Source organism: Gymnoscopelus braueri (assembly GCF_963280865.1).
Source record: "Gymnoscopelus braueri genome assembly, chromosome: 12".
Taxonomy (NCBI): domain Eukaryota; kingdom Metazoa; phylum Chordata; class Actinopteri; order Myctophiformes; family Myctophidae; genus Gymnoscopelus; species Gymnoscopelus braueri.
Window position 1 is genome coordinate 4970662 of NC_137614.1, and position 67324 is coordinate 5037985.

Consider the following 67324-nt stretch of genomic DNA (forward strand, 5'->3'; position numbering starts at 1 on the left):
CATATGGTTAGGTGGAGTCCCTCAGGGTTCTATTCTAGTGTCTTTTCTGTTTTCGCTCTACATTAAATATCTTAGCTGAAAATAGCAGATCTACAAGCTTACAGTGCGTCGCACGCCACACGTTGTAAGCTTGTAGATCTGCTATTTTCTGAGAACGTTTTCCCTCAGAACATGGATCCTGGGGTTTAGATAGATAATTGTTAAAGGTAGATAGTTCACCCACAAATTTTTTTTCTATGGATTAGTCACCCCATGGAGACTTGAATTCATAGATATTTCTTAGTTTTTGTCTCATTCCTAAGCCAATAATTTGATGAACGGCAGCGGTTCCGGTAGGAGACACAAAGAGTCTCCTTTGTATCTCCTACCGGAACCGCTGCCTACCGGTCCGCTCAAATTATTGGCTTAGGAATGAGACAAAAATTAAGAAATATCCATGAATTCAAGTCTCCATGGGGTGACTAATCTATAGAAAAAAAGTATTTTTTTGGGTGAACTATCCCTTTAAGAAAATAATCGATAATTGAAGCCCTGTTTTTCGTTTCTTTGTTTTAAGTGACATGCCGGGTTCTCCACTGTCCACCTCTAGGACTTGTTAGTTTTATCCACTCGCCATGACCCCTCCCTCCCTCCCCCCTCCCTTTTTTTCTCCCCTCTTCTCTTCCTCGTCGCTTGCTGTGGTGGTGGTGGTGTGCCGGCGCGGCGACAAGCCACCGGTCGCCATGGTAACCTGAGCACAATTCCGTCCCATGAGATGATAAGAGAGAGAGAGGGACTGGGTTTGGTTGGGTGGACTGGCGTCTGGCCGTTCACACGTGGGCAGTGCCAGCTAGCCAACATGGCACTCAGCATCCTGCCATATGGTGCCGCCCCATACGTCCTGCTGGCCCTGGGCTGGGGGGGAGCTGGGCCTCGAAGTGTGAACAGGACCAGACCTCTTTAACCCGTCAGAACCGGGAAAGCATCCGTGTCATTTTAGATTTGACCTATATATAAATATAGCACATGGATTGGCTATTCGAAAATAGCAGATCTACAAGCTCGTAGCAAGGTCGTTGTAGATCTGCTATTTTTGAAAATGTAGAACATTTGTGCAAATCTTTGAATATACTGTATATATATATATATATATATTTTTTAAACTTCCCACAATTTTGTAACCCATTTTTTCACCCAGTGCCAATTGTCTAAGTAATCCTGGGCGCTACACTCCCTCTGTCAGCCTAGGGAGAGCCTAGAGCCAAGCTCATGCCTCCTTCAATGCATGAGAGCTAGCAGGCTGCTTCTTATCAACTGTATTTATTCTTATCACTGTATATATTTAAACATTTTTAACTCAAATCTTTGCTTCTGGGGGTCCCTGGTACAAAATATTTTGAGATGGGGGTCGGCGGCCAAATACATAAAATATTGGGGGGGTTCTTGACGTGAAAAGGTTTGAGAACCACTGATATCATAGCGACATACGTTTTTCAGAAAACTGTTAGGATTTAGAAGACATTTGTAGAATCGGCCTCAGGTCTTAATGTGTTAAGAAGAAGAAGAACCCATTCAACAGCTGATCCACATGGATGGGTGCAAGGAAGGAGTAGGCACCTAAACAACGTGGGCACCTAAACAACATGGGCACTGCAGAATAATTATTCATTATCGTATAATGAATAATTCCATAATTGTCATTATGGTTGCTTATATCTAACCTTTATATCTAACCCTAATCCTAACTTATACTACTTAAATAATACATTATGATATGTCATGTGGTGTAGCTTGTAAGAGCCTAGATGTCTCCACTAGGCCCTGATAGCTATTGTTTTGGTTACAGCCTGTCTCGTTATGGTTCAGCTTGTCCTTGAAGCAATGTAACTGATCCCTGTGCCTCTTGGCAGAACTACCGTACCACGACCTGAGTGTTATTGTACTTACAGTATCTTATGTACATGGACATCAAAGCATAACCATCACCACCTAGAATATCGTCTCGACTCCTATTGCCTCATCAATTACGGATTGATCCAGAATTCCACGACAGCACCTCAATGTTAAATTTGCTATTTTTCCCCCCTAACATGCAAAAGAAAAAACTGCTTTGGGACATGGTCTGAAATAATGCTTTAACATTTGATATTTAAGGCTAGATATTTCAACTATTGCTGCAAAACCTGTGGATAGCCATATTAGTCATAATGGCATAAACAATAAGTTGAAGGGGAAATGTAGGTCTGATAATGATGTACCATGCATGTTCAAATCATGTATAATTTACATTACTTCAAACCATTTTCCAAATACTTATTTTCTTTTCTTACATTTTGGGAAATTGAGGTGTCTACAATGTTTAGGTGCCCACTCTTCCTGTATCTGCATAAATTAGGCTAAGGGGGGGGGGGGTCATGTGTTAAATCCTTCAATATTAATTACAATTTGGGGAAATTTGCTATGAGGTGAAGTTAAGTGTTGTATTTATCATTATTATTGTAGTTCTGTGAAAGGCCTGCATTTTAGACCAAAATGGAATGTTGATGCAATACTCTTTATTTCCTACACTGTGCTGCCACTCTGTGGCCGCACAGAGACATTACAAGGTCAGTCAAACTGCACATGGGATGAAACTGGGGAATCATTCCATTCAGTGCATTTACAATGCCTTAACCACTTAAACACCAGCATCCGTATTTTGGGGAAAGCTTTTGCAGAAAATAGCCAATCGACAAGCTCACAACGCGTCGCAATACATAATATGTTAACCAATTAAGCATATTATGTTTTAATGTACCATGTCCATGTATTGTAATAATTCAAACCTACAAAGACACTTGTAAATAAAGATTTCATGTCACGGTAGTGGAGTCAAAAGTATAATATTTACCTAGTCTAAAGTATAGTAATAGTAAAGTAATAGCACTTCAACATTTTGAGTACAGCACTTGGGTAAATGTACTTAGTTACTTTCCACTACTGGTCACTCACGCCCTAGTAAGCCAAGTACTTCATATTATTGTCTTCATACAAAACGTTCCAGAAATTGTCGAAAGAAACGTACACACTTGCTAAAATTATATTTTTTATTCAAATATCCATAAAATATGCTTAGAAATAGAACATGTCTTTGAAGCAATAGAATACTGCATTTGTTTTCCTTAACTTTGTTTTTCCTAGGATACATATTTTACAGGTTATCAAAAATTATTCATCAAAAAAGCTTTCAGGACCCTACATTATAACATGTGAACAGAATGATCCACATACAGCTTGTGCGAGCATGGTCACCACAGCATGTGACACAATAAATGACGAGCAATAAAGGCGTTTCTTAATACAAGAGCTGCTAAGGCAGTCCAAACATTTGAAGAATGCTGGGGATTTAATTGACAAAAAAAAACCTTAAGACTTTAGAGCTGATGAGGATTAAAACATTTTTGTTCAGTGGTTTTTCAGTATCTCGCCGTTAAACGTATTCAGAATGATTCGTGTGTACAGCTTTGTGGTTCCACTACAAAAAGCTCATTAGAAGGAGAGTAATTACAGGTTTACCAACTGATTTGTGAAAGCTACAGTATTGTATTATCTGATCAGAAGAGAGCTTTCCAAATAAAAACGTGCAGTAAGTGTTATTTAGACCAGGGGTCTGCCTGTCTCTCCAGCACTTTATTAAACAGAACATGTATTTTCAGGTCGAGATACCCATTTCATCCAATCATGAGAGAGAACTCATACATGATACAGGATAAACAAGTGAAATTGGACGTCTTGACACAAAAAAAGTGAGCCGACACAATTGGAACAGGAAGATAAAGCTGATAAATGGGTACTCCATTGGGTACGCCCGATTAGCTATGATTGGCAACCCACCTTAAAATAAATGTTCTGTTTATTAAAGACCTGGATAGACGGGGAAACCCCTGTTACTGAAAAAAAACTCTATAGCAATGATTGATCAGAATATAGAGCTTTAACATTTTAACAATTTTTTTTTTAACCAAGAAATATCACTTACAGCGCCTTTAACTGGTGTTTTACAGTTTGTATGACTTTTTGTGCCTCTACTCGGTGAAGACCTAAACCCCATTTATACATTGTCGAACAACGGTGTCCACTATCGATGTCCACTATCGATGCACGAGCTCACAATGTGCATTGTGAGCTCGTGCATCTGCTATTTTCGTACACCATCGAAAAAAGAATGCATTTGTCTATTGAAAATTTGCCTAAATGCTCTTTGCACTTCATGACATCCAACAATGACGCAATAACAATATCAACAGGGGTTGCACTCAGAAATAAAAGTGTTCCATTTGCTTCACAGATCACACATTTTGTGATCTTTGAGGCCTATGGAATGATGACAATAAGGTTTTATTGCCAAGTGCGACCCTACATTTTGTATCGCTTAACAGTTTATTAGAACAACGGACTAAGACGTGGTCAGAGCACGTTGGTAACAGAAACAACTTTGCTCTCCAACACTGAAGCAACGCAAATCTTCACAACATAGGCTTAGAAATAACATGGGAATTATTACAATTATAAATAAACCCTAACGTGTGCGCCCCCCTCAGTAAACAGTTCCTTGTGCAAGTCGTCCCATTTCATGGATTTAGGCACAACATTAATAAATACATACATTAGGCCTATCGACATCTCAAGTAAACAACTAGGTCCCCCTCCGGTGGTAGCTCAGAGTAGCAATAATAAGGTACATGTGAACAAGTCTCATGCAATATGATATTGTGACACTCTCTCTCCTCTGTCCTGCAATATTCATGGCATCAGTGTGTTTCATAGGCAACGCAAGGGACTGTAATGTTTTGAATGAGTTTAATTAGCAGATAGAGCCAGACAGTTATATTGGTTTGGCCGATACGATTATTATTTTTTTACTTCAGTATTGGCAATTATACAGCAGATGTGTATTGATTTCTTTGCCACTTTCAAACTGGCGTCCGTAATTTGAAAAAGTTTCAGACAATTAAAAAGATTATCAAACTTTTTCACGTTGTATGAGATAGTGATGCCCTGCGAGCGTGTAGATCAGTTATTTTGTAACATTTTTGAATAGGGCTTTAGTAGGTTAAATCAAATATATTACTAATATATATTATCAGATATTTACTTATATCTGAGGTCTCTGCAAAATATGGAACAGAATCGGCATCGGTCGGGCTCCTTTCTACATATGTGACCTTTGACCTATCCCTAGTAGCCTGGCTGCCTGAGATCATCCAGCAGGGGGCCCCACTGAAGCCAGATTTTTACCTTAGTTGCGTGCTGATGTCATGCTCAGTAAATTAGCAGATCTACAAGCTCGTGTGAGCTTGTATATCTGCTATTTGCGGCAGGCAACACCAGTGTCCCAAATCTCTCCTTAAAACTCTTTTCTAATGTTACAGCTTTTTCTTAATTGATGCTATTGTTAGGGTTATCATGTTTATGAGAACTTTTGGTTTATCAAGTTTTTATTTTATTTACTGTAAAGCATTTTATTTTTTCATCTAGGCAACGCTAATTGAATGTGTGCATGTACTGTATATTTGTTCCAGTACCAAGTATAATAGTTTTTAGTTTTATTTTTTATTAGACCTGTGGTTTAGCATATACCGCAGCTACGCTCGACTTAAGCCTTTGACTCCACGAGCCGAGCAAACAGTCATCTCTCCCGATATGTTACATTTCTCTCTTTTGTACAATTGTATAAATATAGATGTAATCAATAAGCAAAAATAATTAAGTGAGGTATCTGTATTTCATGCGGTCATTTTGTTAAGGGAAAAAAGTTTGGTCTCCTTTGTACACAAAACATTGATTGATAAACGCTCTTGTGACTAAGCCACACCCATCTGTGTTTTAATCCATTTAGACCTGGAACGCATCCGTGTCATTTTTAGATTTCTTTGGCTATTAAAAAATAGCAGATATACAAGCTATGAGCTTGTAGATCTGCTATTTTTGTCCTGTAGTCTTTGAATAAATATTTATATTTTTAAAGCGAACATTTGTAACACAAATTTTAGCTTCTGGGGATTCTACAAATCTCTTCTAATTCTTAACAGTCTTGTGTTGCTTTAATACCAATTTAATATAAACTTTTTTCATGTCAAGGACCCCCAAAATGATATGTATTTGGCCGCGGACACCCCATCTCAAAATATTTTTGTTCCAAAGACCCCCAGAAGCAAAGATTTGAGTTAAAAATGTTCGCTTTGAAAAATATATATATATATATATATTCAGAAATAGGCTACTTTCTGATTTGCACTATTAAAAAATAGCAGATCTACAAGCTCATAGCGCGGCACTCTGTGCCGCGCTATGAGCTTGTAGATCTGCTATTTTTTAATAGCCAAAGTATAAAATAATGGTTAAAGTGGTTGCGTTCCCGGTCAAAATGGGTTAACCCCCCCTCGGGAATAAAAAGGGAAAAAAAGAAAAAGCAGGATGACGGCGATGAGCTCGTCACCATGGAGATGGGGACAAGTAATTAGCCACCTGGTAATGAGGTGTCACTCGGCGATGAGAGACAGCTTACCTACTAATAAGAGCATTGGGGTGTGACAGCCTCTCCCCTCCCCTGTTCTGCCCCCGCCCCCCCCACCCCAGATTTGCCCAAGGGTAGGAAGTAGTGATGTGTCGTTCATGATCAATTCGTTCAAAAGAACTAGTTCATTTGCCGCGAACGTGAACGAGCTTGTTCACTTTCTGAAACTGTTACGTTCACGCGCAACGTAAAAAAAACCGCTCCCGCGATGGTGTTTTACACACATTATAAAACATACATTAACCACTTTAGCCCTATTTTATACATAGGCTATTTGAAAATAGCAGATCTACAAGCTCATAACGCGTCGCATCGCAACGCGTTGTGAGCTTGTAGATCGGCTATTTTCAAATATGTTAGTACATTTACTTTTGGTACTTTAAGTATATTTTGATGCCAATACTTTTGTACTTTTACTCGAGTAAATTTTTAACCCTAGAAAATAGCGCTACTGAACGAGAACGTGAACGAATCATTTGAACGAATCATTTGAACGAATCATTGCCGGGAACGAAATCGTTCGTTCACTGAAATTAACCTTTTTTTCCCACCATCTTGGTCTGTCATAAACTAACTGGCGAGTCTAAAACCTCCGTCATCTCTCAATCAAAACAGCCATTACACATCTTTACACATCAATTCGTCGTACGACCCGGTCGCTCGCCGACAACAACAACAGATTTCCGGGCCAGCGACGCAAAGGCTGTACGTACAACGAAGTAGAAATCAGGCTTGAGGACATTCTTGACGGGCAGATGAGAATGACATAATATGACACGTAAAACAGAAACAGCGGTACAGCACAGTTGCTACGCAAGCCGTCAGTTGAGTGAGACAGAGACGTGAGGGAACTGCAGGACTAGACTCATATAGCCAGACTATACCGGATACGTCTGGGAAAATCTAAATTCAATGTAGGAGAAAATCTCAGCTAACAAACCTACGTTATTAACCGCTTAAACCCCATACGGTTGAGCGGAGTCCCTCAGGGCTCTATACTTTTATGCATTGGTTGCGCAATGCAGTTGGTTTTATTTTGTTTTTTATCTCCAAATAGTTTCCACCCACTTTTAGCCCCTACATTGAATTTAGACAAGATGTCACCAGATGTATCAGTAGGCGCCGGTGGAGATCTCGGATTTGTCTGGCTACGTGAGAATACTACAGGACTACTTCCTGTCCTCTTGACCAATCCACAGCCCCTAACAGTCTTAAAGGTCGTCTGAGACGGGGAGCGGCCGACGCGTCTGTGTAATTAATTCAATGAGAGGCGGGCGATTATTTGGGACGCGCAGAGAAGTTGAGGGGCGGAGAGGCAGGCGGGCGCGGTCCCGTAAAAAAATCTCACGCTCGTGCTCGTTTGTGCACACGCCTGCGGGCGGCAAGGGCAGGATTGTGGTGAGCTTTTTTTCCCCCCGCTACGCGCAGGAGGACAAAACAATAATGATAGCGGCGCGATCCCCGCTGATCCGAGCGAGAACGCCCGCGTCCACCGCTCCCCGTTTGAAACGACCCTAAGAGTGCGTCTCTTCATACGTACTGTAATTTCCGCTCTTAAGCCCAGTCCACGCCAATGATTCGAACACAACTAGTTGCAACCACTTGCAACAAAATCCTAAAACAACAGGACAGTCCACACCCAGGCACAGAGCTGCGACCGATTGACGTTACCATAGTAACGTGATAAACAACAAACGTGGCTCCCCCTAAACTGGACGGTGACAGACACTGTTTGCATAGCACTTCAACCCATTACATTTATTGCATACATCGTCTCTGTCGGGTGGAAACCTCATATGTCCAAAACTGTTCCTTTTTAGGATTCAAATTCAAAAATAGCAAAAGTAGCAGATCTACAAGCAGATCTACACGAGTAGATCTACAAGCTCAAAACGCGTCGCGAAGCTTGTTTTATCTGTTACTTTTGATACTTTTGTGTGACGCTGTACTATGATCAAGTAGGGCATATATTTACAAAAAACACAAAAAGTTAGAATATAGAGATAAGAGGTTTCTGCCCGACAACAACAATATTGTAGATACTCATCTTGAAATAGCTCTCCTTTGCTTTCTCCCATTTGCTCGCTCTATTTTTCTGTTTGTGCGTTTGTGTGTTTTTGTGTCACACACACACACACGAGAGAGAAAGAGAGAGAGAACATACTGCAAGTCATATGGCATTCTTTTTAGTGACTTGGTTGGAGTCGCTCTTTAAACTGGTTTAACATGATAATTCTGCCAAAAGGTTGATAAGCAGGTCTTCTTTCTCCTCCGTCGTTGTTTGGTTGTTTACATCTGTGAGCGTGAGTGTTCTCAGACAGAGCTGTACACGCTCGTGATTGGTGAAATGTTTTGATAGCTTCTGCAACGTTTTGCTTGCGACTGAACGTGTAGAATCACTGGCGGCGCGATGAGACGGCACGCGCCGACCTGCGACGGGGTAATTCAGACCGCTGCTATACTGTCTCTGCAACGGTTCCGTCACGTTGCAAATCATTGGTCTGGACTGGGCTTTAAGGTTTCACAATTCTACGCTTCAGCTCCATAAGATTTCACTAGCATTGTGCAGGTTCTGTTTGTAGGCTTATTATTGTACTACTAAAACCAACCACTGAGCCAAACCACAATGGAAGCTGTATGTGCCACCTCCAGTCCCACAGATAGTACTCTGGTGTGAGGTATTGTGGGTTTGGCTGCTGGTCCCCCCCGCCCCCCGTGCAGACTGCTCTGGTCCCCTCACAAGAATGATTCCCTGGACTTTCGACAGTTCAGATCATGTGGACATCGTGGTAGCGTGCCTTGGCAGAGTCGATGTCCACGCGGCGGGCCTCGGCGAAGGCCAGGAACGTGCAGAGACCCAGCAGGTTGACCACCGTGATGAGAGCGAACACCGACGCCCACGAGCCTGTGGTCTCGATCAGGTAGCCCGAGAAGTACACCATCAGGACCCCTGCACAGGAACACGCCGTTACAGATTTAGCAGTATGTTAGGCAGCGTTCAGGTTTTTTTACGCCGAACATGTCTGGAACAAACTACCAGAAAACTGCAGGTCTGCTGCAACTCTCAGTTCTTTGAATTGCCTTGTTGTTGGAATGTGCAATACCAATTACATTGCCTTGCCTTACATTAATTATGTCTGCAAACTGCGGATAGCTGGAGGCGTGTCCACATAAAACATAATTTTAACAATGTCTGTATACTTTTTTGAAAAAAATCTTCCTCCTAGTATAACCATAATACCTGATGATTATGTTTTAGGGGGGGAAAAATCACTGAAAATCACGGCACCCCGTCTTTAAAGTTCTGCCTACTAGCGTTCCCAGATGCAAACTGTGCAAATAAGTGATAAACGTCATAGCCCGCTCCCGGCCGCGGGACCGCTTAACTGTCATCCTTTCTCTCCGTTATTCATTCATCTGACAACAGCCTCCATTATGAAATATGCACGGCTCACAGGAGCCCAACATGACTGACAGGAGACGCTACAGCTCAAGTCTGAGTTCAGAGGAGCAGATTACTTATTTCACTCCATGGATCATGAAAGGGCCAAAACACAACCACGGTTTCAGAACTTTCAGAACAAGATCACAGATGTTTTGGTTCTCACAATACTCACCCGAGAAGGCTCCACAAGTATTCATAACGCCTGCGGGGAGGAAACCAAAGCACATAACAACCATTTTAGTTTTGTACTTGATGAAGGGTGGAACAGTTAAAGTGAAACTTTAAATAAGCTAATCTAACAAGCTAAATCTAATGAGGAGATTAATAGAATCTAGTGTGATTAAAAAAAAAGAAAAATCAAGATAAAAAATTCACAATTGCTTAGTGAATGGATGCTTCTGTGAGCATCCATTTTGGGAACGTACCAAACAGCGCTCCAGCGCAGGAGGGAGCCAGGTCCTGGACATTTACAGACACCCCGCTGTCAAAGAGACACACACATCACTTAAGACTCTAACACACTGCAAGCGTCAGACGTGCACAATATCAAACGCACTCATTGTTCACAACGGCTGCAGTCACACTGGAGCCGTCAGTTGGATGATGAGTCAAAGCCTGTTGTGCTCGGTTCTCTTTTGGACCGTCGACGCGTGGCACAGACCATTACAGACCATCCAAAATGAGTTAGAAACAACGCAGAAAGACAGTGAACGGAACGACAGAGCACAGTCGGGACTCCCGGCGTCCGTGCTTGCATGTGCGTTTTGGTACGCAGGCCTATCTTGTATAATTCGGGTCGGTGCGATGCGGTTAAAAGCCAATAATATGTATGTATGATATGCAATGACGAGATGAGTGCCACAGTGGACTGTTTATGTTCTGACTGCCATGCAAGACGGCCGGCTACAGGCAGCATTTAAGGACATTACAGACAGCAGGCACGGAGGCTCTGCAGTGCAAAACACGAGACAACAATACAGTACATTTCACAGCCGAATACAGAGACGATTTGACGCTTGACGTACTTGACGTGCGTCAGGGATACTCGCATCACTGGCGCTGTCAGTCTGTCACAGACTTTATCATTTCATCTGATAAGATGCTGCGAGACACTCCTTTATCTGATCTTCACAAGATACACTCCTTTATCTGATCTTCACAGCCACCTCAATAGCCCTGCTGTAACGTTAATAACCACACTGATACAAGGATTAAATATGACTGCACAGAGGCAGAGGAAAATAAAGGTCTGTGTCCAGGAAAATGTACCTCCGTTTTCAGCCTGCTGTCGTTGGTGGCTGAATCTTTCTAACAGTATTTGGAATAATTTGGAATCTTTTTAGTGCCAAATCGTAAATTTATTTTCTATATTTGTGAAGCAGACTCATTAACCACTTGAACCCTAGTGTGTCCCAATCCAAGTCATAATAGGCGAAAATATCAGATCTACAAGCTCAGAACTTGTAGATATTTTTGGTGAAGAGATTTTCTTTTTTTGCGTCTATACACGAAAAAAAAAAAAGGAGTGGTTCGAGGTTAGACCCCTGGGGGACCCCGGTCAACGAAGTATAATAGGGTTGAGGCAGTTAAACCCTACACTATAAACAGAGTTACAGTAACACTCAGGATTCTAAATTGTATATTTTGATTTTCTATATTTTTGTGAAGCTGTTTTGTTGCACTGTTGTCATGTCCATATGTTTGAGAGTTGAACGTTTAATGGACCACAATGGAAACAAGCTTTTGGCTTTTTGTGTCATCCATTTGGCATGGTTTTTAAAATTTGTCAATAAAGTATTAACTCATTCACTGCCAGAACTTTATTTTTTTGCGTTTGCCCACTGCCAGAGATTTTTAATTAAAAAAAAAAAGTACTCAGGAGCCGAGATACAAAATGTTTAAGTTTTAAGTTAACAAGGAAGTGGATGGGAGTCTAGATCTTCAACAAATCATATCTCCTTGGTCTTTGGGTTAAAAAAGAAATAAATAAATAAGAAAAAAAAAAAAAGAAAAAAAAAGATTTTTTTTTTTTTTTGAAAAAATTAAGTCGTTTTAGTCGTTCTTGGCAGAGGGGGCTTAAAGGACAAAAGTCGTTTTAGTCGTTCTAGGCAGGGAATGAGTTAAATTGATCAATCAAAACCTGAAAGGGTCACATTTACAATTGGTGTGGTGCGACTCACAAACACACCAAAAGAACACTTGGAACCTATCACTACCCTTCACCCAATCTGCTTTGTTTGCGTTATGTTACGTCAGAGCACTTCTGTCTCCTTGTAACTGACTACGTTATAATGTGCTGTTCCACTGAGCTTATAATGCATTATGACCAGCTCTAATAATACTGCATTAACCTTGTTATAATAAGGTTGTCAAACATGATTATAAACATTTATAACGAGTGTCATGAAGCCTTATAAGTTACATTATCCAAACTTCATAGAAAGTGTTAATGAGAGTAACTTTGAGAGCTGTTTCACCATGCAATGCAAGTCAGTGAGGAGACTATTTAGTTTGATCACTTTCTATTCAACAGGAGTAACATCACAGCAGAGTAACTACATACTGTAAGTCAAACCTACTTAAGTGTCATTGTGCTTTAAGGCACTTGCTGAGTCAAGGACCTGTTGTACGTTGATATGTAACATTACACTAGGTCCTTGTCTCAATTAGAGTTCTCAAATTCTGTCTAAACTTTTTTTCTTTTCTTTAAGTCTGCCTCCTGGTCCATTTTTAGAACTTTTCATGTTTCTCACTGACTTTGTGCCGATCTACACTCCCACTTTCACAAGGCACAAAAGCTGAACACAAACACTCCTATTAATAACATTTTTTTTAATAAATTGAATTGATTAACCACATTTTTATATACATACTTTGTCACACAATTATACTGTCGTACACAAATAGTGAAAATAGGCCATTTACAAGCACTCAACACATCACGTTCTGAGCTTGTAGATCAGCAACTTTTAATTTATATTTGGAAGTCTTTACCTATAATCTTCACCTATAAGGACATGCCCAAAATAGGGATTGATTATTATTTTTAAATAAAATGATTGGTTTTCTATATTGTTTTTTTTAAATAATTGATTCAATGGATAAGATCATTTAACTGTTGCACCCGTACATAGACATACCTGTGGCTGAAGGTGGTGAGGCCCATGGTGGCCGACACAAAGGCTACAGCCCAGGGGAAGGTGTGGGTCCTACACAGTAGGAGAGTAAACACACTGGAGACTCCCATGGAGAAGAACTGATGGAGAGAGACAGAGATAGACAGAACTTTATTGACGCCACGGGGGAAATGCAGTTCAGAGGCAGCGCCGCAGTTAAAGGGGTATTTCACTTTAAAATACTTCTGGGGTCATGTTAACGTCTACTCTGTCTTTTGTGTGCTGTGTTGAGTTTTTAAGTTGCTTGATTCACTGTTTAGATGTTTGATGTACATTTTTAACCAACATAAACCCATTGTAACTTCAAACTCCATTTTAACCATGTTAGATTCATTAAAAAAACACATAATTGCCTCTGAAACTAAACTACAAAACCCGCTTTTAAAAAACAAATCCAAACTACACTGAAATTGAAAAGGAAAAATCTAAACAAAATAAAAATAAAAACTATAATAACCTTGATTGGGATATTACTTAAGAGAGCCGCGAGAGAGAAGACATTATAGAGTACAGAAGTCCTGGCGTCACTCGTTCATCCCCTGGTTCCTAAAGTAATTTCGCTATGGAGAATAACATTGGGTCATCTTAGAATCGTCTCATATAAGAATTGTGGTCCAAAAATAAACAAACTGTCTCGGCGATATTGTCAGGGAGGAGGTTCTGTATCGTTTATGATAGTCAGTCACTTATATTTGATACAGTCCGTTTCTGGCGAAAATGTAACGAATGCGGCGGAAGTAACATTATCGTTTTCTCACCGTCAGTTGATGCTTCATATCCATAAGAGTCAAACCGCCGGGATCATTTGTTTATTTTTGGAACACAGTTCATATTTGACGCGATATTAAAGACGTCTATGGGAATTCAGAACGGGGGTGGAAAACCGCAAACCAGGTAGGATGTGTAAATTACGTCAGACTTCGGTGCTCTATTACCAGAGCTTACAAGGAAAATATCTTGTCATATAAAAGATATAGAGAGGACTTAGCTTTTTCACAGAGAAAACAAAACACACATGAAATCCCAAATACCTGCATCAACTTCCTTACAGAGGCTGTATCAAATCCTGGTGGGATAAAGAGAGAAATAAAGAAATATGGGTATATGAGAAACAATGGAAGAGCAGCTCTGTTATCAACAATCAATCTCTCAACTTAATACAACATAACTAATGCAGGGGTTTCCAAACATTTCCATGCCAAGCACCCTCAAATAACCATAGCCTCTGCGTTGCAGCCACCCTATTGTGAAATGGCTTGAAAGAGGAAACTTTCTGAAAGGTTTTTTAACATTGGCAGCCCTATTTTGGGCTATGAGTTATGAATTCACACACACACACACACACACACACACACACACACACACACACACACACACACACACACACACACACACACACACACACACACACACACACACACACACACACACACACACACACACACACACACACACACACACACACACACACACACACACACACACACACACACACACACGGCTATTCAAAAATAGCAGATATACAAGCTCATAGCACGGCACCGAGTGCCGTGCTTATAGATCTGCTTGTAGATCTGCTATTTTTGAAAAATATTGAAAACATTTTTATTTTTTTCAAAAACTGTTTTTAGAATTTAGAAAACATTTTTAAGAATCGCCTCAGGTCTTAATGGGTTAAATGAGAGGAGCTTTTTCTTTACTGGTGCGAGGACACCAATTTTCTTTTTGTTGAATTTCCTGTTTGGTCTGCACCTGGGCATAGGCGTGGATGTGTGTACCGTACTCTACCTTTTCATATCTGGCCTGACATACCTTGGCTGATGAGGTGGTCGGACAGGCAGCCGCTGAACAGAGACGATGGAATGGCCACCAACCAGGGAATGACATTGAACACCCAACCCTGAATGGAAGACAACATTTGAGTTAGTCCAGGTCAGGTTTTGTTGCCTTCAGCTACTGATGCTTGTAAAAGGTGCTGTAACTGATATATCATTGCTGTCGGGTGGAAACCTAATATGTCCAAAACTGTAATTAAAATTCAAAAATAGCAAAAAGAATAGCAGATCTACAAGCTTACACATGACATCCAATCAGGAGGGAGTACGCCACAAAGATAATTTCTCAGCTTGCTTTACAGTTTCTGTAAAATTCTGTCTGCTAATTTTTTTATTTACTTGTATCCTGTTGTATGAGTTCTCTCTCCTGATTGGATCGAATTGGCATCCCGTGGTGAACATTTATTTTCTCTTTACTAAAGAGCTGGGGAGATAGGGAGACTCCTGTTACTGAACAAACACTCTATAGTAATGATTGCTGTCAGAATATAGAGCTATTTAACACGTAAGCAACATTTACACTAGCCTGGTAAACCCTCCCTCCGGAAATCTCATTTCCATTTGATTTCAGGAAGGAGTCTGGCCTGAAGGCTTGTCTGGGCGTTTCTAGCCCGTACACCAAATGGACGAGCCTATCAGCGTCGTCGCACATCGTTCTGTGATTGACAGCGACAGTTGGCCAATCAGGTGGCGAGTCCGAGTGAGCCCGAATGGGACCGAGTGCAGCCGACAAAAATGGAACGATCCGCAATTGTTTCTGTGGCCAGTTCATGACAGAGCCTATTTAAAAATAAAAAATTAGAGAACCGGCAGGGGCGGGCAGTGACACGCATGTATCCGAATAAGGCAACCTATTTTGGGCATGGCCGTCTCAAAAGTCCCGTTGCGTCACATTAGTCTGGTGAACTGCTGATTGGCTGAAGGGGAACAACGATCATTGGCTGAAGGGGTTGTCAGTCAACGGTATTACTCCCGCCCAACTCCAGCCCACAGCCAATATTGCAGAATGGGCGATCAGGCCAGACTCACTCCTGAAATCAAATGGAAATGAGATTTCCGGAGGGAGGGTTTACCAGGCTACATTTACACCACCTTTAATGTAATTAGCTATACATCCTTCTTCAATGTAACTTGACTTTTCTTCAGTGAGGTGGTGGTGAGGGACCCTGGGGATGGAGGAGTGAAATTACCTTGGCGTCGGGGAAAGTGTCCTTGAAGAAAGTTGGCAGCCACGACAACAGTGTGAAGAAGGTGCTCGCTGTGCAAAGGTGTGTAATAATCACAGCGCTGTCATCAGCCAAGGACAAGAGAGAGGAAAAATTATACCTCGCACCTTTATTTCCACATAAAAATGACACCACTGCTAGACATTATATGGTGAAAGAACAGAAGTCTCTTTAGCTTTGAGCAGAGTAGAAACTGAAGTCACTTCTACCGTATTTGTCTGAATGATAATGTCAGTAATTGCTGAGGCAAATAGTATGTGGGTGAAACCAATAAGACTTGCATTAAAGGGCAAGACCACTTTGGTAGAGGTTTGGGTTGTGTAGTTACCTTGCCATGATGTAACTCCAAAGGTGGGGAAGAAATAAAAAATAATTGCTCCATTGATTAGAAATTGATAATTCAAAATATGCTCCTCATTGACTTACATTGTACGGTAAAACAGCTCTCAAAGTCACTCTTTTAGCACAAAAACGAACGCAAACAAAGTTGATTCAGACAATATAGAACATCACCAAACCCAGAACTGTTTTTTTTTTTAATAAAAATGTCAACTTCCTGTTGATTTTGCCATTTTTAATAAGTAGAAAACCCGGACTGGATCGGCGGATTCGGATCCAGATCTTCAAATAGTAAAATCAACAGGAAGTTGACATAATTTTTTTTTTTTAAAACAGTACTGGGTTTGGTGATGCTCTATATTATCTGAATCAGCTATGTTTGGGTTCATTTATGTGCTAAAAGAGTGACTTTGAGAGCTGTTTTACCGTACAATGTAAGTCAATGAGGAGCATATTTTGAATTATCAATTTCTAATCAATGGAGCAATTATTTTTGATTTCTTGCCTACCTTTGGAGTTACATCATGGCAAGGTAACTACACAACCCAAACCTCTACCAAAGTGGTCTTACCATTTAAGCTCGCTGTACAATGAATTAGATCTGACAGCTAGGTGAAAATGGCCTGATTTAAACTTGATTAAACGCGACACCAATGTACAATCAAGTAGAATGAACTCCCCATTGCAGTCAGAACTGCAGTCGCACTTGCGAGGCCTCGTGAGCTTGTAGATCGGATATTTTCACAATGTTTCTTATGTAATATTTGACAATTGGGCCAATTTGGTATTAAAAAGGTCTTAACACATTGAGTGCCATTAACGTTTCACGTGTTTTACCGCTATGGTGCAACGGTTTAGAACCCAAGATATCATTATCTGAAGATTTGCAGCTCCATCCACTCCTTGTTTAACTTATAACTGAAAAAGGCTGTATCTCGCTTCCTAAGCACTTTTTTTTACTTAAAAAAAAAAAAGAAAATCATTTTGGGGGTCCTTGACATGAAAAAGTTGGAGCACCACTGACTTTTTCAGAAAACAGTTAGGAGTCAGAAGACATTTGTAGAATGGGCCTCAGGTCTAAATGGGTTAAGCTAATCATCTGCCCCCCCCCCCCGCCCCCCAGGTTAGAACGCACTGATTTAGATGGCATGTTGTTTGGACAGATGCTACGTTCATTGTTTACCTGGTCTCCTAGTTTTCTTGGAAGCACCACATTGTTCTCTCTGCAGTGTCTATTTAGTTACCCTGATGTTTGATGACCAGAGTTCACGCTTACTCCACTTACTCTGACCTCACACAGTACTTACTCTACTTACTCTGATCTCACACTTGTGAGTCGCTCTGGATGAGAGCGTCTGAGAACATTGCCTACAGTGTAAATTGTGTAAAGGGTGACCTATGAAACCACAGTGATGACCGCTGTCATCAAAACAGGCCAGATTGCTTGCATGCAACGACAAATAGCTTCTATAAATAACCACGCCATAGGGACAGGCTGAGAGGAAATGAATGAACTCATTCTCTGACAGACCCAACAGATAGCCACGCTGACCAGAGACAAGTCCTGCTATTCAAAAAGTGTCTGATGCAAATAGCTCCTTATATTTATAGATGGAGGGCGCATGATGTACCTCCGCCAGGGAGGCGGAGAGAATGTCTGTCTGTCTGTCTGTCTGTCTGTCTGTCTGTCTGTCTGTCTGTCTGTCTGTCTGTCTGTCTGTCTGTCTGTCTGTCTGTCTGTCTGTCTGTCTGTCTGTCTGTCTGTCTGTCTGCCTGCCTGCCTGCCTGCCTGCCTGCCTGCCTGTCTGCCTGTCTGTCGCCGTGTGCATTGGATTAAAGCAAAATAAAATCTCACGACTGAAAGAATGTGTATGGCCAAGTCTTATTATGTGATTTGTGAAACAGTGTGAAAGGAGCCCTCCCCACACTAGCGCCATTTCCTAAACAATTAACACAATATGTAAAATGAATCTTGATTACTGTTTTAGTAATATTGTTCCTGCTGTTCTACATACTGCCAACCAGGTGAAGAAATCACAGATTGGGGCTTTAACCTTTACTTTTATGACATATCCGAGACCATTAGGGTTTTAAGGAAAATGCTTCTAAACATTTTGCTAGTTTGACCACTTCAAATGCTCCAATCTTTGAAAATATTAACCGAAAATAGCCGATCTACAAGCGCATTGAGAGCTTGTAGATCGGCTATTTTCGCTGCGCAACATGCGCAGTCATAGAAGACATGCTGACTTCTATGGAATCCAAAAGGCTGAAATCAGTCGTGGCGACTGAGAACTTTAATTCATGTGTGTGGCCGCCGTGTGTGAGGAGTCCGTGTACAACTGATCTAAAATGTTGTGTTTGGTTTTAAACTCACTACACAGCAGGTTGCTTGAAGAGGCGCAGCCAGTGTCTCTTGGACATTTTGGACTGAGGCCCACTGCTTCCCAGAGACTCCAGAGTTATTATAGGCCCTAGAAGGATAGATATACAGAGTTATGATAGGCCCTAGAAAGATAACTATACAGAGTTATTACAGGCCCTAAAAAGATAACTATACAGAGTTATTACAGGCCCTAGAAAGATAACTATACAGAGGTATGATACTGTAGGGCCTACAGTATCATACCTCTGTATAGTTATCTTTCTAGGGCCTACAGTGTAGGCCCTAGAAAGCTAACTATACAGAGGTATGATAGGCCCTAGAAAGATAACTATACAGAGGTGTGATAGACCCTAGAAAGACATACGCGACGTGTACATACTGTAATTGAACACATCAGAACTCAGAACACATGTATCGGACGTATGTACAAGTAGGACAGAAAATTATTGCAATCATTGATGCAAGAACATGAATCACAGGACAATAAATCAGGCTTAAGCGGGAATTCAATGTGAAAATGATTATCAAGGGCACTGGTTTTCAGTCATTTAGCTGGGTCCCCAGCTAAATGACTGATAATTACAGCAGGAACCAAATGGACCCTTATAGATCTGTAACTCTGAAAGTGTGCAAACGGTTCTCAGAGGTACAACTTGGTATCGAATGGAGGTCCATGGCTCAATAGTAATACATATAAAACGGGGGTCCTTGAAATGAAAAAGGTTGAGAGAATCACTGACCAAGAACTAGTGTTGATTTTTACAGCAAATTTCGATTTAGTTTTAGTCATAGTCTTTTGAATAAAATTCCATTTAGTTTTAGTCATATTTTAGTCATCTGAAATGTTTTCGTTTTTGTCTAGTTTTAGTCGACTAAACATCAAAAGGTTATAGTCGACTAAATCTACAGTTGATTTAGTCGACTAAAATGTATTTTGGCGGTACCGTGGCGTTGTAATGCCTGATTTTACAATCAAAAAAATCACGTGCTGTGACGCGTTGTGAGCTTGTATATCTGCTATTTTCAGAGTACAACACCCGAGCGCAACCAAACATAAAATGACTTGTCTTTTAGTTCTACTGGATCTCTTCTCCACTAGTCCCTCACTAACATTTTAGTCTAGTTTTTATTTGTTGACGAAATTGTCAGTATATTTAGTCTTAGTTTTGGTCATCATAGCTTAGTTTTTATTTACTTTTTATTTAGTTTTCTTCAGTGAAAAAAGGTAGTCGACCAACATTTTTCGCCATAGTTTTAGTCGACGAAATCAACCGAAAACTCCCAAGAACACAGAAAGTAAGGGCAGGCAGAGGCAGAATGACCAGCGGTGTTTACCTTCCCCTTTGAGCAGATACTTCCACATACAGTGTGCCCACAGGACCGAGAGCACCCCCGACACGTAGAACACACTCTCCCAGCCATACAGGTCCAACATGAGGGAGCCAGCCCCTCCTATCACCAGGGTGCTGGGAAAAGAAAAAGAACGAACAAGTCACAACAAGTCGCAATACATTAAAAGTGCAGAATGATCAAGAGCACTTCAGGGGACAGACTAGGGCTGGGCCATTAAATATAACAAAACCGATATTTAGAACCAATAACGGACTTAATTTGGCTCGTGTAGGTTAATCGAATAATCTGGAAGCAGGTTTTTGTTTTTGATATTTTTATTTATTTATTAACCCATTAAGACCTGAAGTCGATTCTACAAATGTTTTCTAAATCCTAACAGTATTCTGAAAAAAACGTATGTTTCTATATCAGTGGAGCTCAAACTTTTTCATGTCAAGGACCCCCAAAATTATATGTATTTGGCCGCCGACCCCCATCTCAAAATATTTTGTTCCAGGAACACCCCCGCCCCCCCCCAGAAGCAAAGATTTGGGTTAAAAATGTTTAAAACAACGCTTTAAAACAATATATATTCCAAGATTTGCACACATTTTCACGATTTCTAAAAAATTGGTACAGAAATGCATAGACAACATGGAAGGTACATCATGTGGCCTTCATTCATTAATTACCTAAAGAAACCATATGTCTGAAAAAGGCTGCAGTGACACAGTAACCTTGTGTTGTTGCTTTCCTGCATAGTGCTGGAAAAGCATTTGCACCGACTGTAATGGGACACTTAATTTGTTTTAGGACGGTTTACGGTGAGACGCTGTAACCTTGTGTGTGTTTTCCTGCATAGTGCAGGACAGTTGTTTAGGTAATAGGTTTATATACTATTGTATACTGTTGTTCTGTATTGACGGCGCTTCTCGTTTTCTTTTTCTTGCCTTGTATTGCTGTATACGACAGTACTTTCTTTCCTTACTCTTTACCTGTAACTCTTAACTGCTGTGCTGCCTGTGGCCGACTGATTTCCCCCCGCGGGATCAATAAAGGTGTCTATCTGTCTACAGAGGCCAAATCCTCCCCCCAGCCTCTTGTTACAGAACATTTTAGGAGAAACACTGCACCTTGCAGAATGGCTATTTTCAGCAAAGAGAGAGGGGGGGGGTGCCCAAAACCCCTGGGGGACCCGGTCTACGAAGCATAGAGGGTTGGAGGTGAACCTTAGTTTAGTTCAGTTTGGTTTAACATAAAAATGTTAGTACATAAAATTAGGAAACAGTAGTTGCATTGCAGGGAAGGAAGGGAGGAAGCCATGGCAGGCTTATATACAGAGTCCGTATCTTGTTGAAGTTTCAGTAAAAAAGCAGCCATAAATCTCTCCTCTAGCAACCTTGGGTTGTAAATACTTTAAACACATGATTTAAGTCCAAATATTTGTTCATCATCTATCTGTCAGCTGTTCCTGTGTTCCTTGAGTGTGAAACGAGGAAGTGTTTTTATTTCTCCATCATGCCCATTGCATGGTGAAACACCATGCAATGGCTCTAAATAACACTTTTAGCACACAAATGAATGTGAATAAAGTACGCTTTGCCAGTCATTTTACTTAGTTTTGGGGAAGTGAAATGGCTCTATTCATTTTATATTCCCCATTTATTTATTATAATTATTATTATGTTATATTTATTTAAGTTTAAGTTAAACTCTATATTGTATATTGTGAAAAAATACACAATATACAGAATACATTTTCAGATGGGTCAACAATTTCATCCAATCAGGAGAAAGAACCTAACCTGAATTTATAGTGTTCCAATTCAAATTTCGTCAGCTCATTTTTTTTTTTTTTTCATCACTTCCAATTTCATTTGTTTGACCTGTATCCTGATGAAAGTGGTATTGCGACCTGAAAGTGTATTTTCTGTTTACTAAAAAGCTGGAGAGACGAGGAGACCTCTATTATTGAACTGTATAGCAACGATTACTGGAATGTAGAGCTATTTAACACTTACAAAAAAAACATCACTTACAACACCTTTAAGAACATCGAAATCTGTGACCCACCAGATTCAGTGATAGGTAGGGTAAGTGATATATATATATATATATATGTATATATAAAGTACATATATATGTACTTTAACCCTTTGTTAAAAGGTTAAAGTACTATATTCTGATAGTAATCATTGCTACAGAGCGTTTGTTCGGTCACAGGGGTCTCTCCAGCTCTTTAGTAAACAGAATGTAAATACATTTTCAGGTAGGTGACAACATTTAAGCCAATCAGGAGAGCGCACTGAAAATGCATTTTCTGTTTAATAAAGAGCTGGAGAGACATGGAGACTCCTTTAACTGAACAAACACTCTATAGCATGGGTTTTCAACTGGTAGTCCGTGGACCACTGGTGGTCCGTGAAGGTATTGCATGTGGTCCCTGACCATGCATTTAGTAATGAAGATTTGTATTATATTTTATTTTATCGACCACTAGTTGAGAAAAAGTATGATGTATGATGACGCATCAATGTTGTCAGTTACTTGGAAGTCGGATGTCAAGAACTTCCACAGAAATGGGAGTTAGAATTTCAAAGGAAACTGTACCGGTTTACCTGGTTGAGTCATCATTAGTAGGAAATGTGCCCATATCAATCGCATGTGCTTGCTCATACATACAGTATGTTGCAATGAATTAGTTAACATGAGTTTAATATGGAAGGATAAGAGAACAGAATAAGGGCAACCATGGGAAAGGAATGGATCAGTAGTTCTCAATCTTTTCTGAGCTCTGGACCACTAGCATATCTCAGTTAAATAATTACCGTTAAGGGCTTCATTTAATTCACCTCGAATTAACAAATTAAATTAAGGCCTTAACAGTCATTATTTAATTTCAAGCGTTTTCCCCCACACCTCGCCCATATCCCCCCTCCCAACACAACAGTGGTCCCCAGGTTGATTCTCAGTCAGGGTGGTGGTCCCTGGTTCATAATCAGTTGAAAACCCATGCTCTATAGCAATGAGTACTATCAGAATATAGAGCTATTTAACACTTATTTTAACAAAAGTAAATAACTTACCCTACTTCGAGTGCTGATCAGTGTGACTGTAACATGAATAGAGCTATTTCACTTTCCTAAAATCTAAGTGACATGACACAACTCCTTTTTTCCACCTATTGTCAGAATCCACTACGTGGAGCAGCAGATGTGGACGTATATCTTGGCTAAGGTACCCAATACAACCCCAAGGTTCTTTTCAAAATTCTAGGAGAGACACTGCACCTTAGGGACTCCTAAAAATGGATTATGTTACAAAGCACAACTCACCCCAAGTAGGAACCACTACCCACTGTGCTCATGAGGAATCCTCTCTCACTCTCAACCACCTTCTGAGAGCACAGACTGGCCAGAGATGGGTAGTGTACTCCTAGACAAGAAGACATGAGGATGAATGGCAAAGTTATTCAAGATCACACTCACAACAAGTATAGGGAAACCATTATTTGATACTTTGGCTATTCAAAAATAGCAGATATACAAGCTCATAGCGCGGGTGCCACGCTATAAAAATATATAATATATTCATATATATGAATATATGTTTTAAAGCGAAAATCTTTTACTCCGATCTGTGCTTCTGGGGGTCCCTGGAAGAAAATATTTTGAGATGGGGGTCCGTGGCCAAATTCATATAATTTTGGGGGTCCTTGACATGGAAAAGTTGGAGCACCACTGATATAGCAACATACTGTTAGGATTTAGAAAACATTTTTAGAAATGTATTTGGCCATCTCAAAATATTTAGTTCCAGGGACCCCCATGAAGCAAAGATTTGATTTAAAAATGTTCGCTTTTAAAAAATATATACATTCAAAGATTTACGCAAATGTTCATGATTTTTCTAAAATAGCAGATCTACAAGCTCATAATGAGCAAAACCCCTATCTGAAATAATTGTGTGCCAAGGACCCCCATACGAGAAGATTTGTGTTGTTAAAGGTTTTCAAAATCATTCCAAATGGACACCATTTCTAACGATTTTTCTAAAATAGCAGATCTACAAGCTCCCAACTTTGTGCTCTGCACATTGTGATCAGCTCCGTAGATCGGCTATTTTCGAATAGCCTAAATATAAGTGGTTAAACTTACATTTTTACTATTTTTTTTGCCCCCCTGGAACCCCCTCAAGGACCCATGGGGGTCCTCAGACCCCACTTTGAGAACCACTGCCCCAATAAGAAGTTCCAGCATGGAGGAGCTTTAGAAAAAGCCGAACGCAGCACTTCAGCTCAAAGAGACACCGTGACGGAGTTTACTGATCAAACGCAGATCTGGTGAGAGTCAGAACAAAACTGCTTAACTCATTCTATCCGGGAACGCATCTGTGTCACTTTAGATTTCTTTGGCTATTTTTTGAGAAATCGTGAAAATGTGTGCAAATCTTTGAATATATATATTTTTTTATAACTAAATATAATTAAATAGCAGATCTACATGCTCATAGCACGGCACTCGGTGCGGCGCTATGAGCTTGTACATCTGCTATTTTTTGAATAGCCAAAGAAATCTAAAATGACACAGATGCTTTCCCAGATTGAATGGGTTAAGTTACAGTTTTCGTTCTGATTTGCCGTCTCTCCCCTGAATGACTATTGCGTCGCAGGCAAGCAGAAACTTTGTATCTCCCTATTTCATGTTTTTTTCATAAATGAATGCCCTATTCTGTACTTGGTCTAATAACAGTGTCAGCCCATTCCACACCAATAATACGCAACAAAACTAGTCACACCTTGTAACCAGTTGCAACAACAACTTGCAACATTATCCCTAAACTGCGGTCAATTCAGACCACTGCAATTTCTTGCAACTGGTTGCAAGTTGCAACTAGTTGTGTTGCGAATCATTGGTAAATAAATGGTCTACAAGCTCACAATGCTTTGCGATGTGATGCGTTGTGAGTTTGTAGATCGGCAATTTATCTATCTACAGTCTATTTTTGAACCAGAGGCCCTGGTTGCCCCAGGTACGATTTCCAGGCCACGCCAGCATATGTGTCGATGAAATGAAATCTGTCCCTGAGCAAGACTCTTAACCCCTAATTGCTCACAGGCCCTCATTGGAAACAAGCCCGCAAGGACTTTCATGAACGTCCTGTTAAAAGGAATTATCCTTATCCTTATCCTTATGCCCAAAATAGGGATGCCAGGTTGACTACTAACTATTTTTGATCCATCAGAGACGATTTTGTCTCTGTCGGGTGGAAACCGCATATGTCCAAAACTGTTAGTACTTTTCAGGATTCAAATTCTAAAATTGCAAAAGTAGCAGATCGAGTAGCAGAGTAGCAGAAGTTAAAAACTTTCGAGCTTGTAGATCTGCTACTTTTAATGCTTTTATGTGACACTGTAGTATGATCAAGTAAAAAAACACAAAGTTTTGGAGATGAAAAATGAGATAAAGAGGTTTCTGCCCCGATAGCACTGATTTCCTTCACGTGAGACTGGTGTATTGATTCAAAGGGTTTGCAGTCTCACCTTGCAGCAGGCCCATAAGGAAGCGAGACAGGGTCATGGAGAAGATGGGCTGGGAGCAGAAGTGGGCCAGGATGGGGGTGAAGGCCGTCATAGCCCCCCAGGCCGCCGCGGACAGCAGGAGAACCTTCTCCCCTCCCACCCTGAGGAGGAACACAGATCAGATGACAGACCACCGTTCAGTCACTGTTTGCACACTCTTCTGACTTTATTAAGAGAGGCCATTACGTCACCATGCTTAACTCATGAAGACGGGGAAAGCATCTGTCATTTTGGATTTGAACCATTATCTTATACTTTGGCTATTCAAAAATAGCAGATATACAAGCTATGAGCTTGTAGATCTGCAATTTTAGAAAAATCGTGAAGATTTGTGCAAATCTTTGAATATATATATTTTAAAGCGAACATTTGTCCAATCTTTTGTTCCAGGGACCTCCAGAAGCAAAGATTTGAGTTAAAAATGTTTCAAAAAATATATGTATTCAAAGATTTGCTCAAATGTTTTTTTGTTGAAAGATTTTTCAAAAATAGCAGATCTACAAGCTCATAGCTATTTTTGAATAGCCCAAAGAATAAAATAATGGTTATAGCTAAAATCTAAAATGACACAGATGCGTTCTGTAAACGTTGGTTGCTGTAGAACTTTGAACTCTCTAGATGTCTCCCTGGCCGCATTGGTTAAACACTTGAATCCTATATACTTTGGTGACCTGTGGTGTCCCCCATGGATCTATACTTGGCCCCCCTCCTTTTCGCCTCTATTCCAAAGCTCACAATGCGTCATGTTGTTGTGAGCTGTTGTGTATTATCTGCTGCTTTCACCGAATGTTGGCCTACGTATAATTACACACCCATAATAGGGACATGTGGTCAAAATGAGACATGACTTGTGCTGCTTGGTCTTTTTCCTCAACGGATTTAGTGTCAAAATCACATGTCCATTCGGACAAGGTACTGAGTACTGACTATTCGTGCAAAATGATTAATGTAATTTATAATAATATTAATACATACAATTTAAATAGCGCTTTTCTAAGTACTCAAATTCGCTTTACAAAAGAGAAACAAAATAAAAACAACTTTAACAACTTCATAAATCCTATATACTTTATACTAGATTTTGAGAGGAGGTAGTACCATTTTCCCGTTAGACAGACCCCCCCCCCCTATTTTTTGTACATGTTTTTTTTTCTTTTTGCATTTTTGGTTTTGTTTGTGTTATTTTTTCTGTATTTTTGTGTTGATATTTGAACTGTTTGGTTGCTACTATATATGTCTATGAATTGAATACCAAGGACCCCAATGGAAACAAGACCGCAAGGACTTTTTTGGACGGACCTTTTAGACATCAAAGATTTGCTCAAATGTTTTTTTGTTGAAAGATTTTTCAAAAATAGCAGATCTACAAGCTCATAGCTATTTTTGAATAGCCCAAAGAATAAAATAATGGTTATAGCTAAAATCTAAAATGACACAGATGCGTTCTGTAAACGTTGGTTGCTGTAGAACTTTGAACTCTCTAGATGTCTCCCTGGCCGCATTGGTTAAACACTTGAATCCTAAATACTTTGGTGACCTGTGGTGTCCCCCATGGATCTATACTTGGCCCCCCTCCTTTTCGCCTCTATTCCAAAGCTCACAATGCGTCATGTTGTTGTGAGCTGTTGTGTATTATCTGCTGCTTTCACCGAATGTTGGCCTACGTATAATTACACACCCATAATAGGGACATGTGGTCAAAATGAGACATGACTTGTGCTGCTTGGTCTTTTTCCTCAACGGATTTAGTGTCAAAATCACATGTCCATTCGGACAAGGTACTGAGTACTGACTATTCGTGCAAAATGATTAATGTAATTTATAATAATATTAATACATACAATTTAAATAGCGCTTTTCTAAGTACTCAAATTCGCTTTACAAAAGAGAAACAAAATAAAAACAACTTTAACAACTTCATAAATCCTATATACTTTATACTAGATTTTGAGAGGAGGTAGTACCATTTTCCCGTTAGACAGACCCCCCCCCTATTTTTTGTACATGTTTTTTTTTCTTTTTGCATTTTTGGTTTTGTTTGTGTTATTTTTTCTGTATTTTTGTGTTGATATTTGAACTGTTTGGTTGCTACTATATATGTCTATGAATTGAATACCAAGGACCCCAATGGAAACAAGACCGCAAGGACTTTTTTGGACGGACCTTTTAGACAAAGTATTATAAATGTAATTGTGCTGTTGTTTACATTTTCTGCCTAATAAAATATTCAATCAATCAATCAAAAATACTTAATTGACCAGGATCCCCCAGGGGTCTGTACTTAGCCCCCTTCTTTTTTTCCCCCTCTACACCAAATCTCTTCTCAAATAGCCAATATACAAGCTCACAAGGTGCTGCATTGTGAGCTTGTAGCTGCTGTTTTTGCCGAATGTTTGCCTATTATGACATGCCCAGAACAGGGACACCAGATGAGACCAAATGAGACATAATTCATGTTTAAAATTATCCTACGTTTCAGTTATTTTGCTCACAAAACAATAACCCTTTGGAATTTATATGGAGAGTGTTTTGTATTAAGAAATAAACTTTGGGTAACAATTCTGTTTGCAAAACCAAACCTATCTATTTAAAAGACTGTGATGATTTCCCATGGGACATCTAGACATGCAAACATAACAAACGCATCCAGCCCTCATTAGGATGTCTTATTGCTTTGCATGAAAAACAAAACTGAACAAACAAAGCTGACTAGTGACGCACAAGGTACCACTCTTACCACACCATTAACAAGCAGGCAGCTTGTGCAAGCACAATCAATGACAATTTCAAACAAACTAGACATATCCTCGTGAGGGTGTGACCCACAATTTACTCTTATTTACTCACTATTCATATCACGTCATTGAAATTATGCACAAATGTACCCTTACGAGTTCATTAGGTTCCATGTGTACACTTTCAAAGTTATGGTGGTCCTTGAAAATAAATTTGAGAACCACAGATATACTGTGAAGTTATAGGTGGCAGCTACAGGGAAAAAATGGCAAATGCTGTTGGTGTATATACAATATACCAAGTCTTTATGCACATGTACATTTGATGATGCTCTGTTTTATTCCCTTTTTGCTCTTCCCTCTTTCTTTTCTTTAAATATTTTTACTATTTCTATCATTATTCTGTTGTTGTTATTATCTATCAGTGGTGGTAGAAGTACTCAGAAATGTTACTTAAGTAAAAATAGCAATACCACAATATAAAAATACTCAGTTGCAAGTAAAAGGTGTCGAAAATGTTCAAAATGTTACTTGAGTGAAAGTGCAAAAGTATTGGCATCAAAAATGTTTTGAAAAAAGCTGATCTACAAGCTCACAACGAGTTGCATTGCGACGCGTTGTGAGCATGTAGATGGCTATTTTCAATAAAAATATAAAATAGGGCTAAAGTGGTTAGTGTATGTTTTATAATGTAATAATTTATATCTGCAAAGTAACTAAAGTTTTCAAATAATGTGTAACAATACAGTACAACCTTGAACCGGTATTGTAATTGTAATTGTAGAGCAGATGTCCACATACCAGCTCTGACAGTGTGATAAAACCAGTTCTGGAAACGATTCCAACATTTAACCGAGTCAGGTTCCTAAATGTTGGATACGGTTCCTTCGGTTCCCATTCCAACCTTAATATCAGGTAATATCAGTATCAAGGTTTTTTTTCCCTTACCTGTCGGCGACATAGCCACCGAGGACTTGGGTGAAGCAGTATCCCCAGAAGAAGCTGCCCAGCACCATGCCCGACTCCCTCTTGGTCCAGTGGAACTGCTCCGCCATGCTGACGGCACAGATGGGCATTGCCACGCGGGCGCAGTACAGCAGGCAGGTCCCCAGCAACAGCACCACGGTCCATATCCGGGCGATTGGTCTGCACAGGGAAGAGGTCGGGTTCAGAGTCAGAGGTGTACATTTTCCAATTTTCAATACTTTTTACTTCTACTCCACTACATCTCAGAAGCAAATATTGTACTTTTAATCCACCATAATTATTTGAAAACTTGTAACTAACCACTTCAGCCATGGCTATTTGAAAATAGCCGATCTACAAACAGTTTTGCGCTTGTAGATCGGTTATTTTCAAAGGATTTTTATACATTTGGAAACATATGAAATGGGATATTGTGCATAATGAGTACTTTTACTTAAGTATATTTTGACGCTAATACTTTTGTACTTTTACTCAAGTACATTTTGAATTGTGTGCTTTTACTTGCAACAGAGTAGCTCTACATTGCAGTATTGATACTTTTACTTTAATTTACAAAAATGTGTACTTTTTCCACCACTGTTCAGAGTGAATAATGTGTGTGCGTGTGCGTGTGTGTGTGTGTGAGAGCGAGAAAGAGAGAGAGAGCCCAACTGGTGCCCATGGTGAAACTGAACCTGAACACAGGATCCCTTTCTCAACTTTTTTCTTAGGATTCATATGACAGTTTGATGTATTTGTCTCATTAAGGACACATGCATGGTAAATTATCATTATTGACACATGCATGGTAAATTATCATAACTGACCACATGCATGGTAAATCATGGTAAATTGGGTTTAGGTATTCTGCTTTGATCAGTCCTCAACTCCTGATGACATCCAGACTCCAAATAGAAACGTTCTTGACAGGCCATGTAGCCATTGGGCAATGATGGTGGAAGAAGTACTCTTTTACTTAAGTAAAAGTAGCAATACCGCAATGTAGAAATACTCTGTTACAAGTTAAAAGGCATAACAAATATTACTAGTACCAAAGTAAAGTAAAGGTACTCCATTTTTTCAAACTTTTCCAAAAATAGCAGATCTACAAGCTCACAATGTGTCATGTTGCCATGTTGATGTAGATTGGCTATTTTAGAATAATCAATCTATGAAATAGGGCTTAATTTGATTAATATGTGTTTTGTAATATTACTCTAAATCTGCAAAGTAATTCATAACTACAGTTTTATAGAAAAATAAATGCAGTGGAGTAAAAGGTACAATATTTGCCTCTGAGATGTAAGGGAGTAGAATTATAAAGTATTGAAAATGGTAAAGAAAAAAGTAAAGTAAAAGAACCTCAGAATAATACAAGTAACAGTAGGCTACTTGAGTAAATGTACTTAGTTACTTTCCATCTCTGCCGTTGGGGGCAATAGGGATATGCTTTCTAATTCTACTCAAAAAGTTTTATTTCAGACCAGCAAACTGAAAGGTGTTTTTTACTCCAATGTGAAAACAAATATGAATATGTTGTATTTCACCAACTGTTTTGCTTTGTTTTAACCAGAGGAGGAGACCTCAAAAGTTGAAACAAAGTATCAGGAAGTTCAGGAACACTTCTGATCTGTCATCGTGACGTTACATTGATTCAAAGTAGCCAACGTTTACACAGATAGATGACTATACAAACTGTATCCTATCTACTGGGATAGCCTACAGCTAAAATACTTAATCTGAGAGGGAGAGAGAGAACTCAGTCTTAAAATCAAAGTACATGTGGATAAATAACCTGCAGCAACAATATTATAGACCATTGGTTCTCAAATTGGGGTCCGGGGAGCGGGGACCCCCAGGGGTCCTTGGGGGGGTTCAAACCAGGGGGGGTCCCCAGCAAAATGTGTTAATATAGCATCACAATAAGTTTAACCTTTTATACTTTGGCTATTGAAAAATAGCAGATCTACAAGCTCATAGCACGCACTGAGCTTGTAGATCTGCAATTTTAGAAAAATCGTTTTGGGGGTCATTGACAAGAAAAAGTTTTAGAACCACTACTGATATAGACTATTAAAAAAAGAATGCTATACCTCGGCCAGTAGGTGTTCTGTTCAGTCCAAGTCTTCTTCTGACATGATCCAGGGGGTCCGAGGAGCTTCTTGTCCGGTGGATGGGTCTCCTTGTGACAGACCAGATCTGGACTACAGTTCTTTCCATGTTTTTGAAGAATTGCCATTCAACGTCGTAGAGGTTTTTTAGCAGCTCTCTCACCCTCTCCTCTCCCCCCGGGCTGTTTATTCACAACCAGGCACTAATATGAGTCTGACTGATCTCTCTCTGAGGTCGATGAAAAAACCACCAAAGTGAACGTCGTTTAGAGCATCAAACAGCACAAACCCCGTTTAGATCGCAGCGAAACAACAAACACATCTTTTGTTTTCGGCTGATGATGATGGATCCATAACCGTGATGATGATGATCGGATTAAAGGGGGGAAGGTTAAAACCGTTGGTGGAGGTTTGGGGGGTGAAACAAACAAACGGGGGGAAAGGAGAACCGAAACGACGCTATACACAGCAGTTGTGTGTTTGCCTGATGCTTCAGAGGAGGAGTAATCCACGTGTCAGTTCTCTTCTCCTCTCAGCCGCGCAGTTCTTCTGGCCATCGGTAGGGTTCAGTCTTTTAGCCCTGATGCACGGCTGTCATATATTCTATACGACAGTCATGGATTAACTTCAACCTGGTGTTTGCACTTTCTCCATTTATTGCCTGTGCATCTACATAAACGTTCAAATTTAAAATATAAAGTGCTGACCCCATGACCCCGGATGATAGTATTATGGCCGGGCCTTCAGAAGTACCCGTATCTTCTGTATTGTTCAATAAAAAGCATTGTAATCCGATTGGTGGCCATTTTCTCAGGTTTTTCACCATATGAGTTCAATTACGCGACCCTATCGGGTGGGATATGTATTGCACTCTGATACGTTACAACTATGAGAAAATGGCTACCGATCGGATTAAAATGCTTTTTATTGAACAATACGGAAGATAAGGGTACTTCTGAGGAACCGTACATGATTGTAACATCTGTGGCCATTAGGTAAGCACTTTGTATTTGAAATTTTAACGTTTATGTAGATGTACGGGCCAAAAAGGGAGAAAGTGCAAACATCAGGTTGAAGTTCATCGATGACTGGCATGATATGATAGTCCTGTATCAGGGCTAACACAGTCAGGAAGTCAACACAAACAAGTGACTTGTCTTTTTCTTAAGTCAACGGCTTTCAAAACATAAACATGTCTTATTAAACCACAGCTATCAGCCAGAAGCCCAGAGAACGCCCTGCTATTAAACTGTTCTTCAATGTCCGATCCAGGCACATCATATGATGATGACTGTGCGTTCTATACCTTTTATTATTATTATCACAAGCTGCTGGGTGTGCAGGATGCAGGATTCATGTGGCTTCCCTATCGGATTACAACACTGTCAGAGAGATAACAGCATCATTTGCCACTGCTGTCCCTTTTTAGTGCCGATAAGGGAGAGAAGCCTGGCTGGGACGTCCCTCTCTCTCCTCCTGGCTCCTGCCCTCATGGCAGCCAGCCTGAGCCTGAGCCAGGTGGGTGACGATGCCACCACCACAGTGCCCTGCTGTGCTGCTGAGGTGTTGTTGCTGTTGTCAACAGAGATAATAAGCTCCTGCGCAGTAGCCTGTCTACAAAGGGGTCGTTCACGCACAGTAAAAAATGTGTGGTTAAAGCCACAATCGGTAACTTTTTTTATGTCATATGACTCATACCCAGGATGGATGATTCCAAGTTCCAACCTGGTTACCCGGAGAGAACTCATTTTGACCACTCTGACAAGACATAATATATGTTTATATATCTGTGCAATGTGAGTGGATCATGTGTATAACTCAAATACTAAATACTAAAAGGATACCAACTTCCCCTGGGGAGATACTAGACTATTGTGCTTATGTACTACTGCTACAAGCAGTAGGCCTACTCCCTAGCCTAGTATCGTGGAAGACTACCACCTACAAACAATGCAGATGTGCTGGTGGTGGTAACACTTGCTATGCTATGCATCCCATGTCTATGATGCATCGAACATACTTATAATGCATTATAATCTGCTTATAACACTGAATGAATGTAGTTAGAACTCACAAATACTCATGCTTGGTAACAATAATCATAACACATAAAGCATTCAATAATTACTTCTAAGGTCAAGTATAAATGCAATATAATCAGCTGTAACACTGTATGCTTACAGTTGTAAGCACTCATAAGGCAATAACAACGCATTAAGCACTCATAAAGTACTCATAAGGCAACCATAACACAGTACAAAGCCTATAATTGAACTCAGAGAGTACAAATGGAACCAAATATAGTTTTTACAATACAGCTCCTCTTCCTCGGGCAAGATTCATTATTAGATCAATCTGTAGACTGCAAGACTGCATTCAAGTTCAACTGTATGCTGGGGTTGTCTGTATGCAACGGTATGCTGCTGCACACTGCTAAACCAGTGGTTCTCAAACATCTTAATGTCAAGGACCCCCAAATTGATATATATATAATTTGGCCACAGATTTTGCAAGAGAGACTACAAGAGAAGATTTGTGTTGTTAAAAAGTGTATATTTCAAAATCTTGTGAGCTTGTAGATGGGCTATTTTGTGTGGGGTTACTTTATTTAAAAAAATGCTATATTAAGCTAATTCTGCTGATTCTCCCCTCAATGACCCCTGGGGGTTCCCAGACCCCGCTTTGAGGACCACTGCGCTAAACAATAACCGAGCATTAAAAACAAACAAGTACATGAAGACAAAAATATGATTTGCCCGTTTTGAAAATCCTTTTTATTGCAAAATAATATCAGTAAAGCACATCAAATTTTCCAAAAAAGAGCTACTTATTCCATACATGTAAATAAACCATCTGTAGTATATAACTGCCCTCGTCCCAGAGCCTGTGTGTTTGTGGATCTTGCCTGTATTCACATATTTTATAACATCCTCATGATGTTTCACCTTATTAACAGTATGAATCACAATGTAAACTGAAATGCTGAACTTTCTTCATAAAAATTGAGATTTATGGCAGTGCACATTGAGACGGACAAACAAAACAAGCTCGACAGCAAACTGTATACTGCTCTAGGTGTACGCGGTAAAACCCCTCGGTGTTTATTTGATAGTGTACAAATACTCTGAGTGTGTACAAATACACCATTTGTGCATGCTCTGAGCTAAATTAACACTCAGGTTTTTTACAGCGTACATTACATAAAAGTGAGAGCCTAATTTAGGCTTTATTCACAGCTTCCCATGTCAACTTTCCCTGCCAGTGGACAGAAAAAAATTATGTATAGTGTGACTGAAATATGTAAAAGAGTTAACATTTTTATCCATAAAGGTGGTATACAGTAAGTGATATTGTTTGATTAAAACATAACATTGTGTTGTTGTTTTTTTGTTAAAAAGTTAAATCTCTGTATTCTGATAGTAATCACTGCTAAAGAGAGTTCGTACAGTAAGTTGCAGAGAAGGTCTCCATCTTTAACTCTTTACAACACGAAGACCATTTATCAGCTTGTGTTACCTTTGCTCATTTATTTGTTTAATAACTTCCCGACCGGAAAATGTATTTTCTGTTTACCGAAGAGCTGGAGAGATGGGGAGACCTGTGTGTTACTGAACACTCATATCTATAGCAATGATTACTAAGGGAATACAGAGCTATTTAACACTTATTTTAACAAAACAATAACAATAATCACCGACACCCACCTTTAACATGAAACTATATCATAAACATAAAACAAATCATAATTCTCACTCAAAAGTCCCAATGGTTTGTATTATGTTTCCATTTCAGAGCCGGGTTTGAACATATTCCGAAGGGTGAACAATCCGTTTTGCACATTCTACGTTATCAAAGTATCGCAAAAAAAAAGCAACCCTTACAAAAAAAGAAAAGGTTGTACTGTATGAGTCTGTTGGGGGGTGTATATATATATATATATAAATAGATAAATGAAGAAGTGTGTCCATTCCTGTACCACAGTGGTTCTCAAAGTGGGGTCCGCGGACCACCCAGGGGTCCTTGGATGGGGTTCCATGGGGTCCCCAGCAAAATTAGTTAATAAAGCATCACAATCATTTAAACCACTTTATCCATTTATATGTTGGCTATTCAAAAATAGCAGATGTACAAGCTCACAGCGCGTCACTTCGTGCCGTGCTGCGGGCATGTAGATCTGCTATTTTTTTTAATGTTTGAAAAATACCGAAAATATTTGAATAACTTTTTTTTAACTTAAATCTTCTCTTCCGGGGGTCCCTGGCACCAAAATATTTTCGGATGGGGCTCCGCGGCCAAATACATATCAATTTGGGGGTCCTTGACATGGTAAAAGTTTGAGAACCAATGCTGTACCAGATGCCCACTCTGGCCTCCTTTTCACTTTGGGTCCTCGATGGTTCCTTTGCTGAGGTCTGTCATTTTGGGGTACTTGACCTTCTTCTGGTCCAGTTCATTCTGAGCCCACAGTAGCAGCTTCAGCAGCTTGGCCAGCTTGGGGGTGGACTCTCTGTTCTCGTAGTCCAGCACCGACTGATTCACTTCACTCCACACCTGGGGAAAAAAGGCAAAGAAACGGGAATCAGCGTTGCAAGGTCTACTTAATATTATAAGCGACTTTGGGCTTGTTTTTTGGGGAAAGTTGCTTGTAAATATTGGTAGTTGCGGGTTGCGTTTTTGTGCCAGGGACCCCCATACCAGATTTGTGTTGCTAAAATATTCAAAATGAGTCACTTCTTTTTCACAAATATCCGATGCATACAGGTTTTTGTGATTGTTTTCATAGATCTGGTTGCTCATTTCTATTGCAAATTCTGGCAACACTGACGGGTATCTTTCTGTTTAACATAATCCTTTTGTGCACACACAATAAAGTGACAATACGTTTTTTGTATTAAACAATTAGTTGTTCCTGAAGCACTCTTACCAGCAACCAGTACACTTTGTCATTGATTCTCAACCAGTAGTACATGCATTAGGCCAGGGTTTCTCAAAGTGGGTGCCGTGATGCCAGTCCAGGGGTGCCGCAGAATACTTGGAATATTTTGAATTGATCAATATCACTAAAATATACTGAGTACTGACTGCTTCACACCTGTAAAACTGTGATGTGTCAAAAATAAAACTGATTCTGATAACAAAACATATTAAAGTTCTAAGCAAAATAAATATTCTCTCAAGTTTCTTAGGATACGAGTCTAAAGACACTGAATATTTTAAGATATTGAAATCACTAAATGAAAGAGACAGCTAAGCTATTATTAACAATGTTTGTAGTAGTAGGGCCGGCCTCTCATACTGTTAAATATAAAAGTAGTAAAATAAGGCATGAATATAAGGTGCTAGAGATGAAACAATATCTGTATATTGGTGCCCTGAGCCCAAAAGGTTGGAGAACCACTGCTTTAGGCTACGGAACCCCATAACTCGAGTGTACAAATGTCTTTTTGTGAGTGTTCCATGTACAGTCTCAGAGTTACAGACCCGCAAGGGTCCATTTGGGTCCTAACGGTGCGTTTTAACAGCGGGCGATTCGGAAGAGCATTCTCCGGAAGTGCATTATATGTCTATAGCCAAATTCCAATACCGAAAATCTCGGCCACTCGCTCACTCCCACTCGGTCACTCCGACTTCGAACAGGAAGTAGTCGGGTTCCAATTGTTCATTTGCTTCTTGGAGGAGGCGAGTGGAGTCGAGTGGAAGAGGCGAGGAGGCTCTCCGCTTCCGCATTGAGCGAGTGTACATGAAGTGTACGCTCGACCAGTCTCCACAGCTCCTCGCGGCAGACTTCCGCAACACGTGTACACGTTTTTTTTTTTTTTTCCCTTCTCCCGTGACGTATACATGGTCCTTCTCCACATGTGGCCACACACACACACACACACACACTGCTTGAAACCAGAAAACACCAGTCGCCGAAAAGAAAACGGGTGGGAAACGCTCGTCCTAAAACACACTGCCCCATTTTTTTCGCGGGCCGAGGCCGCCGGATTAGACCCGGAGCGAGGGTGTTTTAGGACGAGAGGTGCGCAAGCAGTGCTATGGAGAAGAAGGACCCGCCAATATTTCCTTTTTGCTTGATATTGTTTGATGGCGAAAGAATCATGACTGATACACATGAAAGAAGACCCTTCACAGCTAATAGAGAATTTTAAAATTTAAGAATCAGTTCAGAATTGAATGAGTAAGGCTATAGTTAAAAGTGAAGCTCTTTCTGCTATAAATATGCATCCACCGTTCTGCGCGCCCCTCGGCTGCGACGTTTCCTTTTTGCCACACATCTACACTTCATGGAGTACATTTTTGTACTGGGGTTCTGGGGACTGTACGAGCAAAAAGAGGGACTGGTCAGGATTAAATTCATAAATGTAAGTTCATCCTGGCGCTTCATTCACTATTTCAGGAATAAATGGCCTTGCACAAAATGTAACTATAAAGATAACGATGTGGCCATCCACATGGATGAATTGTCTATTCTTATATTCTGTATTATTCTATACCTGCATATTATTCTATGCATGTATATTTTCATCCACGGCTCTGGTCCAGCTGTGTGAGACGTCATAAGTGATCGCGGAATTTGCCGTCGCTTTGAAATGACGCTCGAGTGCATTCCGATCCTGTGAGGCCAACCAGTCGACCACTCCGTCCTCGCAAATAATCCTCGGCTCCTTGCAGGGGCGGGGCTTAGGCGTGAGTGGAGGAAGCGAGGAGAGTGAGCGAGTGACCGAGTTTGGGGGATTGGAATTTAGCTTATGAGGGCCGGCAACTACTGGCGATAGCTGGGCGAAGAGGCGAAGTGGGCAGGGGGACGATGTTGATCTGAAAAGATGGATTTTATTTATCTTTTGGACAATGTCGTCCGGCGATCGTCCGGAGAGTCGCCCGCTGTTAAAACGTACAGTCAGTTTCAATCACTACTTTGGGAACCACTGCAATATGTCAAGAAACCATTATGCTTGATATCGTCTCTGTCGGGTGAATACCGCATATGTCCAAAACAGTTACTTTTCAGCAAAAGTAGCAGATCTACAAGCACAAATTGTGTGCAACACAAACAAAACATAAAAAGTTTAAATATGGAGATAAGATATTTCTGCCCCGAAAGCAACGATATATTATAATCTGTCGTTCTATGGTGTGACAGCACACGCGGAAGATAGCTGATCTACAAGCTCATCGGCTCCTTCTGGAGTACATTAAAACAAGGCTTTTAGATTTATCCTCACCTTCTGTCTCTGCATCATGTTCAGCAGATCTCCGAAGGGTGACTCCTCAGGATTGTCGAAGGCCAGCAGAGCTAGCGTTCTCTCCATCTCTGTGAGACACTCGCGGCTCTCCTCGCCCTGCTCCGCTAGCTGTGACTGGGCGAACTCCAGCGCCGCCTCCGTCTCCCTCAGACGAATCAGCTCGATCAGGTGCTGTTGCTGTGGAGTAGTGGAGAGAAAACGTGGTCATTTAGCGCTGCGAGAGTTAATCCAGTTTATCAGTCCATGTCCTGTCCAGGATTATTCAAGCCCGGGTCTCTCCTCATCAGAGACCAGATTCCTACCTTTTTAACCCCAAAAAAGGTTTGTTTTAACGAAAAACAAACAATTATCACTTACCCCCAGGGGGGGTCCCCAAATTGTAGTTTGGCTGTTTTCACAATATTTAACTGTGGAACCGAGTCAAACTAAATGTAATGCCTCAACTCCTACAATTCCAAGTGCTTGTCAGGGTGGGGGGTCCCCAATTCAAATATGACTATTTTGAGGGGTCATGGCATGAAAAGTTTGGGAACCCTTGACTTACTGCACCTCTAAAATAAGTTCCGGGTTGCGGCTTAAAGTGTAGAAAGGATCACATAAATACAGTCACTGAGGAAGAAATTATATGGCTGCTTATATCTAACCTTTATATGTTACTAGGCCTGACCTCGACTAAGTCGACTAGTCGACTGGTTAGTCGCGGGGGGTCCGGGTCGACTGCGTGTCTCTTAGTCGAATCTAGTCAATCTTTTTTAATGGCCCAAAATGTTTTAAATTGTTTTTTGGCCAAGTCTACACCTGCAACCACACGTAACTTCCACTTTATTCTTCTTATTCCTCGTCTTTGTATTGGTATTGTTTGTGTTTGAGCGCCTCAGTGCGGCTGCAGAGTTCATGTGCAACCTCTTCCAGAGAGAGATAGAGACACTAGAAACGCTGCTGGAGACACAAAACAAACTGTGTAGACTTGGCCCTTTGAAATAAAATGTATTTTGGCCCTAAACAAATAAAAAAATTAAAAATAAAATATTAGTCGACTGCCAGTCGACTATTGGCAATTAGTCGCCAATTAGATTCGACTAAACAAATCCTTAGTCGGGGACAGGCCTATATGTTACCATCACTTATAATACTTCTGCAATACACTATGATATTTGACAGCTTGTAAGAGCCTAAATGTCTCCACTAGGCCTAATAGCTATTGTTTTGGTACAGTTGTTGTTATGGTTCAGTTGTCCTTCAAGAAGCTACAGTATAACTACGATCTCTGCCCTGTGCTCGAGGCAGAACTACCGTACCACTGACATGAGTGTTAATGTACTTCTGATATTATGTACATAAAGCATAACCACCTCCATCTAGAATTGTGTCTCGACTCCTATGTGCCTTATCAATTGCTGATTGATCCAGAATTCCACGACATTCACCATTTTTCCTGTAAGAGAAGCCTGTATGTTCGTATATGTACCTGCAGGTGAAAGTAAAGGTAGCGGTTGGTGTCGAGCAGCTCTGGGTGCAGGCTGTTGATGAGTGCGATGGCCTCTTGGATCTGCCCCTTCAGAATCATCTCTCTGATCTTGATTCTTTCATCCAGGGAATCCAGGTCCACGCTGGGCTCTATCCCAGACTCCATGCAGAACTTCTCCGCCGCTTCCTTGAAGCCCTCTTTTGAAATCAAATGAAAACCATTGTTAACAGAATCCCAGTGCATGTACAGTATACTGCATTTAAAGAAAACACCACCATACATTTCTTCCACACTTGAAAATCTTGAAAATGCACCGCGGACACTTTCAGGAATTTCAGGTGTGCCCTGATCCAGAAAAGGTTTGGGAACCACTGATTTACACACTTTTTTCTGACTTGAATAGACAGGATAGAAAGCATTAGTTATGTAAATAAAACAAAGTCAGTATGCATCAGCAGCACTTTGCTGATGAATTGAATACACAGGACCACAATGGAAACAAGTCCCCAGGCCTTTTTTGAGTTATCATTTTAGCTCATATGTCTGACTGTAGTGTACCTCATGCTGTTTTTCATTTCTGCCTAAATAAAGTCTTCAATACATCAATCACCTGTCACCAAGTAGTTCATGATGAGCCTGTTCATGTCAGCTCTCTGTATGTGGACATTGTTGAGCTTGTCCATCCACTCTTCTTTTGTTATGTCCTCCGGCTTGTCTGCATAACTCATTATGAAGGTAACCTAGTAAGTACAAAGCTTTATTTAGACAACGACAAGCAACTTGTATAGAACATCTGAGTATGTATTTATTTAGTGCATCAGACAAATAATGCTGCACTTTACTGACAACAAATGCAACATAATTATTTTAGATGACACTGTGAGGGCAGATGTGTTAGTAATTAAAAAGGGTGACCATATTTTCAAAAACCCAAACCGGGACCCTGAATCACTTAAAGCCATTTAAAAAATAACACATGGCAAAAACAGAAAATCTACAAGCTCGATCTGCTATTGTCACTACTTTTGACCATTTATTTGGCATAGTTTTGATGTTTTGATTTTCACCTGGTGTTTTAACCAGGTGAAACAACAAATTATTTTAGCACTTTCAGTTTCAGCAAACCTATAATAGTGACTGCACTCCAACAGAACGTGGTAAACATCTACTATGTAAAGCATTCAAAACAACTCTTGAGTCCATCAACATTACATGCGTGTCTAACAGACAAATCCTGCTACACTTTAATATTGACAACAAATGTAGCAATGCTTTCAGTAGACAGTGACACTGTGTGTGGGCAGACGTGTTATTATATTATGTTTTTTGAAGACAACGATGACAAGCAAGCAACTGGCTGAACATATCAGACACATAATGCTACACCTTACTGATAACAAATGTAACACAACAGTGTTATTATTATTATTACTACTAATGTGATGATCGTGTCCCTCAGACCGGTCATTTCAGACCAACAAACACACCGGAAACCCAATGCGTTCTGTTTCAGGGCCTACGACAAAAACACAACAAAACGAAGCCTGCACTTTCCTGACCAAAACAAAGGCTGCTCACTTCTGCCCTCCTCCGCGGTATTTACATTACATATAACACTCTGGGCGTTTATTCAATCGATATTAACGCCTTTTGTTTATATGTCGTGTATGTGTAGTTAAAAAAGGTTCATTTAATGACAGTTTACCTGAATCTTATGTATTCTTTTTACTCCTCAGCAGTAGCTAGTAGCTAGCTAGCAGAGAGCTCACACACACACACACACACGGAGATCTCGCGTTATTGTCTGAGCGACCGTGCGAGATTTCGTCTGTGTTGCCAGATTCTGTGAGAGAAATAAGCAACCAGGTCTAGGAAAACATGTCCAGAAGAAGCAACTTGCCGCATAAGCACCTTTTTAAACGTATTATGCATCGGCTATTTTAGAATATTTGAAAACGCGTCGCATAGAGCTTGTAAATCTGCTATTTAAAAAATAATAATCTTGCAATAAAAGGTGGAATAGGTTCGAGGTTGAAACATTCTAACAACACGGGCACAAAACATTTTCATGAAAATATTTGAGAACCACTGGTTTAAATAATATAAATATTTTTTGGAAACAAGCCTAACCAAGCAACTACACTTTAGAAACAAGCCCCAAAAAAAACGCAACCCGCAACTACCAATATATGTACAAGCAACTTTACAGAAAAAGGAGCGCAAAGTCGCTTATAATATGCCGACATGGCAACGCTGGTCTAAGTGACCGAGCGAGATTTCGCTTTTTTATTTGCTCCTTTGATTGGTCAAAAATGGGCGTGACGTCATCCTTGTGCCTTGCGTCACCGGGCAAGCACTGTTCAGTGTTCAGTGTTCATATCTGGTTTAAAGCCCGCCTACTGTATCCGGTAAGTTACACATACACGAGGTGCATGCACCACACTACCTCCGTATCTGCTCTGGACCGGATATGCAATCTGCAAAGAGAATTGATCCCCAGGGCTGCATCCGAAATCTGTTAGTCGTCCCAGATCCAGACGCGTATATCAATATAAGCTCAGATCATCTTTAGGGCCCTAAATCATACCTAGAAAGCATTAGTGTCTATTTCAAACCCAGAGTGTTTTTACCTAGGAGATAGATAGATAGATACATACATAGATAGATAGATAGATAGATAGATTTTTTTTCTGTTATCAAGAGCTTGTGACTAAATAATAACTACATTATCCATTGGAACACAGGTTTCCATTTCCTGAAAAGTTATAGTTTGGGACATACCAAGGTTTCCTCCCGACAGTGATGAGATATCAAATAATACCTTTCATAAAGTATTTTTACATGATTCTTTTTGAGTCTTTTTGCTTTTTAAGCTTAGTGCATCTGTAGATGGACTTTGTGTGGGATGTGTTTCAAAAAAGTTTCCTTCCTGGGCTGATTAGAGTTGAACAATTCCTCGACTCTGAGCTGACTCCTTTAAGAAACCAAACCATGATTGTTTATCCACCTGTTTCCGCGGGAATTTACTGGAGCAAAAATCCTGTGTGGGAAACATCCTGCGGGGGGACCGGAAGTAGGAAATAGCGGCTCAGTGTGTTTACATTTGCCAGCAGGACGTAGCTGTAGCGTCACTGGTCGCATAGCGATTCAGACTCCTTAAAAAAAAACTCCCAAAGCTGTGTATGTATGTTCATTTCACTTCGTGGACAAGAGACCTACACGGGACAACCCATATCCAACGCTGCTGTTGGGTGAGAGACCTCCAGAGGAGAGTATCGTTCAGAGACATTTAACGGGTAAGATTCATTTCTACAAGGCATGACCTGGCCTGGTCCACGGCAGGGCTCATTGTGATTGTGTCGCAAGCGATTCAACCTATCGCAAACAAAAAGTTGCCACGCAATTATGATCACAAACACATGTACTAATGTGTCATTTGTAACGTCACACACACGCGCGCCGTGTGTGTGTGTGTGCGTGTGCGTGTCACCCACGCACAGCACTACTAGTCTTTTTTTTCTTCTCCACGCACCTTGACATTGACGTTGTAATTACCATCGTCAATGTAATAAGGTGCTAATAAGATGCAGTTGCAAAAATCTCTTCTACTATCGGTAGCCGCCAAATATGGCGAAGACGCTGTTATTTGTACCCCTAAAGGGTGTGGGAGTATTTGTCCATGATTTGCTGACTGTACATTTTTTGACAGCACCTTGTAATATTTATGTCCTTGTATTGTATCTCTTATGTGGACATAAATAAATGATTAAATGTGTGTGTGTGTGTGTGTGTGTGTGTGTGTGTGTGTGTGTGTGTGTGTGTGTGTGTGTGTGTGTGTGTGTGTGTGTGTGTGTGTGTGTGTGTGTGTGTGTGTGTGTGTGTGTCACCCACGCACAGCACTACTAGTCTTGTTTTCTTCTCCACGCACCTTGACAAAATAATCGCCATTTCCAGAAGCAAGCAACTCTTTTGACAAAAATATCATTTCCCAAAAAGAATGATGTAGGCCATTATTTTAGGAAGGTGACGGTTAAAGTCCAAAAAGAAAAACAAGCATTTTTTTTAAAGCCAACAAAACTATAATATGTTGTAATCATATGTTTAATTCAGTGCCTTAAGCATGGTGGTGTGTTAAACATGTAAAATTACATCTGTCTCAATCGATAACAACTACTGCAATACATCTCATTGTACACTAAATATGTCTGTACCCGCAGGCGACGAGCCAGTTGCAATGGAGGCTTCAGAGGAGCCAAATCCCGTGGCAAAGAGCTCACATGATGTCCAGACACAGTGGTCAGACCCAGGAATGGAGGACCACATCTATGCCAAAGCTCCACCTGCCAGGACATCTAGCGTGCTGCCTGAACCATCCCCTGAGAGCTCACAGTCTGTTGCAGAGGATCTCCTAAAAGACGATGAAGACTGTCTTCTCTACACAGGGATTCCTCTACTTGAATTCAACACTCTTGTGTCATGCTTACAAAGCTCCAGGAAAATTCACCAGGAAAACCTGTGGCATAGTAGCTTTTATGGTTTCACAAGGCAGCCATGGAATCAGATCCTTAGTGTGCTCAGCAATTACATCTATCCAGAATGACAATGTTTTACCAGCCTGACTATGTGACCTTTTGAAGCGTTTTGTCAAATCAAGTTTCATTAATGTCATTAAAAATTGATCTTTGATTGATTGAAAATGTTATTAGGCAAAAGAATGTAAAACAACACAGTTACATTTATAATACCTACGGTGGGAAATGTAGCGACACATTCATAACCGAAAACTCTGTGCCCATTAATATTGTCCCTAAAATGGACAAAATACTTAATTCAACTTGATTATCTCATTGGAAATTACATAAGCATTTATTCAGGCCTCTCAAAACAGAAATACATAAAATAGTTCAGTTCAGTTCAGTTTTGTTTATTTCCAGCTCTTTTGGACAACAGAAAGATACATACACAAGTGCATTAATGCAAATTTGAAAAGTCATAATCACAAGAAAAAAGGAGGTCCAAGGCACAAGTTCTTGTACATGAAGTGTCCAAAAAACTGGAAAAGGGGACAGGGAGAAGCATGATGCTTATCGAGCCCTACCCCTGGCAATACAATTCACAGTGATGTGATTGTGATCTAAATTGTGTCTATTTGCTTTACATTAACTCTCCTCTCAGATTTACAAGGGCTGCACAAAACATGAAAGATGATTTGTGTCCTAGGACAAATACATTGATGAAAGATTTCGCACTGGGTTTGTGTACTGTAGGTTTACGTGTGTGTGTGTGTGTGTGTGTGTGTGTGTGTGTGTGTGTGTGTATGATCCATTTACTTAAAGAGAGCCATGTACTTTTGGCAGAGATGTAACTTTTTCTCAGTGAAATCATCAGCCAATTTAGGTAGCATGTGTAAGAAGTAGAACTTCTGCAGTTGCTGCACATGTCCATCAGTGTAGTCTTTATTAAATGGGACGTCCACTTCAATGTGCTCACTTGGTGTCCAGACGACCAGCTGGCAACTTTGTAGGCCAAGGCACATCATGGTCAATTGTGTCTGAAAGCACATTGGCACTGGCGTTAACTGTCATTAGCACGTGTGTTCAATACAATGTTAATTACTTGTAGTAATAATTCAAATTTAAAAATTTTGTTTAACCAACCTGGAGGTAGTACCCATCTTTTCCATTGGTGCGCATTAGGTACTGTCCATCATCCAAGGATTGGATGTCACCATTTGTCTGACTCAGAAAGTCTGACATAGATGTCTTGTAGGGGCACTTGATCTCAAGGAGCTGTGTTCCATCAAGGATTCCATCTGGGCTAGCTCCCAACCAAGGATGTTCAGGGTGCACAACCAGGCCTCTCCTCTCCACAACTTGCCCTCTGCTCTCCAGAAGAGCAATTACATTGGCCTCGTTATCTTTGCCGTGTTTTGTTGCTGTATTGCCAGTGAATGTTGGGTACACATGCTCATTTAAAAATTTCTTTGGGTCTGTGGTCTGTCTTTTGGGGACTCGTTTTGCTGTGCTGGCTGTTAGACGCAGCTTCCTAGCATCATGCCATAGCTGTGAAGCACTTTGTGTTTTGGTTTCTTCCGTCAGTGTAGCTGCTTGGATTGGAGATAGTTTAATGTAGGTTTCATAAAAGACCCTACATTTCCTACAGGTGAGTGTAGTGCTGTGTTCAGTGTGACAGAGTGTGCTCAGGTCTGAATCATGTAGGCTTGGGCTTACCTGGCCCTGCCTGTTAACATCGGCTCTGTAACTGAGCTGAAGAAGACCATCTGTCTGGAGGTGAAATAGTGGGGCCATTGCTGAGGTGTTGATGTGGCTTATGTACTCTGAATGGTTCCGAAAAAGTTGGGGGGGTGGAGTGGAATCTTGCTGTGGTGTTGATGGGCCTGCATGTGTGTGTTGGCGTCTATGGTGTTTGAAATGTATGTGTTTTAATTTCTTCAGCCGTTGATTCTTCTTCACACCAGAGTTCCATGTCCGTTGGACATCAGTACAAGCCACATTTGCCTCACGCTGCCTGACTGCATTTTCCACCTACAATAAGGAAATATCAAGTTATTAACATAGCGTTTCGAATCATGCTGGAATCACCAGTGGTGGAAAGTATCTAAGTACATTTACTTAAGTACAAATTTTAGGAATCTTTACTTTACTGGAGTATTTTCAATTTGCAGTACTTGTAGGTCTAGGCCACTACATCTCAGAGGCAAATATTGTACTTTTTACTCCACTATAATTATTTGAAAACTTGAGTTACTAGTTACTTTGTAGATTTTCATTATTACAAAACATGCATTAAACACTTTACCCCATACTTCGGCTATTTGAAAATAGCAGATCTACAAGCTTTCGTTGTGAGCTTGTAGATCGGCTATTTTCAAAATAATTTTAAACATTTTGAAGAAATGGAAAACTTTGTATAATGAATACTTTTACTTAGTTACTTAGTTATGGTTAGTGAAAGCCGTGTTTGTGCGCATAGCATCTCTCTCACAGTAAAATCCTCAGTGTTCATTATCCAGACCAGTTGTAATTGTGAGTGTGCAAATAGAACCATGCTTTCATTTGTACAGTCAGTTATATTAAGAAGGTGAGAATAGCCACCATACAATACATGTCCTTTCCTTTGTTGACAGTGGGATAATATGAAGTCATATGCAAATTAGCCATGAGGTGGTCTTAGAATGTCAACAGACAGCACGTGTTTCCTCACCGACCCAAATAGACTACCCAAATAAAATACTGGAGCACTTGGGCCTGCACGTTTTATTATATTGATCTACCTATCTGTGTTGCATTTTTACTGCTGTTGATGATATGACCTCAGCATGGGGACTGTTGTTTACCTTAAATGATAACGGGTTCATAAATGACGTATTGTTTACGTGAATCAGCTGTGTCTGGAGATATCTAAAACATTCAGGACAGGTCGTAATAATGGATGCGTACATTTACATTAGCCTACTTACCTTCCACAGAATTGCAGCAGCATGACTGCATGAGCGGCCCGGCCCTGCAATGCAGGAACAACCTGCTGTCTCTATGACACCTCTCTTTGTTGACAGAACCCATGCCTTATGGTGCCTCACATGCAGACTCTGGCTCGGTTCTACGTCTGCTTTTAAATAGAGGAGGTCGTTTCCGACCTCCTTCAGGAACACTACACCGACCTTGTTGCTGTGAAGATACTGGTAGGCCTCAGAACTTTTCAAGTTATCCATAGCTTTACCGTCACTAGCAATAGAGTCCACAAAGTAATTAAAAATGCTACAGTATGTGATACGAGGCCACTTCTTGACGTCATCTTCCCAATTATCTATTGCAGTAGGCAACACTAGGCTAATATCACCTTTTTTTAATTCATTGAGATTGTGTTCCCACATTATGAATTAATACGTTCTCTTACAACAGCTCATACAATGTGACTCGCAGGTGCTTGAGGGCTAATTATAATTATAAGACATGTCAAGCAGCTGTAGCCTGGTAAACCCCTCCCTCTGGAATTCTCATTTCCATTTGATTCAGTACTTGAGTAAATGTCCTTAGTTACTTTCCGCCACTGGTGATTCCAGCATGATTGGAAACACTATGTTGGGTAATAACTAGATATTTCCCTATTGTAGGTCGAAAATGCAGTCAGGTAGTGTGGAACAAATGTGGCTTGTAGGCTACTGATGTCCAACGGACCTGGAACTCTGGTGTGAAGAAGAATGTGCGGCTGAAGAAATTAAAACATACATTTCAAACACCACACATGCCAACACACACATGCAGGCCCATCAACACCACAGCAAGAGTCCACTCCACCCCCCCCCCAATTTTTTAAGAACCATTCAGAATACATGCAGCATAGAAGTGGACGTCCCATTTAATAAAGACTACACTGATGTGTGATGACATGGAAGTTCGACTTCTTACACATGCTACCTAAATTGATTTTACTGAGAAAAAGATACATCTCTGCCAAAAGTAAACCCACAGTACACAAACAGTGTGTCTTTCATCAATGTATTTGTCCTAGGACACAAATCATCTTTCATGATAGAAAAATAAATACAACTGGATTATCTCATTGGAAATTAGACAATACTGTTTCTGGATTATCTCATTAGAAATTACTAGGCATTTTTTCAGGCCTGTCTAAACAGAAATACATAAAATAGAATTAACTCATTCAGTGCCTGACTTATTTCTGGCAGTTTGGCTCTAAGTGCCAGAGGCAAAATTCATTGTAAAAAAAATATGCTTAGGAGCCGAGATACAGCCTTTTTCAGTAAGAAGTTAAAAAAGAAGTGAATGGAGCAGAACATTTTCAAATCATGATATCTTGGGTTCTGAACATTCTACACCCCCCCCCATCATTTCCCCCCCCCCTTTTTTTACACCAGTGGCACAGGGCTTATGATACAACGGACGTCTTAAGACGTTAATACAACATTAATTGTGTCTATTTGCTTGACAGAAGCTCTCCTCTCAGATTTACAAGGGCTGCACAAATTCTAAGTATTTTGTCCATTTTAGGGACAATACTAATGGGCACAGTGTGTGAGAGAATTTTGTAAACCTTAAGACGCCTTATTGCTCGTTCCACATGGATGCGGACATTAGCAATGCGTCGCGTGCGAGTGACCTGCTCAGTTGTCAACTGGGCTTTCTTGCGTGTAAATGCTGGTAAGACCAAGCGTACTTTACGCTCATCTAGCAAATCTTGAATTGTGAAGCCACGGTCTGCCATCACCTCATCTCCAGCACGCAAATGACTTAGAAAGCTTGAGTTTTCGGTTATGAATCTGTCGCTACATTTCCCACCATAAGCATCTGAAATGTACATAATGAGTCCAGATGGAGCAATTGCAACTAGATATTTAACAGTATTACAAGCATAGTAGTGACTGTAAGATTCAGTTCTTGAGTCCAGATTTTTTGCTTTCTGCAAAACACTTTCTGTGCAGTCAATTACACATGTAGTGTTTGGAAAATTCTCCAGGAAAGCCTGTGGCATAGTAGCTTTTATGGTTTCACGAGGCAGCCATGGAATCAGATCCTTAGTGTGCTCAGCCATTACATCTATCCAGAATGACAATGTTTTACTGACCTGACTACGTGACCTTTTGAAGCGTTTTGCTAAATCAGCTAGTACAAAGTTCAGCCTAAGTTTCATTAATGTCATTAAAATTTCATCTACAACGAGCATTGTTGATGTGCGGGCAAAGCTTTGTAAGCATGACACAAGAGTGTTGAATTCAAGTAGAGGAATCCCTGTGTAGAGAAGACAGTCTTCATCGTCTTTTAGGAGATCCTCTGCAACAGACTGTGAGCTCTCAGGGGATGGTTCAGGCAGCACGCTAGATGTCCTGGCAGGTGGAGCTTTGGCATAGATGTGGTCCTCATGTGAGCTCTTTGCCACGGGATTTGGCTCCTCTGAAGCCTCCATTGCAACTGGCTCGTCGTCTGCGGGTACAGACATATTTAGTGTACAATGAGATGTATTGCAGTAGTTGTTATCGATTGAGACGGATGTAATTGTACATGTTTAACACACCACCATGTTTAAGGCACTGAATTAAACATACGATTATAACACATAGTTTAATGTCTTTTGAAAAAATAAAAACTTTGTTTATTGCAACTTTTTTGTCTTTAAGGTTGTACGTCCTTCCTAAAATAATGGCCTACATCATTCTTTTTGGGAAATGATATTTTTGCCTAAAGAGTTGCTTGCGGCTAGAAATAGGCCATTATTTTGGCAAGGTGCGTGGAGAAGAAAAAAAAAGGCTAGCACTGTGCGTGTGATTAGTATTTAGTAGGCTACAAACACATAATCAGACAGGCCTACCATTGAGTGTTTACAATAGCACGTTTTAAATAGATTGCAATAGATTTCAGGCCAGGTCAGATTTGTTTTAATGCCTTGTAGAAATTAATCTTACCCGTTAAAGGTCTCTGAACGATACTCTCCTCTGGAGGTCTCTCACCCAACAGCAGCGTTGGATATGGGTTGTCCCGTGTAGGTCTCTTGTCCACGAAATGAAATGAACATACATACACAGCTTTGGGCGTTTGTTTTAAGTTCAAGTTCCTTAGCCAACTTCTTCTCGCATCGGCGTACTTTGGGATGCAATGGAATTCATACCAACGTTGACATGAACATTCGAACTTTGTTTTCGGTTGGTGGACGAAGCACTCTAGTTTAAGCCATTCATGAAGTTTGGTTCGGTTGTTATGACAGCCACGCACAGCACACGTTGTCCCCGAGCTCATTGTGACGTTAAGAAAAGCCGAGTCTGGAGCCAGCTTTAACGTTCTTGGAGTCTGAATCGCTATGCGACCAGTGACGCTACAGCTACGTTCTGCTGGCAAATGTAAACACACTGAGCCGCTATTTCCTACTTCCGGTCCCCCCGCAGGATGTTTCCCACACAGGATTTTTGCTCCAGTAAATTCCCGCGGAAACAGGTGGATAGACTTTTTTTATTGGTTAAGGATACCAGTGAAACAGGAGTGATGTAGTTTCACCTTGAGGCCACAAGAGGGCAGCTGAAGTCTGACTCAAACATGACCTAACGCTGCAGAATGTGAAGAAATTATGTGAAGAAACAGATGCAGGGGACAGGGCCATGACCCCCCTGTGACAGGGGGGTCATCAGTGTCCGTGGCAAGACATATATGTCCATGGCACATTTTTTATATAAAAATAAATAAATCTAAATAGCCATTATATTTTCTTCATTATAATGTAAAAACACTCGTAACACTGTACCACATTGTGCAACGTGCGATGGGGCTGCACTAATACTTATGAGTGAAATATTTTAATACATATTTTTAATATGCTATTTAGCATGCTCAATAATAACAGAATCCATTAAAACTTTTCTATCAATTATTTGAGGTTTCAACTGACCAATCCAATATTGGAATCATTGCAAACAGACCAATCAAACGCTTGTCACCAAGTGCACAATTTGTATGATTTTTTACATATTCCCTCCCAGCTTTTAAGCTCCCGGGAGCCATTGCGGATGCCATCTTGAATTGATTGATTGAATATTTTATTAGGCAAAATATGTAAACATCACAATTACATTTATAATACTTTGTCTAAAAGGTCCGTCCAAAAAAGTCCTTGCGGTCTTGTTTCCATTCCACAACTTAGATTTTCCTAGATTTTTAGTATGCTTTTTACTAGCATGCCCAATATAGTAACAGAATCCATTGAATTTTTTTCTATCAATTATTTGGATTTTCAACCATACACTGACCTATCTAGCCTGGTAAACCCTCCCTCCGGAAATCTCATTTCCATTTGATTTCAGGAATGGAAATGAGATTTCCGGAGGGAGGGTTTACCAGGCTATGACCTATCTAATACTGGAATCATTGCAAGCAGACCACTCGGGGGCGACCCCAACTTGCTTGCAATGGTTTTTGAAAACCTTATGCCCATACTAACACTATGCCAAAAATCTAAAACTTGTCACCAAGAGCACAATCTTGATGATTTTGGCCGAATTCCCAGCTATTAGTTGAGATAAAGTGTTTAAAAGTATCCAATAATGACAACAACTATAATAACACTCCACAATCATAATCCATGGAAACCCTCCATCCATAGCCTGGTTCCTTCTCCAAACTAAAAGTCTCTGATCAAAGTTAGGTGCCTTCGCATTTAACTATTGTGACACTGCATTCAATTACAATTAATCACTCATCATGCAGGCCTACATATATTTTTTGTCTCTCAAGTTTCTTTGTTCTAGTGTTCCATTGGCATTTTACCCTTGGAAGTTTCCGTGAGAAGCATTTAACGTGTAATTATTATGTCTAATAAATCAAATCAACTGTAGCTTGTTTTTTCATGCCTGTGACTTTCTCATCAACAGAGAATACCTGATCACCTTATTGGAAACCACAACTAGCTACGTACTTTGCCAAACGAAACCAACTGCTTAGCCGGTAGAACTTGATCTCCTCCTGTCCTCAGGTAACACTGTCCTTATATTTTTATATGCTGTTTGACAGAAACTGTTTTGCTGAAACATTCCAGAATGGTGTGTTATTTTGTCACAGTAGTAGTTGGAGGCTTGCCAACCTGGAATCTCTTCCGTGTGGCCTCCTGGCGAGATAGACAGTTGGCTCATCTTTGATTGATTGAATTCTTTATTTAACAGTTTGCAAAAACAAGGCACGGTGGCACAGAATTATACAAAAGAATGCTAAAATCCTTTTAGCATTCTACCATCCTTCAATTCACACCTGGTGTGAGATAATCTCAAGTTGGAAAAGGTGAAAAATGCATGCAGTAATTTCCTGATTTGTATCGTATTAATGCATCGTTTATGCAAATTATGCTAATGAGGAGAGGTTGCACGATGTTAACAGATACATTTCTAGACATCACAAACATGGACATGGTCTCTTGGATTACCTTTCTAAGTTAATTAAAAGCAAAATTATAGTGATTTCCGTTTTTTATCCAATAATTAGCTAATTATGCAAAATACACAAACTAAACGCAACAGAAGAAAATGGAGATATCTTTATTTGACTTTCTAAGAGCCCGAGAATCAAAATATACCACTAAACAAAGTGACGATTAGGACCACCACAATTGGATGCATAAGACCCCTGAAAAGCAGGTGTGGCCGATTTTATGACCAGGAGTACTTTTTTTGCTAGAATAGAATGGTTGGAATGGATTCAGGACCCCCAAAACCCCATAATTAGACATCCCACAAGTTCATATTGGCCAATTTAAATGTTTCAATTTTTTTTGCCCAAGCCCTCCGGATACCCCAACTTTTTTGACTCCTGCAAAGTTTCCCATGGGAGTTGGGCTGGAACAAATTGAGAGTGTAGTGAATGTTGTGTTTTAGATATATTTGTCAGGACTCGGGACACGCAGCTTGAAATCGGGACAAAACCTGCAGACAGGCAGGCAGACAGGCAGGCAGAGAGACAGACAGACAGACAGACAGACAGACAGACAGACAGACAGACAGAAAAGAGAGAGAGAGAGAGAGAGAGAGAGAGAGAGAGAGAGAGAGAGAGAGAGAGAGAGAGGAATCCTTGCCATAATTACCTTTTGGTTTTCTTCCTTGTGCCTCAAAAATGCTTCATTACTTTGTGGTTAATTATTAAGCTCAGTATGACTTTTATCGGTGCTAGTTTTGTTATCTTTTCCAACAGTTGTATAACACCAGTTATAACTTGTAAATATGTTTGTGACTTACATTTGATTAGATATTAATCTGAATAATAGCATGCAAAAAGAAAAGCACAAAATCTGACCAGATTCGCGTTTTGGCCGATAAATAGGCAAAACGTGAATCTGCCTGTTACAGCGCCACCATGAGGCTGATTTAAAAAATGTAAGGTGGCATTTCTTCCTTAGCCTAGTGGGATGTGCGTACAAAGTTTCACGGAAATCGGAGGCTGCGTTCATGACCATTCATTTACCAATGGACTGAATGCCCCCGCCCCCCAGTTAAAAATCACTAAATCATAAAAAAAAACAATAGAAAGCAATACATGATTTATTTTTAACACTCATCTTTTAATTGTTATCATTACAAACTAATCAAATAACCTTTGTTGTAAAAAAACAAAGTTGTCCTTTAAGCGACGTGCGCGGTACGTCATTAAAATAGAGTGCAACCACATACCAAATCAGCAATGCAACACTGCACATGACACACATGAAACCATTCCAGGATGGATGATATATGCACCAACGCTGTCTCACCAGGGCGACACAGCTCTCTCAAGGTGTTCTCAAGAAGGGTGGAGGGCAGGGTGCCAACAGGAATGGTTTACACCCCTAGATTACAATATAAATAGAAGAGTGAACGTAGCCTGTACCCATCTCTCAAGATTACTGCATCAGTCCACCAAGAATTTAACTCAACTCTGCGAGAATGACCGAATATGTAAGTATTCTGAACTATTCCAATACTATAATACTTTATACTGTTAATTGTTACATAGATAACACATTATGTTCTTGGTCTGTGATTGATTGTGCGTAGGTCATAATCTGGTTAATGTAATGGCACAAATACATACACATCATATTAATATTCTTCAGTATCTAATAATAAATAACAATTGCTGAATAAATTATTGATGTTTTATTCCTCATCTGCCCTTAGAACGTGCCATGTAAAGTTCCACTGAATGGATGCACCAACGGCAACACCATCAAGATCAAAGGCACAGTGAGAGATGTAGCTGAAAGGTGCATAGAGCATGACATTAGCAATACTAGCTTATATGTGCAATATAATATGGCCGTACGTTTGTTTGTCTAAGGGAATATGGATAGCTGACAATTTTATTTCCCAGAGACTCTAGCAGTATTGTAACTTTCCTAGATTAGAACCTTCTTCAACATTAACCACTTAAACCCTTTACTTGGGGTACCGGAGTCCCTCAGAGTCAGGGCTCTATACCAGTGACAAGTCTCCGAAGCAGCAACAACTCATAATTAAGATGTATATGATCCCTTGGGCTCTTTAACTCCAAACCTGAAGCCTTCTGTAAGGAACCTTGATCCTGACCTCAAGTTTGAAGGCCATGTAAAGAAAGTCATTCAGATATCCTTCCACCACCTTAGAAACGTTGTGAAAATCAAGCCCTTCCTATCCACCCCCGATTTAACCAAAGTAATTCACGCATTCATTTATTCACGCCTTGACTCCTGTAACTCCCTATAATCCTGTCTCTCCAATAAATCAATTCAACGGTTACAACTGGTTCAGAATGCAGCCGCCCGGGTCCTGACCGGCACAAAAAAGTATGATCATATTTCACCAATTCTGGCATCCCTACATTGGCTCCCAATCACTTTCACAATTTATTTTAAAATTGTATTAACTACCTTTAAGGCCATCTCTGGTCTGGCCCCATCCTATATCTCCGACCTACTCGAGCCATTTGAACTAAAGCGCAATTTGAGGTCCTCAGACAGAGCTCTACTCGAATTCCCAGAAAAAAACAAAAGGTGATCGGGCCTTTGCGCTTAGAGCTCAGACTCTCTGGAATGCCGTCCCCTTAGAGATCAGGCTTGCAGAGTCTGTGCCCCGGATGAAATCCCTCCTGAAAACTCACTTTTGTAAAGTCGCTTTTATTCCCTAAATGCTTTTACCCATTGTGTCCTACTCCTACTGTCTAGCTGCATACTTTCTTTTTTAGCTTTTAATGTTTTTACAATTTTTTTGCACTATCTTTTACTGTATGGTGTATTGTATCTCTGTGAAGCACTTTGTTTCGAAAGGTGCTATATAATAATAAATAAAGCTTTATTATTATTATTATCATTATTAATATTATTGTTTTAGCACTTATCTGCAATAAGAGATGTGTATGACGATAAACTCATCATGGTGGAGGAAAGTCTGTTAACCTCATTTTCATTTTAGCTTCACAGTTCAGCTTGATTTCCCTGAAGGGATCGCATTTCAAATGAAAGCGGAAGGTTTCGACAAGATTGAGCCAGAGGTGAAGTGCAACAGTAAATTGAAAGGGAAGTGGGGTGAAGCAGAGGTTTATCGAAATCCCTTCCAACAAGGAACCGGATTTGTGGTACTGTATAGCTTTTTTTCCACATAGTTTATCTGTAAATACTTGCAAGGCCTTAGAGCAGGGGTCTTCAACAGGGGGTCCGGGACCCCTAGGGGGTCCTCAGAGTTACTACAGGGGGTCCGCCAAATCTTTGTGTTATGATTTTTTTGTTTACCTTAACCACTTGAACCCTAATATCCCTTTTCTGAGGAGAACTTGAGCCAAAAATAGCAGATCTACAAGCTCACAACGCCTCTCTGCGAGGCGTTGTGAGCTTGTAGATCGGCTATTTTTGGCAAAGAGGCGTAGAGGGGAAAAAAGAGCAGACCAAGAGAACAAAAAAGTTTAATCTGAAACACAATTTTATACAATATAGAGGAGGGGGTCCCTGCTTCATCTCTCTCTCAGCTAGGGGGTCCTTGGCCTGAAAACGTTGAAGACCCCTGCCTTAGAGACCTATTTATCCTGGTCATTGCAGTAGTGAGAATGCTAGATTTCAGTCCCTAAAATTCATACCAAGATGTCTGTTTTAGATGACCCTTATTGACGAAAGTAACCTGTACAACATCCTGGTCGGCGGTAGGCCTGTGTTCAGCTACACCTACCGCTACCCAGACTTGGCCAAGATCAACTGCCTGGAGGTGACTGGTGATTTGGATACTAAAGTGTATATTTCGGTGGAATGATGAATACAGATGGAGCCAAAGGCCAAACATGTATTATATATAGTCTATATCTTTGTATGATGCAAATGTTTGGATAAGCATTCGTTATCCTTTAAAAAAAAATATGAATGATTTCTGCTTTAATTGTTGTGCAAAAGGAACACTGTCAAAGGATATACAGTAATTGTCTGGAAAAACTAAATAAAGCATGCACTTCAAAAAAGTCTATAATGTGAATAATAAATGTGTCTTTTTTACCTTATCAAACCACAACATTGGTAATTTTAAATGTGTAATACAAATGGAGTGGGTGGGACCTTAAGGCACCTCAGAAAGTTATACATGGAAGATGGAACCAATAGGGTTCCAGGCCTCAACATTAAAGCTGCAATCAGACACTTAATTTAATACATAAAATGTTATTTTAACCAATATGCAGAAAATATAGTAGAGTATGTTGATACAACACAACTAGTGCATCTGCTGTCTCCCTACTCTTCCATTGAGAAATGTAGACCATGGTGTCAGGTAGGACACCTATACTGGTTAAAAAATAGCACTGCCGTAAACTCATAAGCGATCGGCTTCGAATGCTATCAATGCACTGAATGGGACATTATCACGTTTTATCAGACCATCAAATGGGCATTATGTCGCCTACTTCGCCCATTCAATGGTCTGATAAAACCTGATAATGTCCCATTCAATGCATAGATAGCATCCGAATCAGGTGGGTTCCCAAACCTTTTAGCCCAAGACCCAAAAGGGAAATTTGATGTCTCCCCGGGACCCAAACTAGAGAAAATAGCCAATCTACAAGCTCACAACGCGTTGCGATACGAAAGGTTGTGAGCTTGTAGATCGGCTATTTTCACAAGCAAATATGTCATATATTGAAATTAAATAGAATTTTGTTATCTGTAAAAAGTGCTCATAGATTAATTAATAAGGTTTCATGGCTATGGGCTATGGGCCAAACGAGCCGAGGCACGACTTAACATTCAGTTTGCATTTTCAAACGATTGCTATTGCTTGGCCAGTTGGAGTAAGATATGTTTCAGCGCTTATTGGACCCTCTACCATACTGCAAAGTATGGTACTGCATTTATGTAGTTAGGGGTAGAATAATAATTTTAGAAATATTAAAATTGCAATATTCATTGGCTCATGGAGGCTTAATTCTTTCACGTGCAAACTTCTCTCCAAGACGGATTTTAGATATTTGTCCAATGTTCGTGTAATGAAAGTTTAGTACAGATTGCTCAAGAAACCTTGGAGGAGTTTGAATGTAACAGTTTTTCATATAATTCAAAATGTATTGTCAAGTTTAATAAAAACGGACTGCACAGTTAAGCCAGAACAGCAAAAAACGGCAGGAAAAGAATAAAACTAACAAAAACAAAAGTGTGCCTTCGCACTGACATGCTTGGCCCCCTAACAAGTAAATTAAAGAAGCCCATACAAATCAAGAAAATAATAATAATAATAAAATAAATAGATAGCTAAACAAACAAACAAATACGTCTATAAAAAAACATTAACTACTATTAAAATGTTTTGGAATACATGGAATTGAGTAGATGGGACATAAACCATGGAGCATCCTCAAACAGAGCTAAAGCAAGAGAAAAGATATGGGTCTTTAGTTTTGATTTAAAAGTATCTACAGTGAGGCAGGAGGACTTAGACTTTATGTGGTACGTGAGACTATTTCAAAGTTTGTTTATAAGTTAGAGGTGGACTTAGCAGATTAGTGATGTACTGAGGAGCCGTGTGTGTGTGTGTGTGTGTGTGTGTGTGTGTGTGTGTGTGTGTGTGTGTGTGTGTGTGTGTGTGTAATAAGGAGGGAGCCATCTATTCTCTTTAAAAAAATATATATGATATTACATACTGTAGATCAGTCGTTCTCAAAGTGGGGTCCGGAGATCCCCAGGGGTCGTTGAGGGGGTTCCAGGGGGTCCCCAGCAGAATTAGTTAAACCCTATATACATCTACAAGCACACAATGTGTCACATTCAAAAAACATTTTCGAAAATACATTTGAAACACAAATCTTGTACAGTATGGGGGTCCCTCGCACAAAATCTTTTCTGATAGGGGTCCGTGACCAAATACATATCGATTTGTAAATGTATGAGAACCACGTGCTATAGATGGTAAGTCCAGCCTAGCATAAAAGTTGGGTGATTTCTTATTATAATGTTATATATGGTTGTTCTACGTATTGTTGGCTTTGCAGAGGACAGTGTTATTTGAGGACAGGAGGAGATCAAGTTCTGCAGGTTTCAGTTTGGCAAGGTAGCTTCAATAATTAAGCGGATGATAAAGTCATGGAATATTACTGTCATTCCATGCGTAGGTGTGTTGGATGCAATGCAAAATAATACTTGAGAGTCAAACAGATACATGATGAGTGATCAGATAATGAAGGCATGTGTCACTACATCCTGATGTGTCAGGACAGTTTAATTCTACAAGGAATTAAAAAGGGTGGCGGGCAGGGGCGTACTGGCCATTTGGCATACCGGGCATATGCCCGGTGGGCCACCCAAAAAATAAATGACAATTTATTTTGCTCCCGTGTTATGATTATTACGGTCATTTCCGGGTCGCGCGGCCCAATTATTAGTTACGTTAATGTTTGGGCTGGGATGCTTTACAGCAGTGGCATAATTTACATAGGGTTGCTGGGTTAAAACAGTGAAACGCGCCAGGGCTGAATTTTGGTCCCAGTCCGGCCCTGGTGGCGGGACGATTGAGGGGTTTGCCCAAAGAGTTATATATAATAGAGAGGTAACCGGAAATTGCCAGCGATTCACTTGTATGGAGTTGCTCACCCAGTGCACACTCCTTTTTTACCCCTTCTTCCCGGTTGGGAAAGTTTGACGGCCGGGGCCTATCTGGGGCCGCTGTGCGTCGTCTCTCATTTGCAGTAGTGTCACCGACGTGCGCAAGCCTGTGCGCAAGCTCGTGAGTCGAGCCCATTGGCTGAAACCGTTTTCGCCCGTTCATGTGTCTGGCCCCAGCTGTAGTCAGCTGCAGTACCAGAATCTAAAATAGCAAAAATAGCTGAACTACAAGCCTGCAGCGTGTCACATTGCAACACGCTGTGAGCTTGTAGATCAGCTACTCTCGTGTAGATCAGTTGTGAGATCTTGTAGATTAGCAATATCCTTTTTGGTAGATCAGCTATTTTAAGTTCTCTAAAGCATTGGTTCTCAAAGTAGGGTCCGGGGAACCCCAGGGGTCCTTGGGGGGGTCCCAGGGGGTCCCCAGCTAAATTAGTTAATATAGCGTCACAAAAATCTTAGCCACTTTATCCATTTATACGTTGGCTATTCGAAAAATCTACAAGCGTCACTTTATGCCGCGCTGATTGAACATTTTTGAATGATATAGAATTATTTAGAATGCAAATCTTCTCTTTTGGGGGGTCCCTGGCACAAATATTTTCAGATGGGGGTCCGTGGCCAAATACATATGAATTTGGGGATCCTTGGCACGAAAAAGTTTGAGAACCACTGCTATAGACAATGTCCCAGGGCTCCATGGAAGTGAGAACGGCCTCAGGGCCTCACTGTCAGTGCGTCGGTCTTTGTTTTGAAGTGATGTAAAAAGTCATGCATGTTAAAAAACATGTTTTATATCCTCTGGCGCATTCCTTATCTAAGAGCTAAATGCCTCGCAGCGTTCTGATGGACTGTTGGATGTCAGTGTAACAGCCTACAGCTGACAGACAGCAGAAGAATCACTCTCTCTGCTCAATGAGCGTTCAAGCCTGCGCACTCTGCCCTGCGTCACACTCTCTCGCTCTAAAACACTTTAACCCATTGAGACCGGGAATGCATCTATGTGTCATTTAAACTCATTTTAGATTTCTTTGGCTATTCAAAAATAGCAGATCTACAAGCTCATAGCGCGGCACCGAGTGCCGCGCTATGAGCTTGTAGATCTGCTATTTCTTGAAAAATAGTGACACTTTTTGCAAATATTTGAATATATATTTCTTATATATATTCTTTTTTACTCAAATCTTTGCTTCTGGGGGTCCCTATTACAAAAGTCCGCGGCCAGATACATATAATTTTGGGGGTCCTTGACATGAAAAAGTTTGAGAACCACTGCTCTAAAGTACCTCCAAACAAACAAACAAACAAACAGGCCTGTCTTGCCAGGCATGCCACATAGAAGAGGTTGTTGTGTCACCAAGTGCCACCACATTGCCTATGACAACAAAAAAACAACAACAATGGACTAATGACCGTTCACTGACAAGATTGAACTGTGTGTGCTGTGTCTTGACAAATAAAAAATTAAATATTTTTTAATAAAATGATAATCCTAACAATTTTTACTTTTAATTTTCTACTGCAATCACAATTATTGTACTTTTCCATTGACATTGGGGGAAGGAGAAAAAAATAAACTTCATAAGGAAAACTTCATAAGGAAAAAAAAAAGAAAGGCTACGACTAAGGAATAAAATCAATAAAAACTGTGGATGGAAAGATGAGAAAGGGGGGTGTGCAGTTAGCTGCATGGGGAAAGCCATATTGAAGAGGTGGGTTTTGAGGTTTGGAGGGTGGGGGGCTTCTCTGAGAGTATTGGGGAGTGCATTCCACAGGGTTGGGGCAGCAAAAGCCCTATCGCACAGGTACGGTACTTAGTCCTGGGGACCTCAAGTAGGGTCCGGGAGGTCCTTGACATTGATCATTATGATCTCTATTTGTTTGTATGATTTTCTTGAAGCCATTGTTGCTCATTGTAATTATGAAAGCTTTGGTCAAGTGGAATGAAATGACGAATGATTTGATTTATCCCTGATTAACCCAGTCTCCAGAATAAATTGTTGGATTTTTACATTTGGATGTTGTGTATGTGAATGTGGCACTGCTAAAAACACCCAATATACTTAATTTTGTACACTTATAATTTAAACAATAAAATATAAGTTAGTTGTAAAGTGCAGGATGCTTCAAGCTAATACCATTACATGTAACAAAGGCCAACTACGCCACCTTTTGGGGAGGTCTGGCCCTCACAGTTAAAATTTAGGCAACACGGGTTCGTAGACGACTTAGATTTAAAAGGCAAAAGACTTAAAACTGAGGCAAAATTTAAACACTTGTAATTTTATTGAATTAAACCCAATACAGTCTTCCAAATCGATAATTCTCTCTCTCTCTCTCTCTCTCTCTACCAGATTATGTGAAAGTATAATTCATTCCTTAGTTGAGCGATTGTATTTTATTGTTTGCACAATGCACATGTTTGAGGAGAGGATTGTATTTTTGTTTTTTGTATGTCTGGCTTTTAGAGTTGACCAAACAATTCCCTCTATTGGCTAAGCTTTTTCAAGTTTGGGCAGGAGGATTCAGATACATTCCCAGATAACTTGACACACATAGATAGATACTTTATTGAGCCCAAAGGAACTAATTGCATTCATTTAGTTTAGCTTTTTAAATAATTGTTCCTTAATCGTAAATAATCGAGGCAAAAGTTATATAAATATAGAATGGTGATATTGATTTGAAGTCATATAAGGCCCAGCCCTAGATCATACATGTGTCTGATATAATTTATCAACTCAGATGGCTCCTTTGAAAAAAGCATTTGTTTCTGTTTAACTAACAGCTTCTTTGCGTATGAATCTATGTGCATTTGGACCAAAGCGTTTGTAACAAACTGCAGCTAAAGGTCTTCCTCCTCTGTATGAGTCCTCATGTGTCTTTTTAGATTACTTGATTGACAGAAGCTTTTGCTACAAACTTCACAAGAAAGAGGCTTTTCTCCTGTATGAGTTCTCATGTGTATTTTTAGATGATCGTTGTCACGAAAGCCTTTGCTACAAATAGTACAAGTCAATGGCTTTTCTCCTGTATGAGTCATCATGTGTTTTTTCAGAGCACCCTTTTGAGTAAAGCCTTGGTCACAAACTGTACAAGTAAATGGCCTTTCCCCTGTATGAGTCATCATGTGTATTTTTAGATGACCCTTATGAATACAGCCGTGGCCACAAACTGAACAAATAAAGGACTTTTCCCCTGTATGAGTCTTCATGTGTGGTTTTAGTTGACACAATTGCCTAAAGCCTTTGTTACAAACTTCACAAGTAAAGGGCTTTTCCCCTGTATGAGTCCTCATGTGCACTTTTAGATCATATTTTTGAATACAACCGTGGCCACAAACTGTACAAGTAAATGGCTTTTCGCCTGTATGGGTCTTCCAGTGTGTTTTTAGATTCCACAAGTATCTAAAGCCTTTATTACACACTTCACAAGCAAAGGGCATTTCCTCTGTGTGAGTCTTCATGTGCTTGTTCAGATCTGCCTTACGACCATACGTTTTAAAACACACTGCACAACTTAACCTTTTCTTCCCTGTGGGAGTCTGCATGGAGTGAGTTTCTTGTGTTTTCATGTGTTCAGTTGAGGTGCTGGCTACAGGCTCTGTGTCTCTGTTTTCACCATCATCACCTTCACCTTTCACTGCTAGTAATGTCAGCATTGGCCTATCAACCTCTTCTGGTCTTTGAAGTAGCTCCTGCTGCTCCTCTTTAATGTGTGGAGGCTCTGGTTCCTCCTGGACCAGACTGGGGCTCCTCTCCTCTTCAGAGGAAACCTCCTCTTTACACACAGGGAGGTACAGGGAGTCTAGGGAAAAGATACAATGAAAGGAACCATGAAATATTTTAACTTAAAAAAGAAATCATAATCATGCGATCGACGGAAACCAATCGACATAATGTATCATTGCAAAAAGTCTGCCATAATCATAACCATTTCATGTTTTAGTCTGTGTGTTAGGCGATTCCCATCACAGTTCAGCTAAAACTTCTCACGTGCTCAGGTTTTGGTTCACTCAACATCATGGTATGTACAAGATTATTATATAATTATTATTATTATTAAGGTGATGTTGTCTTCTGTACCCAGTAGGAGGTGGTCGTTGTTGTTGCTGTCACTCTCAGAGCTGGACGTGCTGTGGGGGCTGCGAGGCCTCTTCCTCTGCTTGGGAGGGGACAACGGGGGCGGCTGTGGAGGGCCTATGGGACTGGGACTCACGCCCATCCCCACGTGGGCCAGGTCCCGGTTCTTGGGGGGGCGCCCAGGCCGCTTGGCTGGTCCGGGCTTTTTAGGGTTTTTCTTGGAGAGGAGGACAGAGGTCCGACGCCCCACCCCCGGTGCCAACGCCGAAGACGACGTGCTCAGATCTGTAGTGAGAGATGGTGGAGCGACGTTGTGAGGAATATCACAGTAACATCGTAGCTTTCCTAACAGATACAAGTGGTGAAGTGATGTCTGGAGAAGTGGGTATAGTCTAGAGATGGAATTTTACTTTACAATTTTACCATTTAGGCATTTAACCAGAGAATGATTTAACATACAGCACTGTTCCTTTACAGCAGAAGATTGAAATAATTAAAAAATGTGAACTTTGAACAGGCATACATCATGCCTCGTTTGGCCTACAGCCATGAAACTTGCTTACACATGTGGCTCTACTCATGAGGAACACATCTGTCTCTTTGACCATTAAGCTCCACCCTTACACATACTTTATGGACCATTATCTAAAAGAAGTCTGTACATGAAAAAATGAAGCCTCCATGAGCCAATGAAAATTGAAGAGGGCATGACTTCATTTCAAAAATTAAAAATAAAAGATAAATGCTGTGCATGAGCTCCTTTCTCTCAGTTTCAATTCTGGGATTTCAGTAGCTCAGAAGGTAGTGTCAGAAGGTCCCCTATTCGAACCTCAGCTTATTCAGGCTTAATTTAAATTGCTGCACAGAAATCATGACTTGATTAATTAACGCACGCCTGCTTTTTAAAGGCAGTATAAAAGAATCGCCTTTTTAAAGACAACATGAAATGGCATTTTGACAGTATTTATTTTAAATTTTGTGACGTATGTCCTGGTTTAACAGGGGCATGGCACATGACGGAAGGCAAAATGTTATGCTTCAGCACACTTAGACAGGGTTGTTCTATAGCTGAATGTGTAGAGAGGACGCCTGGGAAACAGCTTCCAGGCCTCGAATCAACTACCTGGCCATGAATAGTGAAGCTAAATCCTGTTTAGATTACAATTCTGTCTGTTGTGTAGATGACATAGAGAAATTGGCAAGTTTTCATCTTGGTGTTTTAATTTTTAGAGTTTAAAATCTGCAATTACAAGCAACATAATAAGGACATGCATTTTAATATCCACAATCCCTCAGAACTGCTCAGCTGTTCCCAATGCTCATTTGTTAATTGCATGGTCCTCTTTCTCTCAAGTTCAGTCTATTCTGCTTCTATGGCTTATTGCGCATATTGCATATTGTTTTTTGCATATTGCATTGCTTGGCCCCCGTATTGCTGCTAGAAGCTATATTTATTATTATTAGAGGGCCTAGCACGTAGTGCGTAGGACCCCTATTGTTTTGGTTAGTTTTATTATTCTTCCGCCGCTCCAGGCCAAACCGTGCAGTTATTTTTTACAAAACTTGGCAGTAGGGTAGAGGGTCAGGAAAATTCAAATTTCAAATCGAGAAATGAAACTCAACCATTGGCTAAAAGGTGCTGCTATGAAACTTTGAATGGGCATAGCTCATGAACAGTTTGACCTACAGCCATAAAACTTCAATACACATATGCGTCTCCTCATCAGGAACGAATTTGCCACTGTGACCTCTGACCTTCCACAATTTTGCAATATATGAATATATAGGAATAGTGTGAAAATGCATACTTTGAACAGGCATAAGTCATGCCTCCTTTGGCCTAGAGCCATGAAACGTGCTTACACATATGGCCCTACTCTTGAGGAAAACATCTGTCACTTTGACTAGTTAGCTCCGCCCTTAGATCTCCCGCCATTTTGAGTAGTTTAAAAAAAACAATTGAACCCAAACCTTTCCAGGGATTTGGGAGCAATCTGCGTGAAATGTTCTACACACAATCTATGGACCATCATCTAGTCCCAGTTGAAGAGAAGTTTGTACGTGAAAAAAAAAGCCTCCATGAGCCAATGAATATTGCAGAGGGCATGGCTTCTTTAAGAAAAAACAACAACTGTGCATGGGTTCCTTTCTCTCAGTCTTAGTTCAGCTTTTCAGTAGCTCAGAAGGTAGAATGTTGTGAATCAGAAGGTCCCCGGTTCGGACCTCGGCTTCTCAAGCGGTAATTCCAGCACAGAAATCATGACCCAATTAATTCATGCATGTCCACTTCTTAAAGACAACATGAAACGGCATTTTGACAATAATTGATTTCAGTATTGTGACCCATTTCCTTTAAAGGGGCATGGCACATGACAGGAGGCAAAACGTTTTGCTTATCATCAGAATTATCTCTTTCACTGCCAAAGAAGACTTTTACGACTTATTCGTTTTCAGTGGTTTTCCACCAGTTGGCGCTGTTCGCTCTGTTCACACACACACGAGTGACCGTTTTAATCCTCAAGTCACACAGATCCAGGAGATCACGTGATCGAAAGATCTCCTGCTTAGCGTATGTGGGGAAACGGCTGTAACTATTTTTTTCCTTTCTGCATTTTTGACGAGACGAGCTATATTCAACGGCCTGAAACAAGTGACCGGGGGTTCGCGATGACTTTTTTTTCTTCTCACGGAAGCACAGTGAAAGCCCCAGTGATTACCAACCATCAGGGGATCGATCATACTAAAAGATAAATATTCTGTGACTACTTGAAAAGGTAAGCAAATCTAAAAATTGCTGGCACTGGGTGATTTATTTATTCTGGCAGTGAAAGAGTTAAAAAGGGCTGCCGTCGTGCCATGGCTGAATGGGTAGAGAGGCAGTCTGGAAAACAGAGGGTTACAGGTTCAATTCCTGACCCAGGCTAAACCGGCTGGCCACGAATGGTGATCAAAAGCCGTAGCCTAATTAGAACAGAAGAATCTGTCTATGTTGTGTAGATAAAGGACACACTTTTGTCTTGATGACTACATTTGTACCACAGATCTGCCATTATAAGCAACATGATAAAGAGATACGTTAAGACAGGGGTCTTCAACGTTTTCAGGCCAAGGACCCCCTAGCTGAGAGAGAGATGAAGCAGGGACCCCCTCTATATCGTATAAAATTGTGTTTCAGATTTTAAAAAAACGAATCTGTGGTCTGCTTTTTTTCCCTCTACACCTATACCTCTTTGCCAAAAATAGCCGATCTACAAGCTCACAGCTTGTAGATCT

The 67324-nt window shown here is 40.4% G+C and overlaps 4 protein-coding genes across 5 annotated transcripts in view; 1 reads left to right on the plus strand and 3 right to left on the minus strand.

Moving 5' to 3' along the window:
* Positions 1-6906: 6906 nt before the first annotated feature.
* Positions 6907-32112, minus strand: slc17a9b (solute carrier family 17 member 9b). Its single transcript, XM_080444093.1, has 13 exons — positions 31650-32112; positions 29539-29736; positions 25817-25956; positions 23610-23709; positions 20278-20408; positions 18934-19030; positions 16182-16278; positions 14969-15056; positions 14188-14222; positions 13121-13236; positions 10406-10461; positions 10153-10182; positions 6907-9485 (listed from the first exon to the last, which is right to left on the minus strand). Exons 1-13 carry the CDS (start codon positions 31793-31795, stop codon positions 9304-9306), a joined length of 1416 nt encoding a protein of 471 aa, XP_080300219.1. The 5' UTR covers positions 31796-32112; the 3' UTR covers positions 6907-9303.
* A 2170-nt stretch (positions 32113-34282) lies between these two features.
* Positions 34283-42225, minus strand: LOC308096957 (glucose-induced degradation protein 8-A homolog). Of its 2 annotated transcripts, XR_013934174.1 has the most exons (6): positions 42088-42225; positions 40993-41122; positions 40383-40579; positions 38894-39091; positions 34395-36218; positions 34283-34311 (listed from the first exon to the last, which is right to left on the minus strand). XR_013934174.1 is itself a non-coding variant. In XM_080444486.1 (5 exons), exons 2-5 carry the CDS (start codon positions 41108-41110, stop codon positions 36045-36047), a joined length of 687 nt encoding a protein of 228 aa, XP_080300612.1. In that variant the 5' UTR covers positions 41111-41122; positions 42088-42225; the 3' UTR covers positions 34283-36044. The 2 variants fall into 2 exon arrangements, 1 of the variants encoding a protein (XP_080300612.1); XM_080444486.1 differs by having other exon boundaries at positions 34283-36218.
* A 12456-nt stretch (positions 42226-54681) lies between these two features.
* LOC308097111 (galectin-9-like) lies at positions 54682-57364 on the plus strand. Its single transcript, XM_080444707.1, has 4 exons — positions 54682-54822; positions 55045-55130; positions 56314-56476; positions 56989-57364. The coding sequence occupies exons 1-4, from the start codon at positions 54811-54813 to the stop codon at positions 57139-57141; spliced, it is 414 nt and encodes a 137-aa protein (XP_080300833.1). The 5' UTR covers positions 54682-54810; the 3' UTR covers positions 57142-57364.
* A 5042-nt stretch (positions 57365-62406) lies between these two features.
* Positions 62407-67324, minus strand: part of LOC308097639 (uncharacterized protein) — a 23536-nt gene continuing 18618 nt past the window's right edge. The window contains exons 4-5 of the mRNA XM_080445560.1: positions 64055-64336; positions 62407-63776 (exon numbers count right to left, since the gene is read on the minus strand). Coding sequence (XP_080301686.1) covers positions 62815-63776; positions 64055-64336 — 1244 coding nt within the window. The 3' untranslated portion in view covers positions 62407-62814. The remainder of the gene's footprint in view (positions 63777-64054; positions 64337-67324) is intronic.

Bases quoted from the DNA above. Each gene is read 5' to 3' on its own strand.
- slc17a9b (XM_080444093.1), bottom strand. From the start codon at position 31,795: ATGGCAATTCTTCAAAAACATGGAAAGAACTGTAGTCCAGATCTGGTC. The intron at 29,737-31,649 runs GTATAGCATTCT...TTCCCTGTGCAG, and splicing joins CAGAACACCTACTGGCCGAG to ACCAATCGCCCGGATATGGA. The intron at 9,486-10,152 runs GTGAGTATTGTG...GTTCCTGTGCAG, and splicing joins TACTTGTGGAGCCTTCTCGG to GGGTCCTGATGGTGTACTTC.
- LOC308096957 (XM_080444486.1), bottom strand. From the start codon at position 41,110: ATGAGTTATGCAGACAAGCCGGAGGACATAACAAAAGAAGAGTGGATG. The intron at 39,092-40,382 runs GTACATATACGA...ACTACTCCACAG, and splicing joins ACCTTTACTTTCACCTGCAG to CAACAGCACCTGATCGAGCT. The intron at 36,219-38,893 runs GTGAGGATAAAT...TTTTTTCCCCAG, and splicing joins ACATGATGCAGAGACAGAAG to GTGTGGAGTGAAGTGAATCA.
- LOC308097111 (XM_080444707.1), top strand. The intron at 55,131-56,313 runs GTGCATAGAGCA...TTTTCATTTTAG, and splicing joins GTGAGAGATGTAGCTGAAAG to CTTCACAGTTCAGCTTGATT. The intron at 56,477-56,988 runs GTACTGTATAGC...TGTCTGTTTTAG, and splicing joins AACAAGGAACCGGATTTGTG to ATGACCCTTATTGACGAAAG.